The sequence below is a fragment of the Urtica dioica genome, chromosome 5 (genome assembly GCF_054948205.1).
Source record: "Urtica dioica subsp. dioica isolate 48M chromosome 5, U.dioica_male_clone48M_v1_H2, whole genome shotgun sequence".
Taxonomy (NCBI): Eukaryota; Viridiplantae; Streptophyta; class Magnoliopsida; order Rosales; family Urticaceae; genus Urtica; species Urtica dioica.
Genome location: NC_142760.1, coordinates 5,743,433 through 5,815,521, shown reverse-complemented (window position 1 = coordinate 5,815,521; position 72,089 = coordinate 5,743,433). Strand labels below are relative to the sequence as shown.

The 72,089-nt window shown below is 39.7% G+C and overlaps 5 protein-coding genes across 5 annotated transcripts; 1 reads left to right on the top strand and 4 right to left on the bottom strand.

Moving 5' to 3' along the window:
- Nucleotides 1-16,352: 16,352 nt before the first annotated feature.
- Nucleotides 16,353-21,057, bottom strand: NDC1 (NAD(P)H dehydrogenase C1). The gene is made up of 11 exons (XM_089616110.1): nucleotides 20,829-21,057; nucleotides 20,536-20,726; nucleotides 20,120-20,215; nucleotides 19,372-19,438; nucleotides 19,078-19,261; nucleotides 18,795-18,888; nucleotides 18,495-18,710; nucleotides 17,529-17,885; nucleotides 17,339-17,415; nucleotides 16,840-16,943; nucleotides 16,353-16,754 (listed from the first exon to the last, which is right to left on the bottom strand). Exons 1-11 carry the CDS (start codon nucleotides 20,878-20,880, stop codon nucleotides 16,615-16,617), a joined length of 1,578 nt encoding a protein of 525 aa, XP_089472236.1. The 5' UTR covers nucleotides 20,881-21,057; the 3' UTR covers nucleotides 16,353-16,614.
- Nucleotides 21,058-30,377: 9,320 nt separating this feature from the next.
- LOC149394999 (uncharacterized) lies at nucleotides 30,378-30,845 on the top strand. Its single transcript, XM_089614177.1, has 2 exons — nucleotides 30,378-30,527; nucleotides 30,630-30,845. The coding sequence occupies exons 1-2, from the start codon at nucleotides 30,378-30,380 to the stop codon at nucleotides 30,843-30,845; spliced, it is 366 nt and encodes a 121-aa protein (XP_089470303.1).
- A 7,760-nt stretch (nucleotides 30,846-38,605) lies between these two features.
- Nucleotides 38,606-39,384, bottom strand: LOC149394998 (cotton fiber protein). The gene has a single exon (XM_089615653.1). The coding sequence runs from the start codon at nucleotides 39,258-39,260 to the stop codon at nucleotides 38,883-38,885; it is 378 nt and encodes a 125-aa protein (XP_089471779.1). The 5' UTR covers nucleotides 39,261-39,384; the 3' UTR covers nucleotides 38,606-38,882.
- An 18,387-nt stretch (nucleotides 39,385-57,771) lies between these two features.
- LOC149394997 (uncharacterized) lies at nucleotides 57,772-58,206 on the bottom strand. Its single transcript, XM_089614176.1, has one exon. The coding sequence runs from the start codon at nucleotides 58,204-58,206 to the stop codon at nucleotides 57,772-57,774; it is 435 nt and encodes a 144-aa protein (XP_089470302.1).
- A 4,339-nt stretch (nucleotides 58,207-62,545) lies between these two features.
- Nucleotides 62,546-66,282, bottom strand: LOC149394996 (26S proteasome non-ATPase regulatory subunit 8 homolog A-like). The gene is made up of 6 exons (XM_089615631.1): nucleotides 66,079-66,282; nucleotides 65,221-65,299; nucleotides 64,112-64,214; nucleotides 63,639-63,902; nucleotides 63,097-63,208; nucleotides 62,546-62,964 (listed from the first exon to the last, which is right to left on the bottom strand). Exons 1-6 carry the CDS (start codon nucleotides 66,181-66,183, stop codon nucleotides 62,824-62,826), a joined length of 804 nt encoding a protein of 267 aa, XP_089471757.1. The 5' UTR covers nucleotides 66,184-66,282; the 3' UTR covers nucleotides 62,546-62,823.
- Nucleotides 66,283-72,089: the final 5,807 nt, after the last annotated feature.

Below are 72,089 nucleotides of genomic sequence, written 5' to 3'. Positions count from 1 at the left end.
GAACTTCTCTGAAGTCCAAGCGCCGTGTTCTCTGTTCTGGGTGGGCTTCAGTGGTCGCGCGTCGAGGAGCTCTCGGGCGGTCGTGGTCTCAGGCGGTGGTCGGTCGGGTTCTCTCTCGGAGTAGCGGGACAGGCTCGTGCTCACCCATCGGGGATTGCTTTTGGCGTCGGTGGTTCTGAGTGAGTCGTCACGAGATACCAAAGTTGATTTCCTTTTGATTTCCATTTGTATTTCTGGTTGTTTAGTTTACTGTTTCTTAAGACTTGGTTTTGGTAATATGTTTGCTTTGTTTTTTTGGAGGCGGAATAGCCGTCCTTCACCATCCCAGTGTGGATCTCCTGTTAGATTCGTGTCTATGCAGGTTGAAGAGTCATCTTCTTCATGGTCATCGGACCGCGGTCATTTGGATCTTTCCATCAACCATTATGGGTTTATCGAAAGAGCCAAATGTGTGCTCGATTTTGAGTGTGCTCTTTATTCTTCCTTTTGTCGGAAGTATGCACAATATGAGCGAACACCTGTACTTAGTGTTAGATTCATTCCGATCTAAGTCTGTGTCGTGTCTAAGATGTTATTCGTCTGTATCGATGGGTATTCTACCCGTTTTTTAATGAAAGCTTTGTGCAATTCTCAAAAAAAAAAAAAAAAAACTAAGGGAAAATTTCAACCCACTTAAAATTTTCTCCAAATTTAGAAGTGACATGTCGGTTTTAATTTCAAAATTTTCAATTTTAGGGTATCGCGTTTTAATATCTCGGTGACTGACTTAGAAGTGAAAGGTCGCTTCTAAAATCAGCGTCGCTTTTAAAAACTACTTTGTAGCAGCGAATTATGACAAAGTTACACTGAAATTATTTTATCATTTTAAACTTTTTTATTAGGTTGCTTAAATGTCAACTCATGAATGAGTAGTGAGGTATTTTTTAATTAATGTAATGTATAATGAGTCAAATTGAAGTTTAAACTCAAGCCGGGATGGTCTTGAAGAGATCCTAATTAAATAGTTGAATTACATGACCCTTTGTAAAAGTTCAAATGAGTTTGGATTTTTGTATTTAAGGCAAAGAGAGAGAAGTAGCCAAATCAGCTCATTTTTTTTAGTTATGTCGTCGTCTCACTCCTTTCTCGTGTTCCTTTGCGGCCGAGCTGATTTTTTGTGTTTTGGTGCTTTGAAATTTTGATTCCATAACATCATGTGTACACGATTAGCCCGCGCTAAGAATCTTTTCAATCTTTGTGTTTTTAGTGGTAATTCTTATTCGTGGTTGTTGGTGTTTTACGAAGACTTTTAAGGTTTGTGAGTCCAGAAGGGGAGGATAATCATTGTTTTGGAGCAATACCATGAAAGTTAGTAAATATTATTTTATGGTGTATAATCTTATTTTGTTTTGATATGCTCTTATAAATTCTTCAGCTGTGTTCAAGTTTTTTTTTTTTTTTTTATTTTAAAAAATTGTATCTAACCAGTTAATATATATTCTAACAAGAAATAGAACGATAATAGGTCGATAATGGTGATCAGTTATTTTAAATTGCTTGAACTTTTCATGATTTTGATATGCGCATATTATTTCTCATCACTACTACAAATGTTGGATTATACAACCCACTTTCTACAAGGTTTATGACAAGCGTTGTAGAAACTATGGATTCTACAACGCTTATGACAAGCGTTGTAGAAACTTGGTGTTTCTACAACGCTTATGGATAAGCGTTGTAGAAACTTGGTGTTTCTACAACGCTTATGGATAAGCGTTGTACAAACACTAAGTTTCTACAACGCATATGGTTAAGCGTTGTAGAAACTTGAGATTCTACAACGCATATAATTAAGCGTTGTAGAAACCTGGTTTTTCAGATTTCCCACAACGCTTCAACAATCCGTTGTAGAATCCCCGCCGCGGCGCCATGTATTTTATGCCGCGGCGAGAACTTACTACAACGCACAGTAAAAGCGTTGTTAAAAAATGTAATCCGCCGCGGCGAAATTCCTCTCTCGCCGCGGCGGGTGGTTTCTACAACACTAAACAAAGGCGTTGTAGAAACTACCCGCCGCGGCGAGGTATATATCTCGCCGCGGCGAAGATATCTCGCCGCGGCTAGAAATATTATCCGCCGCGGCGAGTTGGATACCGTGGCCAAGCAGTTTTTTAAGAAACTGTCTTGCCGCGGCGAGATTCAGACGTGCCGCGGCGAAGACATAGTTTCGCCGCGGTAAGGTTTTTTAGGTTTTCACTATAAAATGCCGTTTTCAGTTTTTTTCCTCATTTTTTCCAATACCCACACACGAGACAACCATTTTCGGCCGCATCTTTCTAGTTTTTCTCTTCCAAAATCCCTCGCCACGTCCTCGCCGCCCAAAAATCTCGCCGTCGCCTTGTCCTCGCCGCCAACTCTCTCTCGCCTTGTCCTCGCCGCCATTTTTCTCTCGCCGACTCCTCGCCGTGCTTCCTCTCGCGCCTCTCTCTCTCTCTCTCTCTCTCTTGCCGCGTCATTGTAAGGTATGATTTTAAAAGTTTTTTAAGGTGGTTTATTGATTTAATTTCGTGTTGTTGATATGGATTTCTTGTTGTTTACCCGAATTGCATATAGTTTGATTTTTTTAATTCACAAATTTAGGGTTTTGTTTGATTTTCTCTTTTTAGAACAAGAAATTAGGGTTTAGGTTAGTGGAATTTGAATGAGTGAATTTAGGTTAGTGGAATTTGAATGAGTGAATTTAGTGAAATTATGGTTTTGTTGATATGAATGAATTTGTATGAGAATTTGAGTTAAATTGAAATGTCCGGATTGTGTTTGACATATTGTTACATAGGTTAGTGGTTAAAATGGTTATGTATATTAATGTTGAGATTGAATTGTTTATGAATTTGCGATTGATCGAATTGTTCATGAATTTGTGATTGGTCGAATTGTTTATGAATTATTTGTGATTGTTGGAATTGTTTTAATTTGTCATGTTTAAATATATATTCTTGGAATTGATATATAATTTGTTATATGTTAATTGTAGAATTGTTTATGATTATGTTTTCTAGGAGCTTGAAAATGCGTCGAACTAAAAACACGGCGGTCCCCAAGGCTCCGAGCTCTTCCAGAGGTCAGAGTAAAGGAAAAGGCAAGCGACCTCGTCAACAGTCTCCCGAAGAGGAATACAACTCGAGTATCTTTACTAGCAAGGTCGCGGAGGAACGCTACGACAAAATCTTGCCGCGTAACATTATCCATGAGAGAGGATTCAATGTAAGCGATACGTCGGATATAGGAAAGCAAATCCGCAACAGCATAGTTGGTCATGATTGGTGGAGGTACTGTGCTGTACCCGAGCTCGATTCGAACGTCAACTTCGTGTACGAATTCTACGCAAACTTGCCGGACTCCCAAGGTGATGTTGTGACGGTCCGTGGGAAACCGATCGATATGAGTATCGAAGCTATCAATGATCTTCTTGGGACCCCAGATGTGCCTTTCGAGAACGAGGGCTATCGAGAATGGCTAAGAAGTTGCAGCCATCAGGAGATGTCGCGGGTGTTGTGCATTCCGGGAGAGGATTGGGTCACTGAAAAAGGAAAAAGGGTACTCAAGCGTGACCAACTCACCAGGATCGCTAAAGCGTGGATTTACTTTGTTTGCGCTCGTCTCTATCCGATCAAGCACTTTACCACTCTCGACGAGGATCGTATCCAGGTGTTGTTCTGCATTGTTAAAGGCCTTTCCATTAACGTCGGTCGATTCATCTATAATTGGATGAAGAAACTCGACTATACTAATGAACGACACGGTTTGCCATATCCGTCGATCATTACCGGCCTTTGTACAAATGCGGGGGTACCACGCTCGAAAAGGGATACGATCAACAGTCCAATGGGGCCTATTACGGATTCCATTATCGAGCGGTACAAGATTAGGGAGGATGCACAAGCGGAGGAAGCGGAGGAAGCGGAGGAAGAGGGGGAAGAGGGGGAAGCGGAGCCACTATTGCGCTTACCAGCACCTCCGGTAATCGACCCCGCCACCATCGACTACATTGCTCATTGCTCCAACTATCTCGTCGGCGGGTTCCAACACACGCAACAGTACATGCACCAACAAGCGGAGTATGGCGCCTCTCACATCAACCAATTGAACGATCTCTACTCTCGCTGGGACATCAACCAAGAGAATCAGGTGTTATTTCCTCCATATCCTCAGTACTCCGATTATCCGTACCCACCACCACAGTGGCCACCGCATATGGCACCTCCTCAATATCCGGCGAACCCACCACCACCACCACCGAATGACGAGTAAATTTCAAGAACCAACAACAGCGACTCTTCCATATAAATTTCAAACTCTTTTTAAATTTAAGTTTCAGTTTAAGACTCGCTTGGTTTGTTTATGTTTATGACTAGATTACTGTGTTTTATTTGTGTGTTTTTAGACTTCAGCCATTGTTTGAGACTCGTTTGGTGTGTTCATATATGTTTGAAACTTGATGTTATATGTTTAAGACTAGTTTGGTTTGTTTTATTGATTGTAGAAATTTTAATTGAATGATCATTTGTAGTTGGAGAACAGGTAAAATATTGGAAAAAAAGTGAATGATTAGGTGGTAGAGTGCTTCGTCGCCGCGGCAAGGTACATTTCTCGCCGCGGCGTGACTATTCTCGCCGCGGCACCGTATAGTCCCCGCCGCGGAAAATGCTCTACGCCGCGGCTAAAATATTACTTCGCCGCGGCGAGGTTTTGATTTTTTTAATACCGAGAGTCTGTGTTTTTTAGGAACTTGTCTCGCCGCGGCGAGGTAATATTCCCGCCGCGACGAACTAACCTCGCCGCGGCATGGACTATACGTTGCCGCGGCGAGGTTTCTACAACGCTTGTTTAAGCGTTGTAGAAAGCCTCTCGTCGCGACAGGATTTGTATACTGCCGCGGCGAGAATTTGTTTTTTTTATACCGAGACTCTGGGGTTTTTAAGTAGTTGTCTCACCGCGGCGAGGTGATATCCCCGCCGTGGCAAACTAACCTCGCCGCGGCATGGACTATACGATGCCGCGGCGAGGTTTCTACAACGCTTGTTTAAGCGTTGTAGAAAGCCTCTCGCCGCGGCAGGATTTGTATACTGCCGCGGCGAGAATTTATTTTTTTTATACCGAGACTCTGGGGTTTTTAAGTAGTTGTCTCGCCGCGGCGAGGTGATATCCCCGCCGCGGCGAACTAACTTCGCCGCGGCATGGAATATACGATGCCGCGGTGAGGTTTCTACAACGCTTGTTTAAGCGTTGTAGAAAGCCTCTCGCCGCGGCAGGATTTGTATACTGCCGCGGCGAGAATTTGTTTTTTTTATACCGAGACTCTGGGGTTTTTAAGAAGTTGTCTCGCCGCGGCGATGTGATATTCCCGCCGCGGCGAACTAACCTCGCCGCGGCATGGACTATACGTTGCCGCAGCGAGGTTTCTACAACGCTTGTTTAAGCGTTGTAGAAAGCCTCTCGCCGGGGCAGAATTTGTATACTGCCGCGGCGAGATTATCCTGCCGCGGCGAGAGTTATACTCAGCCGCGGCGATGTCGGAGAAATGTAATTTTAATGTAAATGACATTGTATAGAGAAATTTTGAATGAAAAATAACGTTGTCCACAGGAGAATAACATAAAATCCAAAATGAAAATACATTATCTAAATGTTCAATATCAAATAAAAATAGGATCTATATCCTTACGAAGTAGATGTGAAACATCGTCATCATCAAAATCATCCATCTCTTGATCAATTGGCGGTAATCCTGATGTGAACGGAGGAATGCTAGACATGTCTTCGTCTTCTTCTTCGTTACCATTTCTCGCTTTCATAAGAACCACTAATGATAACTCAGGATTTGCTGGATCCGAAACATAAAACACTTGACTTGTTTGCGAAGCCAAAATAAATGAATCATTCTCGTAGCCAATCCGTCTAAAGTCGACAATTGTAACTCCTTCATTATCAACTTTAACGTGATTATTGTCTGCCCATTTGCACTTGAATAATGCGACTCGCAACCCGCAATAATCAAGTTCCCAAATATCTTCAATGTATCCGTAATACTTCATAAAAGCATGTTTTGGATTCTTATCTTTTGCCGACGAAACATGTAAAGCTTCGGCAAACAATGTAACACCACTATTTTGTACAGGATGCTTGTTGTCTCGTTCTCTTGTGTAAAATGTAAAACCATTAACAGACCAAGCAGTGTACCTTGTAACCATTGAGAAAGGCCCGCCATATAGTTTACTCAACGTAGATGAATGTCCTGCCTCTTTAAATAAGCGTTTTCCAAGCCAGTTTTGAAACAAACGGTTGTGCTCTTCTTGCAACCATTTTTCATTTCTACCCTTCTTTGGATTATTCACTCTCAACTCATTCAAATGAATATCCACAAATGGCGTGACCTCGGAAACGTTGTGCAGCACATGGAGACTTGCTTGCTCCCATTCTTTTCGGTTGACGATCGAATAAGTACCTATAATGAAACAAATACTTAAAAATAATGTTCATATATAATTTAAGTAAACAAATAAAGTGTTAAAAAAATACCTGTAGATAGAGCTTTTGAATCAAAATTGGTATTCTTGGGTACCCCAATTTCGTCTGTCTTAGCTAAATAATCAGAACAAAACTCAACCGACTCTTCTGCTATGTAATTTTCAACTATGCTTCCTTCCGGCCTATTGTAGTTCTTCACGTAGCTTTTCAACACTTTCATATAACGTTCGATTGGATACATCCACCGTAAAAACACGGGCCCTCCTAATTTCACTTCACGTACCAAGTGGACGGTTAAGTGGATCATTATGTCGAAAAACGAAGGTGGAAAGATCTTTTCAAGCAAGCACATAGTTTTCACCAATTCTGACTGCATTAAATCCAATCGAGTTGGATCGATGACCTTCGAGCAAATCGAGTTAAAGAATACAAATATCTTTGATATTGCAAACCTCACATCTTTTGGCACAATTCCTCGCAAAGCAAGAGGCAACATTTGTTGTAGCAGCACATGACAGTCGTGCGTCTTCATTCCAATAAGTCTCAAATCTTTCAAAGACACGAACCTCTTATAGTTTGACGAATGACCTTCGGGGACTTTAATAGAAGAAAACCAGTTGCACAATTTCTTTTTCTCCTTTCGATCTAGAGTGTACTTTGCCGGTGGTAATTTTGTTTTTTTCCCACCCCCCTCCTCGGGATGCAAAATGCTTCTAATATTCATCTCTTTGAGATCCAATCGAGATTTTATTCCGTCTTTCGATTTATTTGGATCATCAAGAAGTGTACCAATAAGCGATTCGCAAACATTTTTCTCGATGTGCATAACATCCAGACAATGCCGGACGTAGTGTGTCTTCCAATAAGGAAGGTCGTACAAAATCGATTTCTTCTTCCCAGGATTCTCTTTGAACGATTCTTTAGTACTAGCACTCCGCTTTCTTTTCCCAAGCACTTCATTGATGTTTTTAACCATCTCATAGACATCTTCACCAGCCAATATTCTAGGAGGGGGTCGTTCTTCTGAATTTCCATCAAATGCTTGTTTCAATCTTCTATACGAGTGATCTCTTGGTAAGAATCTTCTATGACCCAGAAAAACAGTTATCTTACCATGCTTCAAACGGATGGAAGATGTGTCTTTCATGCAAATCGGACAACCAATCGAGTATTTCACAGAGTATCCTGACAAGTTTCCATAGGCCGGAAAATCGTTAATAGTCCACATTAACATTGCCCTTAAGTTGAACAAATCTCCACGGTAAGCGTCTTTAACTTCCATCCCTTTCTCCCATAACATCTTCAAATCATAGACCAATGGTGCCAAATAGACATCAATATCATTTCCTGGTTGATTCGGTCCTGAAATCAAAAGCGTTAACATCAAGAACTTTTTCTTCATACATAGCTTTGGAGGGAGATTATAGTTCACAAGTATAACCGGCCAAACACTGTATTTACTGCTCATCATGCTGAACGGGTTCATTCCATCAGAAGCTAGACCAAGGCGCAAATTTCGAGTATCAACACTGAAATCCTTATACTCTAAATCGAATGATTTCCACTGTGCAGCATCACCAGGATGTCTCAACATACCATCATCGATACGCTTTTCGGAGTGCCAAACCATGTTCTTCGCGTGCTTGACACTATTAAACATTCGACGAAAGCGCGGCATTGGAGGAATGTACCATAACGACTGAAATATATTTAACGAAAATCAGTAATAAATAATGAATATGAGCTACATGTATTTCCTAATCAAGTGATGAAAATGTATGTACCTTAACTGGAACTCCTTTAACCCCGTTACATGGAATTTTACCCTTCTTCCACCGTGACTTTTTGCACGTCGGACATTCATCTAGATCTTCATACTCGTGTCTATATAAAACACAATCATTTGGGCACGCAAGGAATTTCTCGTACTTCATGCCTAATGTACCCAAAGTCTTCTTTGCTTCATACATACTTAAAGGTACTTTATTGTCTTTCGGAAATGCTTCTTTCAGTGTTTCCAACAATAGAGTAAAACTAGTGTTTGTCCAACCCCCCGACGCCTTCAAATGAAATAATGTAACTAAAAATGACAACTTTGAATAGCTTGTACACCCTTCATATAATGGTGTCTCCGCATCATTCATCATGGACTCAAACAATTCCGGTCGCTCAACAAAATCGTCCTCCAAATCATTCATCATTCCGCACATATCATCAATATCATCTTCAACATCATCCTCATTTTCCGTAGAACGAAAAACCTCACCATGGTAGAACCATCTTTGATACGAGGTCATTATTCCATATGCAAACAAATGGGTCCGAACGACATCAATCGAAAAATGTCTATGATATCCACATTTAATACAAGGACAACGAATAGATTTCACATCTACCATGTTCTCTCTAGCAAAATCACAAAACTCATCTACACCATTCCGATATATCTCATTCAATCTATTCTCCCACATCCACTTTCTCATCTTCATAGAAAAACCCTAATTATACAAAAAATTGCCCATTCTAATTAGTAAACTATCAGGAGAACAACAATTAGAACAAGTTAAAGAAGAACTTACAAGATTTGAATGTGTAGATGACAAGTAAACAAGGACGCTCTAGAATGAGTAGGAAAGGTACTGGAAATATTTTTTCGAGTGAGGTTATGAGAGAGTTCAAAGTGAAAAAGACCAGAAATGAGAATTTATATCACATGTCTCGTGTCACTCGCCGCGGCGACATTTCTACTTCGCCGCGGCGAGACATTCTACAACGCTTCCAAAAGCGTTGTAGAATGTCCTCGCCGCGGCAAAAATATGCATTCGCCGCGGCGACACCATCACGCCGCAGCGAGGTACAAATCTCGCCGCGGCAGGAGTCCTGCGCCGCGGCGGGAACACATCGTCGCCGCGGCGAAAATCTTACTGAGAGCACCATGTTCCAGACATATAATCTCGCCGCGGCATAATACATTTTACGCCGGGGCGAATGTATTCCTCGCCGCGGCGAAAATTCTCTTTCGCCGCGGCGAGGATTCTACAACGCTTGTTTAAGCGTTGTAGAAAGGTGTCGCCGCGGCGAAAATTGTGTACTGCCGCGGCGAGGACATCTAGGGTTACCTCCCTGCGGCGATGGCACATTTTTGCCGCGGCGAGAATTTTCTGGGTAACTCTCGCTGCAGCGAGAATTTGCTTTCGCCGCGGCGAGGATCCTACAACGCTTAGTATAAGCGTTGTAGAAGCAACTCTCCGCGGCGAGAAATATACATCGCCGCGGCGAGATCCTACAACGCTTAGAATAAGCGTTGTAGGAGCGTTTTAAAATCTGAAAATTTCAAATTTTTTTAACTACCCGCCCATTTCATATTCTATACTTAGCGTTTTTTTTTCAATTTTCCCTCATTCTCATTCCTTATTCTACTTCATTTCTTCTCATCTCTCTCTCCACTACTCATCTCTCTCGTCCCTCTCTCTCTCCGCCACTCTCTTGCCGCCCCGCCCCTTTCTCGCCACCACTCTCTCTCTCTCGGCCCCTCTCTCTCTCCCTCTCTCCGACCCTCACATCACTCATCTCTCTCGGCGCCCCCGTCCCTCACCTCGCTGAGCCCCCGCGTCTTCGCCCCGCGCGCTCGCTCCCTCTCTCCGACCCTCACTTCACTCATCTCTCTCGACGCCCTCTCCCTCTCTCCGACCCTCACCTCACTCACCTCGCTAAGCCCCCGCGCCCTCGCCCAGCCCCGCCCCCTCCCTCACCTCGCCGCGCGCCCACGCCGCCCTTTGGTCTCACCTCGCTCGCGCCCACCCTCACCTCGCCGCGCGCCCTCACCTTCGCCGCCCTTGTGCTCGTCCAACTCCGGGTAATGTTTTTTAACATTTTTACATGGACTTATTTAGTGTGAATTCGATATTGATTTGAAATTAGGAAGATATTGTATTGGATTTGAGTTTATTGAATTTAAGTTTGATATTGATTTGATTTGAGAAATATATTTGATATTAGAGTGAATTGAGATTGAAATTGTGTTTTTGTTTAGAATCGGATTGGATTTGAGTTTATATTGTGATTTGAGTTGAGTTTATATTGGATTTTTATTACATTTGAGTTGAAATTTGAATTATGTTTTGAATTTTGTTTATTAAATTCAATGTCGTCCACTACTACTACTTCTAGCGATAGTAGTAAAAGAAAAATTAGAAGACAACTAGCACTAAATTCCGATGAAAAAGGAAAAAGAAGAAACACTCTTATGAGTTGGGTTAATAGGGCCAAAACTCTAGGTAAAAAAATTCCGGTACAATTTGATGAAATGGACAACCAATTGGTAAGGAGGGTGATGAGTTGTCGAGTTACTTTGGCGTGCTAGCTAGAGAATACGTTCCACTTTCGATGCGCGATTGGAGATCTAAAGAGAATAATCAAATTAAAGAACGGATTTGGAACGAAATATTAGAAGGATTTACGATTCCTATTGAACAAAAGCACGACTGCCTTATGAGAGTCGGAGAAGCGGCAAAGTTATTTCGTCATGAGCTATACAACGATCTACTCAAAGATATCATCAACGATCCAATCGCCTTAAAGAGACCGGCTTGTGTTTTGAAATTCTACACAAGTGTCACCGAAGAAGATTGGATAGCATTTGTTGAGTATAGACGATCTGAAGTGTTCAAACAAACATCGGAACATGGGAAAGCAAATACCGGAAAGAGTGTGTACAAATCTCGAACGGGCCGAAATGGATATCGAAAGCTTGATCAAGAAAAGGTTAGGTTCATTTATTTTTTTTAGTTATTCCAAATTTGCCATTGTTTATTAATTATTGTATAATTACTTCTTACTAGCACGAAGAAACGGGGGAATGGCCTACGAAAGAGGAACTTTGGATTGACTCGCGAATGAAAGACGTAGATAACTACAAGGATGAGAAAGACAAACTAATGGCAGAAAAAATCGTAAGTACTTTACATTTGTTATAACAATTAATCTTGTAATTTTATTTGAAAATAATTTTGTGTAGAAAGCGTTATCACAACAAGCAACGCAAGGGACATGGGAGCCGGAATCGGGAAAGAGCATTTTGCAAGAAGCTTTGGGAACGTCGCGAGTTTGCGGTCAATCCAAACACACTTCGCGTTTCAAGTACTTTGTTCCTCCAACGCCGAACGAAGAATTAATTAGGATGCGTCGGGAGATGAGCGAGTTGAAATCTTTGGTGATGAAAGCCTTCGTTGGAAATGGTAGCATTAATGTCGGAGATGCTAATATCGAGTCGCCTAGTGTCGAGCGTGTGGAAGAGAATCTCAAGGACAAGGTTGTTGATGATGAAGAGATGGCAAACGTTGAAGAACACGTTAATGACGTGGTCTCTTTAGGTATGTTCATTATTTTTTTTTATCTATAAAGCTAAATATTTTGGTATTAAGATATTGATATATATATTCGTGATTTGCTTAGAACACGACGATGTTGGCGATCGTCCGAAGATCGATCCTAACATCGTTGATGATCGTCCGAAGATCGATCATGTCGTTGTGGAAAAACCCAATAGTGTTCATGCTAGTTGCTCATTGAATCCAATCAAGCCGGTGACACCGAGTTCGGATGAAAGCGTCGAGTGTCTTCTTTTCATTGATGATGTTGTGAAAGGAGGCACAACTCATGTTGCAAATGGGCGAGCGTACATGAATGGAGGCGTAGTTCATTTCTCACCTTTGGAGGAAGGAAATTTACGCGTGGCCGTTTCGGGGGTTTTGATTAAAAAAGCAAAATTGCCAATTCCCACCGAAGAAGCTCAAACCATTGAAGATGCTATAGGCGGGTTTGTCTCGTGGCCGAAGAGACTCATAGAAATGGACACGGGAATAGAGAGTCGCGGTCCGGTTGTCAAACAACTCTCAAAGCTCGGTTTTGAGAGTGAAGCTAGCATCGACGATGCTAAGAAGATTTCGTACAAGGTGATTAATCCCAAGTATCGATTGCTCGCTCAACATGCCAACAAAGTAATGTTACCGGAAGGAGATGTGATTATGGTCAATGTTAGTCCAAGTCTCGCGGCTATCCCGATTCCGGTGTCATTTGAAGACGTTTCCGATTTTTTGCAATACTTGGAAATTGGCGCGGGGAGCATAACGGTTTATATGGAGTAAGAGTTTTCTTTATATACGTTTTTTAATATCAATGTTCAATATTTAGTGTTTTGATCAACTAAATATTTGTTTGTCATAGCTATCTACGCTCGAGGCTAGAAAAGGCGAAGAAAACTCGAAATTATTGTTTTATAAATCCGAGCTTAAGTTCGTACATCGAAAATGACGACGAGGAGGCTTATTTGTCAAAACGAGTCAATAACGTTGGAAACGTGGTACGACATTGCAAATTTGGTGAACTAGTTTTGATGTCGTATAATAAAGGTGCGCATTGGATGCTCGTTGTCCTCGACCTTTGGAGAAATAGCGCTATGTTCTTTGACCCGTTGAGAAATAAAATCTCAATCGATTGATAAAAAGGTAATATTTTGATTTCTTAAATAATTTTTATTATAAATCGTTCTAGTGGTTTTTTCTCTTATAATCTCCGTGTTATATAGGGTTCTTGTTGATTTCAAGCTCGAGCATCAAAACGCCCATAGTAACGGGCAATCAAGGTACATCAAGGCTTGGGACGCTCCGAGACAAACGGGAAACACGAAATGCGGGTATTTTGTGATTTCTTATATGCGTGATATAGTCATAGGAGGTGTAGGAAAATTAGAAAATAAGAAATCCTATACAAAGGAGGATTTAGAGAGAGTTAGGGAAGAATGGGTAAGTTATGTACAAACATTTATTAACTGTGATGATTAGCTAGTTTTTTTTATTGAATTATGGATTGGTTGTTCTATATATTATTTTTTGTATTGAAGATTATTTTCAGGTGCTAGTATCGTGTAAAAACAGATTTTGGATTGAAAAAAAATGATTCTCGCCGCGGCGAACTATACTTCTCACCGCGGCAAGTAATTCTCGCCGCGGCGAGAAAAGATACAGAGAGCAGGCAGATTAGAAATCTTAGTCTCGCCGCGGCGAGTTTTTTAAAAAAAATTCATCGCTTTCCTACAACGGATATTGTATCCGTTGTAGAATCAACTCGCCACGGCGAATATTACACGTCGCTGCGGCGACGTGTAATATTCGCCGCGGCGAGTTGATTCTACAATGGATATAATATCCGTTGTAAAAAAATCTCGCCGCGGCGAAAATTATATGTCGCTGCGGCTGGGATTTTTTAATTATTTAGAAATTTCACAATGGATGTATACCGTTGTAAGAGGTTCCACAACGCTTACATATCCGTTGTAGAAAGTTGGATTCTACAGCGGATGTTGAAGCGTTGTAGAAACCTCTTGGATTCTACAACGGATGTGGAAGCGTTGTAGAAACCTCTTGGATTCTACAAAGGATATTTAAGCGTTGTAGAAGTTTCTACAACGCAGGATTCTACAACGCTTGACAAGCGTTGTAAAATCATTCCGCAACGGTTTTTAAGCGTTGTAGAATCCTTGTTTTGTAGTAGTGCATTTTGCGTAGTCTTCTCATCTTGGTAACCTTTAACTTCACTTCACCACGAATTACATTGTATTTTTTGCATTGGTCATTTGATCTTAAGCACTCCATGAAAGAAGATCAACTCTAAACAGTATTGTTCAATAAATAAACTGAACGTACGAGCATAATATTGGTCTTTGTTTATATGTGCACGACTGTTTGGCGTGACCTTTATATCGTGTCTAGGAACTTGGTTTCATTATGGGTGATAAATATTTTTCTTTTTTTTAATCTGAATTTTGGGTGATTTAATACATGTACTTTGGTCCATCTTCATAAAAAAAAAATATTATAGGAAAATTGACAACAATAATATCAATTACTTGTTATTTACTAAAAATCAACAAAAACTCAAATATTGACACATATGGTACCAAATCGCTCACGAATTGAGTTGATTTCGTGGCACATTGGTCACGAATTGGCTGCAGTTCGTGACCAATTTAGTACTAAATGTGTCAATATTTGAGTTTAATTGATTTTTGATAAGTGACAAACAAATGATCTTATTGCTGTCAATTTCCCTACCTTATAAGTGGTTTTTTTTTTTTTTTTTTTTTTTTTTTTTTTTCGGAGTCTTATAAGTTTTTAATTTCATCAAAAAATTTATCACAACATTGACGGTAGTTTTTCTTATTTACTTTTTTTTTTTCTTTAGGAAAGGCTGAATTTTTTTTTTTTGGTCGAAACTTTTTTCTTGAAGGTATTTTTGCTATCGGTTGGGATTGAACCCATGACCTCTAATAGAGAGGTAGCGTGAAATTATCACTGGAGCAAACTAGAGACTACTTGTTGTCCAAACTTTATGAGATTTACCATGTGTTAAGATTTGAGGATTAAAATGGTAGTTATCAATGATAAACCATTAATTTTGTTTTACGCAAATGTCAGCAACCATTGAAATTATCAACATAAGCTTTATGCTGAAATTATCAACATAAGTTTTACTATGCATATTTGAAAATATGAACAATTTTTAGCTGAATTTTGTAGTGAACCTTTTTTTTATTGGAACCGAATATTTTTTTTTCCATAATTTCGAGGCATGTCAATTATTGATTCCCAGCTACGGAAATGAATTTAGCACATTTGATTTCTCCAGAAAGAGTTTATTTATTTAGCTCGGGAAAGATATAATAAAGCTACATCACTTTACTGATTTATTTATTGAGTATCGTTGTAGATATTTGTGTTCTGTACATATATCGATTATAAAATTTAGTACATTGAAACATAAGTGGATAAATAAATAAATAAAGATGTTCCTAAAAACATATCGCTGTGTAGATATAGAATTGAAAACTCATGAAACAAATCAATAAAATTAACGCGGTTATCCGACCAGTCTGTCTAGTCAACCTGGCATTATTGGACTTCGTCTGCTTTCCCGAATCAAAACCCATTTGTTTAGAGCTATCACAATAATTTCATAATAAAAATAATATATTTCTTTTCAGAAACCAGCTCATGCACCAAATGAAGATTTTAATCCATGTGACTAACCTCGTTTGCACTAGCAAGAATTAATTTATTTTTGTACAATCTCTCAACCTATTTTGGCATTTTATTATGAAAATTCGATAGAATATTACTAATAGTTATCCGTTTTTCTACTAGATGTTTCGAATTTATTTGCATGTACCACTAATTTTTAGATTCGACCTATCTTTTCTGTAAGTTGTATCATTTTCAGCGACCGTCATGAGGCCAAAAAAGTGGATTTTTGTTAATTCTTTGTCCAAAATAAAAGAAACAGTACTTTTCAGATTTAGTTTCTTGTTACTTTCTACGTTAATTCGAGTAGCTACATCACAAATCAGAGTTTTTTTTTTCTATATTAAAAAACTGCGGCCACCAGCTGGTTTGTGATAAGAGGACGATGGATTATATATATTTTTGGCACTTGGCGGCTTTCGACTCATAATCCAAATTTCACACATTTTTACCAATAATCTCATGTACCGTCCTTTGTTAGTATGCAAATCTTTTATGTAATTTGGGATATGATAGACCCAGGAAATGGAGCGACGCCTGAAAAATCAATAAATCTTCACAAGTACCTAATCACATATATATAATAAAAGATATATAAATAAACAAAGAAAGAAATTAAAATATTGAATTATATTTTTATTTAAGCTTGCGGGAATCAAAGATAAATCCACAGAAATTGACCAAGAAATTTTGAAGATTTTGCTTTGGGTGAACCGGAAAGTGGGAAAAAGTGTGGACTTGGAAGAAAATCAGCAGTTGACAGTATGAAAGTAAATATATATAGTTATATACCCGTTAATAAGCGGTATCAGTATCTCCGTAAATGAAACCCAATATACCGGTCAGTTTTTATAATCATTGAGATGATAATCAGTTAGTGAGATGAATAAACTCACTACTGACTTATATCGCTACTTAGGAGACCGAAGAGTAATTCGAGCCAGCAAAAGCAATGTCGTACAATGAATAATTAACAGATCTACATTTGCTATGCAATCGTTTAGACACAAACCAGACACGTTTCAATTATTTACGAGCTCGACAAAACCTTGGAGAGAGTGGTTTGAACCGTGGTAATCGAATCGATAGCCGTTTTCGCGAACCAACTGATCCCAACTTTAAGTCTATGCTCGTCAGTCGGCAATCTTGCCAAGTATGCTATTTTTCTTGCTGCAAAAAGAAAAACAGAGTGCCCATTTATTCTATGAGCTGAGAAAAGGGTACATAAATAAGAGAGTTCAAATTGAGAGTTTACCAGTATGACCGATAGGACCTTCAATGGTTAAGCCATCAATAAACGAAGGAGTAACTGCGGCGTCATTCTTCCCCAGAGTCATCATTTCACCCAAATTCTGAAATCTGCAATACAGCAAATATTCATTTCCATGGGGAAAAATTAGCATAATCGAATTAAAAAAAATAAATAAATAATAGTATGATATTCAAATTTGAAACATGAATTTAAACATAGATTAGCTTTTACGAACTGTTGCTTCTGGGCCAACCTAAGCCTCTGGTTCAGATGCATTTTACTTTCATCATTACACTAGAATTTTCATGGTTTACTGTTTAAGCTTTCAGATAGAAAATAAGAAATGTTATCCTTGCTATTTATCGAAAAGAGGATGAATATAAAAGTTAGAAATAAGTGCCGACACGCCCTAAAAAGGAACATATCGGAAGGAAAGATATTCGTTAATCAATTTTTTTTTTCATCTAAATATATTGTAGCCAAAGACAAAATGAAACAGTACCTAAAAGGCAAAAGAGGGCGGTCATTGATCGCAGCCCAGAGATTCCAACCAGCAAAGTCAGCTTGCTGAAATGCAACCTGGGAATAGCATAAGAGGCGGAGATTAAATAATGTATAATTTAGTTAAATCAACATGACCAACTGAGTGATTACAAGAGAAATAAAAAATTAAAAAGAATTAAAAATAAAACCTGTGCAGTTGCAGGAAGAAGCCTGCCATTTGGGTCCCTTAGAGTAGAAGAATCGCCGAGTGCAAATATGCGTGGATGACCCTTTACACGGAGAGTCTCGTCCGTCTCTGCTTGACCTCGTGAGTTTAATGGAATCTCACTTCGCATATCACGAGGTTCTAGCTGAGGAAGAAGAGACGTAGATCCAACTGTCCATAATACCAGATCTGCTTCCAGGGTTTGACTCTTCAATCCCCTCTCGGCCGGCTTGACTTCCAATATGTATTTCTCAGGTTCGGTGTCTGTTGAAGATTCAACTTTTCTTATTTCGCGGACAAAATAACCCAATAGAAGTTCAACGTTCCTAGAAGAGAGGACCTGTAATAATCAACAATTGACATGAGGGCTTGGACTTTTTCACTATTAAGAAATACCTTAAACTGAATTAGAATTGAGAAGCCTGGGTAATTAAGAGCACAGATAGATAATCTACAACTAAAATAACTCAACCAATAAACTAACTCAATTCTCTCACACCCCTAATGACCCATCGTTATGTCCTATTAATACTAAAATATATGTAAATAAAAGATGCAATTAAATAAATAAAACGACTAAAATGCCCTCCCACTAAAACTAAGAGTTTAACAAGGTAAAGAGGAAAGCTGATCATAACTAATTGCAACTATATCCACTATCACATTTCATATCCATGCCAAGTCCAATCCTGGAAGTTGAGAGTTCTGTACGGAGGTTGATTATGCGAAACACAAGAAAAGCTAAAAATCCAACCACTATTTACTTTTGAAAGTCTTCAATAATTACGTTGACAGAAATGTATTGTTTTTTAGGTCGGATTACTTTTCTTTAAGTGTCACGAACTTTTCCAAATGTTGACCTAGCTTCATACGATACACACACAACACACACACACACACACACACACATACACACACAAGAATAATATTAGCCTCAGCGGTAACGTACTTTCATCGCAGCTTCTCTGTTACCGGGCGACGCTTGTGAGCATATCGTCGGCTCTGAATTGATAGCTTGAACTCTTCCTCTATCTTGGAGTCTTTCAGAGATTGTGGCTGCTAATTCAACTCCAGAGTAACCACAGCCAACAACAGTCACGCGGATCAGTGAGTTCTTCTTTCCAAAGTATCTCCTCTCCAGTGTTTTCAATCTATTCTCGACCCTCTGCGTTACAATGAAACTGAGACCCAAAGGAATAGTACAAAACGCAATATAATCAAAATATTGGCCTGAACCAAAAACGCTCACCAGAGCATCCTCAAGGGTGGAAAATGGAAAAGCATGCTCAGCTGCTCCGGGTACAAAATCGAGTCTAGTTTCAGTTCCTAAAGCAAGAACCAGCCTGGGCTGTCCAGGGAAAAACCAGACTGTTAAATGAAAGAAGGTCAAATCATCGTTCATGTACTATTATACATTATACAGAAAGAAGGCTTATAAAAACTCAGGATTCAGTTGTTTTCCGAAATTCTTTTAACAATTTTGACTAAATTTAAATATCAAGAAATCTTTGCAAGATGGTCAATGACCATACCAGTCATATTCAATAAGAAGACCGCTTTCTAGATGAATACTTCCTCCACAGCCGGACTTTGCGGGTCCATTGTTTCCAAAATGATCAGTCGGATGTAAAGATTTGATCTTATCTTGGAAAAACAGCACACTCGTTTTTGCCAGCAAGTCTGCGAACCGGGGAGCTATTTCCCATTCATCCACCTCTGAAAGATTAGGCAATGACTATTAAGATTTGAGAAACACAAAAGACGAACTGTATTAAAATCCAAGAGAAGGAAAGGAAAGATCATTGTATAACTTTTCAATTGCATACCTCTGGATAGAAGCTCATACAACAACGGCTTAAAAACAAATCTTTCTGACCGATCAATCAGAAGCACCTGGAAGCAATGAAATATTCATAACTTACTTTTTAAACATATTATATGTGTATATATGTCTGTGTATACATTTATTGAAATGGGAATAGTCATTCTATTTATAAGAATAAGAATAATAAATTACAAGCATGTCTGATACAATACAGAAATTGCTTAAAACAAGAGGACAAGACCCGTCCTGAATTTGATCTGAATCCCTTCATATTCACCGCATGTTCCAGAATTCAAAATGCACATATTACATCTGAACCTCTTGCCCAATGGGACTCCTAACTTGATCAGCGGGGAATAGATTATCATATCTGATGTGCCAAAGTACAATGCACAAAACGATAGTCCACACTTTCTATATCTGATTGTGATAAGACAACCTTTCAGGGAAGTTTTAATTTCCACGTTCGATTGTAGTAATGAAAGCGCGAGGAAGGCTTATAGATTTGACAGAAAAGCTTTCTGAAGCCCGAGCCTCCAACCAACTCGAAACAGTCGCAAATATTCAGAACTTTACATGTATTATATTCGATTGTTAAATAATCAAACAGGGACATAATAAAATATAACTTTACTAACTGCAACTTACTCTGTCAATATCAACTCTTTATTCTCCGACTTAGGGTTAAGCTTCTCATTTACTCTCTCCAAAGAAACCAAATCTTATATACACAGAAGAAATGAACTTACTTGAGGTTTTTTGCCGTCTGGCCAAACGAGTGATTCAAGTCTTAAAGCAGTATAAAGCCCTCCAAATCCACCACCCAGAATGCATATTCTAGGTTTCTGCAAAAAAAAAAAAAAAAAAAAAAAAAAAAAAACCCTTTTTCCCTCAAATATGCGATCATTGATGAACTTACTTTCTCTCGCAAATAATTACATCTAACACCTGGTTTTACAGACTTCATAGCTCTGAAGAGTATTGTTACTATATTAATTCTTTAAAATAAGTGCTACAAAAGGTCAAGGGCTTGTGAAAACTGTTTAGTAGTCCTTCAATTACTCGATATAATATACATACTATTCGTACATTACAAGTAGTCACAACTAAAAAAGAGCACGAAAAAAGCTACATAAATAATTGTATATAAAAAAAAAGGCTTAACCTTCTTATCTGGCCAAGAAAAAAACTGTGGTTCGGGTTCCGATTCAGATGTCTCTGTGAATCCTCTTCCGTTTCCCGTTGAGGCAGCCGAAGAAACTAAGCGCGTGTGGCTTTTCCTTCTAGAACCTTTTCCCGACGGAAAACTGTTCTGGATTCGTCTCGGAAACCCAGGGAATAAGTTGCTCCTTTGGCCTGAAACAGAGAAACCACGCTCGCGTGTTGGACCGACTCCAAATTACAGTTCCAAGCAAATATATACACACATATATATACATAGAGAGAGAGAGGGGATACATGGATTGATAGGTCCGAGCGCGAGAGAAGAAGACAGCACAATCCGAGCCATGGACGCAAGGGAACAAAATTGAGGATACGGAGTGATTTCCTCTCACTAACTCCTTTTGGGAATGCTCTGGTAGCAATGAACGAAAGTCCAGACGTATTCCGTGCAGAGCCAGATTGTCCTTATATATGTTACCCTTAGTTTTGTGCTTCCTCAAATAAAATGGTGGGGAGATAAAATGTAGAAAATTTTAGAGAATAAAAAATAAAATAAAAATAAAGAACATAAAAAAAGGGAAAATAACGCATTTATACCCTGTGTTTTAGTGAAATGTCGAGTTTAACCCTCGGTTTTCAAAAATGTCGAGTTCATACCTTCTGTTTAACTAAAATGACGAAATTATACCCTCTGTTTAACTAAAATGACGAAATTATACCCTGAAATAGACAACAGTGTCTTAAATATTCTTTTTATTGACTTTTCATTGACGTTGACTATAATATTGATAATATAAACACCAATTATCTTTATTCATTCGCGCCATATATGTAATTTATTTAAAAACTAAAAAATAAACAACAGTCTCTTAATCGTGAAGAACACAGAAAGAGGCAAAGGGGTAAACATCGATAGTTGATAGTCATCAAAATCGCATATTCGAACAGAGAATCCAAGAGAGTTACAATTCGAACACAGAATGAAGTCATTTCTTAGGCGATATGAGTTTTATTATTTAATTTCAATTTAAGGCTATTTTATTTCAAAATTGAGAATTTGAAAATTAGGGTACTGATTTAGATTTGATTCGGTTTTTCTTATATAAGAGTTAATATCAATGAAAGGGAGATTTGTGACGCTGTTATTCATTTCAGGGTATAATTTCATCATTTTAGTTAAACAGATGGTATGAACTCGACATTTTTGAAAACTGAGGGTTAAACTCGACATTTCACTAAAACACAGGGTATAAATGTGTTATTTTCCCTAAAAAAAATTAAATAACTCAATTCTAATTGCCCGAATGAACTAAAAGTCTAAAACCTAAAATTTAAGTTCTTTTATTCGTTGAGTTGTGCGAAGTCTCTTATAGCATTTCTACTATTTTCTTGATTTAAAAAAAAAAGAAAAAAGAAAAAAGAAAAAAAAAAGAGCCAACTTTCAACCTTGGCTCGCATTTTTTTTCTCTCGAACCAAAAACGTTCACCGGTCTCTCATGCCACAATCTCGTCTTTCTCTCTCGAACCCAAAACACTCAAATCACCTTAATTGATTTTAGAATTTTTGAACACCCCCATATTGATGTGCTTCTTTGTCATCATCATTGTCTTCTTTGTCTTTGCCTACGTCTCGTTCTCACTATCATTCGTTCTTCGTCATTCACGACACCCAAAAAACCAAAATGACGAAGCTAAACAGTATGAAATTGGCATAGAGGTACTTAATCCATTCTCTTGAAGAGCAAAGAATGGACTCCTGAATAGAGGGCGAAGTATTTAAAACACGGGGTATGTGAAGATGGTGAAGGGTACATAAAATTCAACAGCCATCCATGGGACAATGTGGCTTGGGAGTTCTTCATCTCCCAAGTTAGAAAGTTTTTGAAGAAGTTAACAGCCTCCTTGCAGGAGGAAGAATTGAAGAAGAGGAAGAAGATTCACATTTTCATGGTATCAATCTACCTTTGAGAGTTGGAAGTTTAGATGGCTTGACGAAATATGATTGGATTGGTCTCTCAACTACCATTATGTTCTTAAATAAATATAACGATGGTGGTTGAGGAAGAAAATTATTTTTATATGATTCTGGAATAAAATCGGGAGTTTGATCAATGTTACAAAACCTTTAATCCTTGTCTTGGAGAACAATATATATAGAAACTTGATCACTGCTAGTAACAATTTTTTCTTCAAATGCAACACTCTTTGTAATTTCTCCCTCCCAAAACTCAACATCTTCATGATAATCTTGCATTTCCCGTTTAAAAAATTGTTATTTATGTTGGATTGTAAGGCTTATAGTCCCAAAAGCGTTATGTGTAACCAACAAAATAGATCTTAATTATTTTTGCGTCCAAATTTCTCTCATGTGACCGGCAAAGTCGTGCTTGATGCACAACCTTAGACGTTCAAATGCCTAATACTGGGCTTCTTCAAAGTAAAGTGTCGTCCTTAGTGATTCTCCCCAAAGTGAATATGGTAATGAGGGATGACAATCTATGCTCCTAACCAAATCCTTAAGAGTTCGGTTTCGTCGTTCCGCAACACCATTCATGTTGAGTTTGCCTGGCATTGTGTATTATGAACAATTTCACACTCTTTGAAAGGTTTCGAATGTTGCTTTCCTTATCTGAAGTACCTAACCCTAATTCCTAAACAATGCACGATCGGGTTTGATAGCCTTAATTTTATTTGTGAGTTGAAGCTCAACTTCGACTTTGAAATTATTGAAGATTTCCATAAACTGAAACTTCTCATGTATTAATATGAATTAGTTATAAGACATCTTGTTCGGCGTCTAATCAATTATCGTCTGTTTGTTTTCCTTTGATGCACTCAACACTGATTTGAAAATTTATTTTCCTAAAAATCGGAAGGACGGATGGTCATTGGTTTATCAAGAATGCTTTCGTGTTGATTGTATCTGCCAAGAACATATTGGGCAGTCCGGCGTATATATGCATACTTCAAGCTCGCTCATTCAAAGTTATGTTCATCATCTACGCTACTCCATTTTGTTGGGAGGTTCTTGGAATATGCTTCACCATGTAGATCCCATTGTCCACACAATATTTCTTGAAGTTATTATCAATATATTATCCATCATTGTTGGACTTCAACATTTTAACTTCAAGTTTGTCTCGTTCTCCACCGTTGTTTCAACCTCTTGAAAGTAGCAAACACACATCAAATTTATTCTACATGAAATAAATTCATACCTTTCTCTCGGAGTCATCGATGAATATCACGTAGTAGCGATCGAAATCCTCCGAGTAAAGGGACTGATGTAGTCCCCTACACATAGGTATGCAACAGCTCAAGTTTCTCATATTTAGGTTCTCTGCTCGCATTTGTAAAACTAACTTGCTTCTGTTTTCAAAGAATGCAAGTCTCGCACGTTGTTGCCGGCCCGTCCCGGCTCGGTGAAACGACGACGGTCGCGATAGCGGCCAACCTTGGATCTCCCTTCGGCGCACGGCCGGCCCTGGGCCGTCTCCCAGCCAATGGCCGGCCCAGGGCCGTCACTCGGCCATTGGCCGGCCTTGGGAAGTCGCTCGGCTGGCCCAGGGCCGTTACTCGGCCATTGGCCGGCCCTGGGAAGGCGCTCGGCCGGCCCTGGGCCGTCACTCGGCCAATGGCCGGCCCAAGGCTGTCACTCGGCCATTAGTCGACCCTGGGAAGTCGCTCGGCCGGCTCTGGGCCGTCACTCGGCCGATGGCCGGCCCAGGGTCGTCACTCAGCCGATGGCCGGCCCAGGGCCGTCACTCGGCCATTGGCCGGCCCTGGGAAGTCGCTCGGCCGACCCTGGGCCGTCACTCGGCCAATGGCCGGCACAGGGCCGTCACTCGGCCATTGGCCGGCCCAGGGCCGTCACTCGGCCATTGGCCGGCCTTGGATCATCACTCGGCCGGCCCTGGGACGTCACTCGGCCGGTCCTGAACCTTCACTCGGCCAAGGGACCTCCAAAACGTCCCCACGTCGCCTATAAATATGAGGCTCGACCCCTCGAGTCAGGTAATCCGAAATTGAGTACTGAAAGCTACTGAACTCATAACTCACTCATATCTCTCAAGTCTCGGCTCTGTAAACACCTAACCTCTTTTACCCACCTCAATCCTACTAATGTTGAGCGTCGGAGAGGTAAACAGAGGCACCCCCTATGTTTCCCCTTTGTAGTTCACACTTTCTTACTCGCTTTTCAGGTGTCAAGACGAGACAAGCATCATCAACAGCTAAGGGATGACTTGGGATACCAAGTCCGACACGCTCGAACCAAAGCGAGATCACTTGGTCCGGCCTTGGGTCTGACCGCTTTCGGTTACTAAATAGTTATCCGAAAACGAGCGACAACATTTTGCGCTAGAAGGAGGGGACCTCCCGACCTTGGCGATGCCATCTCTTCCAATCCCTTTTCTTGCAACCTCTACGACTCTCGAGAGATGAGTCAAATTCCTACTACCTCCGCAGGTACTCGAGCGACGGGCTCAAGATACGGCCTCCGAAGCCTCGCGCATCGCCTAGGAGGCTAGCCTCGTGACAACGAGAGCCAGCCCCAAGACTCGGCGAATGACCCCGAGGCCGCGCTCCGAGAGGACACGGCTCGAAGGCTCGCCGAGCTCTTAGACCGTCCCGGCGTTGATGGTTCGCTTATCGCGACCTTCTCGGTTATGACATCGAGGATAGGACCGCCCAGGGTGACTCCGACCCCGACTATGAGGGGGAGTCAAGAACCGACGAAGCAACACCTAGCCTCGTCCAATCCCGGTCCGAAAGGACAAAGGGCGCTCCGGCCGGACTGTCCCGTCCGGCACGACAACATACGCGGCCCCATTCTCGGGGGCTTGCCCCCTCGGTTTCAAGAGGCGGCCGGACACGGCCCCTCGTCGGGGAGAGGGCCGCCCTCGGGGACGATGGGGCCGACAGCCAAAGCGCTCGCTGGACGATCCGGCCAAGGGCAACTTCGCCTCGCCAAGCGCCGAGCGGAGACCTGAGGGAGCATCTGACGGCGCAGAGAAACTCCTGAGGGGAGGATCTCCGCCAAAGGTTCAACTCCCGAAGGGACGCACTCCCCGCCACCACTCTTGGCCGACTTCAGGCCAACGCCGAGGATCAAGCGTCCAATGAGTGTCAACAGGCGACTCCCGCGGCCCCGGCGGTCAGCCCAGCCAACGGGCTTGACATGGTGACGATGATCCAAAGCCTTCAAAACCAGATCATCAAGATGAGGGAGTCAGGGAGGCAAAGGCCTTATGGAGGGATCGAGGAGTTATACTCTCCCTTCGCCGCTCAAATCCTCGCGCAGCCTTGCGTGGGGAATTTCAAGTTACCATCCAACCCTCCTTACGACGGACGAACGAACTCGAACTTCCACATCCAGCATTACGAGACGTGGATGACTATGCAGGGACAGTCGGACGCCACCCTGTGTCAAGCTTTCATCCTGACCCTCACTAGGTCGGAATTCAAATGGTTCCAAAGCCTGAGACCGGGGAGCATCTCGTCCTTCCGAGCCTTGCGAGAGGCCTTCTTTGCTCGGTTCTCCACGCTCGTGGCACAAAAGAAGTCGAAAACCTACCTCCTGTCTATCCGGCAGGGAAGAGACGAGACCTTGAGGCAGTACCTAGCTCGCTTCACCGAAGAATCCCACAAGGTCGAAGGGTTTGACGACAAGGACGCCATCACGGCGATCACAGAGGGAGCTCGCACAAGCAACTTCCTCAAGTCTATTGTTGGAAAGGTCCCGCGAGACATGGCGAAGCTGATGTCGAGAGCCCGCACTTACATGGGGATCGAGAACTATCTCGACGGCCGAGACGGCCGGAAGGCAGGAGGTTAGGGCAGTCGTCGTCGCGATGATCAGGACGGAGATCGTCCCGACCCTCGAAAGATGAGGAACAAGGGAGGCCAAGCCCCTAAGGGTCGCTCCCTCCCTGGACCAAGACCCTCACATGTCGACAGCTTCCGGAAGTTTTCGGCATTCACCCCTCTGAACACTCCGCAAGAGCGGATCGTAGCTCTACACCGCGACAAGCTAGGAAGGCCCGCTCCTCTCACGAAGGATCCCGCGAAGCGAGATCGAAGTAAATTCTGTGAATACCATCAAGACCATGGGCACCTGACGTCCGAATGTTACCAACTCAAGCGTCATATCGAAGCCCTTATTCAAGATAGGAAGCTGAAGGAATACATCCCCAGAACGATCGGGACGGCCGCGGCAGGCGGAGAACGCCCGCGGCAGGAAAGGAACGGTCCGGCGATGGTAACCGTCACTGATCGGACGACGAACCAAGAACCGGAGAGCTCGCAAATGCACGTCGTGGGCTCAATCATGGGTGGCCCGGAGTTCGGAGACTCGAGCGCGCAAAGAAAGAAGAACGTGGGAGAAGTCTCCCAGGGGAAGATAGCGCACTATATCAGCCATACGTACTAGGCTCCCCCTCCGGCCCCGTTCGAGTCCATGGTCTTCACCAACCAGGAGGCGGTGCGAGTTCTCCACCCGCACAATGACGCGATAGTCGTCTCGGCCCCGGTCGCCAACAATCTTGTCCGAAGGATCCTGATCGACAACGGCAGCTTTGCCGACATCATCTTCAAATCGGCTTTGGACAGGATGAAGCTGACCGGACTGAGACCGACCCCGATCTCGACCCCACTCTTCGGCTTCTCCGGGGGAGGGTCATGACCTGGGGGATCGAGGTCACCCATGTCGTGTCATTCCTCGTTGTGGACCAGCCATCGGCATAGAACATCATCATATGTCGCCCGACTCTCAATCGATTGAAGGCCATAACTTCCACCTACCACCTAATGATGAAATTCCCAACCGAGAAAGGAATCGCCATAATGTTGGGAGACCAATCAATGGCGAGAATGTGCTACATCCAAGGTATGGATGGAAAGGGGAAGGGGAAGATGGTGAGCACTGTCTTCCAACTCGGAGACAAATTCCCGTGCAAGATCGAGGAATGAGGCACCTTCGGGGAATTGGATCAGAGGGATGATGCCGAGCATCGGAAGGTGGAGACACCGGATGACCTCGTTCCCGTCGTGCTGGACGACGCCAAACTCGACCAAGTAGTCAAGGTAGGCGCCCAGCTCCCGTCCGAAATCCGACTCCAGCTCGCAGCCTTCCTCCACGAGTTCAAAGACGTCTTCGCGTGGACACACACCGACATGCTGGGAATCGACCCCGAGATAATGGTCCACCGCCTCAATGACGACAAAAGGGTGACCGAACGCGTCCAACCAAGACGGGCGTTCAGCGGAGAGAGGTACCTGGCCATTGGTGAAGAAGTTGACAAGCTTCTCGTCGCCAACTTCATCAGGGAGGCGGAACACCCAGAGTGGGTGTCCAATGTCGTCATGGTAAAGAAGCCAAACGGGAAGTGGCGGATTTGTATCGATTACAAAGACATCAACAAGGCATGCCCGAAAGATAGCTTCCCTCTCCCAAGAATCGAGCAACTCGTGGACGCTACTGCGGCCCATGAACTGCTAAGCTTCATGTCGTCTATTCGGGCTACAATCAGATCCGCATGCACGAGCCAGATCAGATCAAGACCACCTTTGTTACGAACCGCAGACTCTACTGCTACAAGGTCATGCCCTTTGGCCTAAAAAATGCGGGTGCGACGTATCAAAGGCTGGTAAACCGAATGTTCGCCAACCAGATTGGAAAAACAATGGAGGTCTACGTGGACGACATGTTAGTCAAAAGCCTCAAGGCCAGCGACCACGTTCGAGACCTCAGGGAGATGTTCGCAATCCTGCGGTGCTACAAGATGAAGCTCAATCCCAACAAGTGCGCTTTTGGGGTTGAGTCCGGAAAACTCCTAGGCTACATGGTGAGCCGCCGCAGGATCGAAGCTAATCCCGAGAAGATCAAGGCGATCTTGGAAATGAGGTCGCCGCAAAAAGTCAAAGAAGTACAGAGTTTGACGGGAAGGATCGCCGCCTTAACGCGATTCGTTTCCAAGGCAACCGACAGGTGCCAACCGTTTTTTAAAGCATTGAAAAAGACCGACTGGTTCGTATGGATGAAGGAGTGTCAGGAGGCATTCCGCGAAAATGAAGACATACTTCAGCTCTCCTCCGTTTCTTGCGAAACCAAAAGACGGCGAGACCTTGTATGTCTACCTCGCGGTTTCCGACAGGGCCGTGAGCGCGGTCCTGGTGCGCGAAGAAAACAAGGTCTAATGGCCGGTTTATTACGTAAGCAAGACGTTCCTCGACGCCGAGACTCGATACCCGGAAATCGAGAGATTGTACATTGCCCTTGTCATGAGCGCGAGAAAACTGTTCCCTTACTTCCAAGCGCATCCAATCGTGCTACGCACGGGACATCTCATCGAGAAGGCTCTACAAAAAAGGGCATCGTCATGAATGGCCATATGGTCCCAAGAGTTGGGCGAGTGCGGGGTCAAGTTTCAACCGAGAACCGCTATTAAAGGCCAGGCCCTCGCCGACTTTGTGGCCGAGTTCACCAACACGCCCTCAACGGACAAGGACGATGAAGACAACGAGAACGAGGAAGACAAGGAGAACGACCACAATGGGTCGTCGAAGAAGAGGACTAGTGACCCGATAAGGCCGGTCTGGGACTTGCACGTAGATGGCGCATCGAATGCCCGGGGGGTTGGCGCTGGCGTCGTGCTCACAAATCCCGATAGGGAAAAACTAAGATACGCCATGCGATTCGAGTTCAAGGCCTCCAACAACGAGGCATAGTACGAGGCTCTGATCATTGGCTTGGAATTGGCGAACAAGCTAGGAGTCCGAAACCTGCGCATCCACTGCGACTCACAGCTAATTGTGAACCAGGTTAAAGGCAACTACGCAGCCAAGGAGCCGAACATGGTCGCATATCTGTCGAAGACTCAGAAAAATCTGGAAGCCCTGTCATGGTTTGAGATAGTCTAGGTTCCCCGAGAGGCGAAAATTGACGCCGACGCCCTGGCGCGCCTGGCGTCAGGGATAGACGAAGAGGGAGAGGGCAGTGTCCCGATAGAAGTACTAACTCGACCCTACGTCTCGAGGAGCGACGTAGGAATGGTCAACGAAACTCCAACCCCCTCGTGGATGACACCACTCGTGGAGTACCTCAAGCGAGGAGTCGTCCCCGAAAACAAGGAAGAGGCCAGAAAGCTGAAAAGCTTGGCCCCGAAATACACGATGAGGGAGGACAACTTGTTCAGGAGAGGATACTCTATGCCCCTACTCCGATGCTTAACCAAAGTCGAGGCGAAGAAAGCGCTCCGCGAGGTGCACGAAGGGGTGTGCGGGAACCACGCTGCCGGACAGTCTTTGGCCCTGAAGCTGCTAAGGCTCGGATACTTTTGGCCAACCTTGAAAAATGACTCCCACGAGTGGGCCAAAAGATGTGACAAATGCCAAAGGTTTGCACACATCCCGCGCCAAGAACCGGCCCCATTGTGCCCGATCGTCGTACCTCGACCCTTCGCAAAATGGGGAATCGACCTCATTGGTGAGCTGCCTACGGCCCCGAGACAATACAAGCACGCAATCGTGGTTATCGATTACTTCACAAAATGGGTAGAGGCAGAACCGCTGGCAAAGAACACAGAGGCGAACACGACTAACTTCTTCTGGAAGAACATTGTCTGCCGCTTCGGAATACCCGCATCGATCATGACCGACAACGGAAAACAATTCGATAATGCGCGCGTTCGGGACATATGCGAATAGTTGGGCATCAGCAAGACTTTCTCCTCTCCCCGTCATCCTCAGGCCAACGGTCAAGTCGAGGCGATCAACAAGACAATCAAGGAAAACTTAAAGAAGAAGCTGGAAGAAAGAAAGGGAGCGTGGGCGGAGGAGCTTCCCATGGTCCTCTGGGCGTACCGGACTACCGCGCGGAACGTAACCGGCGAAACCCATTTCGCAGTTGCATTCGGCATCGAGGCCGTGGTACCCGTCGAGACCAAGCTGCCAACCTTCCGCATTGAAGAGTTCGAGGAAGCCGCCAACAACGAAGCAATAAGGCTTGAGCTAGACCTCATAGACGAGAAGAGGGCGGACGCACTCACTCGCCTCGCCGCACAAAAGAGGAATGTCGAAAAGTACTACAATTCGAAGGTCAAGCTACGGAAGTTCGCTGATGGGAGCCTCGTCCTCAGAAGGGTGTTCCAAAACACCAAGGTGCAGGGAGCGGGAGTCTTTGGTCCCACCTGGGAAGGCCCGTATCGTGTGCGCCGAGCCATCCGTGGTGGTACATACGAGCTCGAGAACCTAGAAGGACTTGTGTTCACTCATCCATGGAACGCCGAACACCTGAGGCAATACTACCAATAGAAGCCAGCGCCCGATTTCTTTATGCTTGATTGTTTTCATTTTATTTCCGATTTTAGTAAAAAACAATTTCAAATTTAAATAAGGCTAGCGGCCTGGGAATGTAATTTTTGCTTATTTCAACAGAGTAATGGGATTACATTTCGCCTCGAAAACCGTGTCATATGTTGTTATAATTTCTAGTTTCCTCTACGAGTACACAAGAAACTCGGGGGGCTAATAGGTACACATCTTTCGCACGACGCTCTCGCACGATTCCACGCCTCGCACGCCGAAAGGTAGCGAGGCGTCAGCGGGTCGGATCCGCGCACCGGACCGCTAACCCTACACATCTCTAGCGCAACGCTCTCGCACGATTCCACGCCTAGCACGCCGAAAGGTAGCGGGGCGTCAACGGGTCACGCGCACTGGGGATCCCCCGCGACGAGCTTCAACTCGAGAGCGAGCCGCGGCCACAACTTCGGCAGTAGGTTGCGCCTTTGGCACCCGCGCACGCGAACGATCGCGAACCATGGTATCTGTCACAAAAGGCGTCAAACGGTTAGAACATAACAATAAGCGTGAACGATAGAAAACTACGATAGCATGAAAACATATATATGGTTAGTACCCCCCGCGTCGGGGAGGAGAGCAGACGAGCCCCCCGCCTCAGACTCGGGGCCCTCCATGACCTCCGCACGAAGAACCGGGCGTCGTGGCACATCGTCGCCGAGAACGAACCACCCAGTCGTCGCCATTAAGTCCGGGGACTCAAAGAGCGATCCCTGCCGCCTCGAATCTGGGACCGCCCTGATCACCGCTTCAAGCTCGGAGCCCTCAATATCGTCTACGGGCGAGAAGTCGGCCGCGGGGCCGAACGCAAGAGGCACCACCCCGAAGGCAGACTCAGACACCCACACCCAGGGATATCTATGCTTCGAAGTGACCTTAGTGATGATGGCGATGCGCTTCCGGTGTGCTACTAGATAGGAACCCGGTTTCCCGGGCACCCCGCGAACAACCATGAGGTCCTGGATGTCGTCTGCAGTGACGGCTCTCTTCTTCGCTCGATAGAGCATCATGTGGCATGCCGCACTTGAAAGAGAGTGAGTGAGTGTATCTGATAATTTGATGGTTCCTCAACGAGAGAGTAGAGTAAAGTAGACATGTTAGTACTTAGTACTGATGTTCAACAAAAAGCATGTTCATTGATAAAGCATGCGAGGAAAAAAAATTATTGTGAGGAGGGTAACCTTGACCGTAGTCTATACTGTTTGAAGTTTTTGAGTACACGCCACGGAATGAACAGGTTCCGACACCTGACGGAATGGCCAATTTTTTTTGTCGCTAGCAAAAAAGTCATGATTATTATATCGGGACAATAAAGTAAAGTACAATACACCGGTTCACTTTATAACTAGATTTGGTTGATTGTTTACATCCCACAAATAATTAGTTGACTAGTGTTTTTATAAAAGAATACACTAGTTAATAAAGTTTGCTAGTTGACTAGTGTTTCATAATTATGCAAACTTTGGTATTATATCAAGTTACTAGATGTTTATATTTCTCCATAAGAACCTATATCATGTTTAAGACGTCAAAATTAATAATTTTCTTCGGCCATATATTAACTATTTTTCAAGCTCAGGCCGCAGAGAGTCATAAATATATACTCTAGTCAAAATTAATAATTTTCTTCGGCCATATATTAACTATTTTTCAAGCTCAGGCCGCAGAGAGTCATAAATATATACTCTCTTTTTCCCAAGAGCTGATATGCTTTGTTTATGTTGTTATTACATTTGAGCTTATTTTTTTCATCTAGTTTAGTTCCTCTTTCGTTTGATTGATTCAGTAAATAATTTCCGATAGAAAAAATGGGACATCTGCGAAGCATGTACCCCAATCAAACCAACAAGTCCTGAATCACCGGCTGGAAAGATAGTCGCAACCCTCCGCAAAGGCTCGCTTTGTGAACCGCAGCATACCCCTTTCGCGGGCGAGTAGGGAGGTCGTTGGGCAGCGGCCTCAGGATCGATACCGAATCCGGGATGCAATAGCGCTTCCTCAAACTCATGAAATTAGCAAGCGAGAGCGAGCTTGGCATGTCGACACCCGAACAATCAATGTCGCCGCGAATCGCTGATTCTCCGACCGGAAAAGCTAGAACTCGCGCTTCCTCCCGCGCGGTCACTGAACGCATCCTGGCCGGCGTGGCGTGACGGCCCGATGACTCGCCCGAGCACTCGGCGTCAGGAATGCTTCTCGAGCAAGATGAAACCCCCTGACGGTCGCTCGATTGAGCCGGCCAGCTACATGCGCGCACACCCGGCACGGCGAGGCCGACCTTCCCCGCGAACGGGCCGACGAGATTTCCCGTGTGCGTGTCCGGCTCCTGGCCGGCCAGGCTCCCTCTTTCGGGCCGGCCCATTCCTTGGTCGGCCGGGCTCTCCCCCAAGCATGCGTCCGGCCCAATAGCCCGGCCCAATTCTTGGCCGACCGGGTCATTCCCGCTCAAGTCCAGCCCGAACGGGCCATCGCCCTCCTCGCGCGCGTCCGGCCCAATGGCCCGGCCCAGTGCTCGGTCGGCTGGGTCCCTCATACCTGGGCCCGGCCCAAGTGGCCCCTCGCCCTCTTCACACGCGCCCAACCCAACAGTCCGGCCCGGTTCTCGATCGGCTGGGTCTTTAACGCACAGGCCCGACCCACTCTGGCCTAGGGTTTGCTCGGGGGGCATGCTGGCCGCCGCCCCCTGGCCGGCGCCACCTGGCCGACTCACCTCCTGCTCGGTGCCGCCCCCTGCATAGACGGCGTTGTCCGGCGCCGGCGCCTCCCCGTCGGCGCGCGTCCCTTTCGGCGCGGCCACGCCCGGGCCGCTCACCTCGTTGGCGCGGCCGACAGACGGCCAGACAGCCTCACCCTGTCGGGTGGGGTCCTCCCCGGCACCTGGGTCGGCCCAGGCGGTGTCGCCTTCGGTCGGCGTGCCTCCCCCGATGCCGGTCTCGCCGGGGGTCGTCCTTCCCGGCGCGAGCGCTCCACCCGGGCGGCCTCCCTCGCAGGCGCGGCTGACGGCCAGCCAAACAGCCCCACCCGGTCGGGTAGGGGCCTCCCCGACGTTGGGATCGACCCAGACAGTGCCGCCCTCGACCGGCGCGTCTCCCCCGGTGCCCTCCTCGGCCGATGCGTCTCCTCCAGCGCCGACCCCACCAGGGCGGCCTTCTTCGGTGCGCGCGCTCCACCTAGGCCTTCCACGGGCAACCAATCATTCCCTCCTGGCCGGGAGGGGTCTCCCCCGACGCTTATAGTATCTCGTACAGCGCCGCCCGAGGCCGGCGCGTCTCCCTCGGCGCCCAGCACGGCTGGGTCAGAGTCCCCCCGGCGGCCCGGGCTGTCTCCGGCACGCACGGCCCCGTCCTCGCCAACTAACAATGCTTCAACCGAAGAAAAATCATCCCCAACCATCCTTATCATGTGCGTGTTCGACGAGGACGGGTATGGTACGTTGTAGGTGGTGAGGGGAGACGATAATTGGACCCAAAAACCTTACAAGCCCACGTGTTGATCCCCGAGTAGAGGGAACAAATCATCTTCAATGGCCCCACACCCCGATAGGTGGTTGGTAGGGTCCATAGGCACGTGCAACAAGACGAAAAGGTGTGGAAAATAGAGCGGTCAAAGAAAAAGGTAATAATTAAAAGCGATCAGGACGTACCTTTTGACGGTGGGTTGCTCCGGTGGGCCGACGACAACGAGGACCTTGAGTTTACCACACGAGTTACACTCGATGATAAACTTGGGGGGCTAATGTTATCGGTCCGTCCCGGCTCGGTGAAACGACGACGATTGCGATAACGGCCAACCTTGGATCTCCCTTTGGTGCACGGCCGGCCCTGGGCCGTCTCCCGGCCAATGGCCGGCCTAGGGCCATCACTCGGCCATTGGCCAGCCTTGGGAAGTTGCTCGGCCGGCCCTGGGCCGTCACTCGGCCATTGGCCGGCCATGGGAAGTCGCTCGGCCGGCCCTGGGCCGTCATTCGGCCAATGGCCGGTCCTAGGAAGTCGCTCGGCCGGCCTTGGGCCGTCACTCGGCCAATGGCCGGCCCAGGGTCGTCACTCGGCCATTGGCCGGCCCTGGGAAATCGCTCGGCTGGCCCAGGGCCGTCACTCGGCCATTGGCCGGCCCTAGGAAGTCGCTCGGCCGACCCTGGGCCGTCACTCGGCCAATGGCCGGCCCAGGGCCGTCACTCGGCCATTGGCCGGCCTTGGATCATCGCTCGTCCGGCCCTGGGCCGTCACTCGGCCAATGGCCGGCTTAGGGCCGTCACTCGGTCGGTCCTGAACCTTCACTCGGCCAAGGGACCTCCAAAACGTCCCTAGGTCGCCTATAAATACGAGGCTCGACCCCTCTAGTCAGGTAATCCGAAATTGAGTACTGAAACGCTGCTGAACTCATAACTCACTCGTTTCTCTCAAGTCTCGGCTCTCTAAACACCTAACCTCTTTTACCCACCTCAATCCTACTAATGTTGAGCGTCGGAAAGGTAAACAGAGGCACCCCATCTGTTTCTCCTTTGTAGTTCACACTTTCTTACTCGCTTTTCAGGTGTCAAGACGAGACAAGCATCATCAACAGCTAAGGGACGACTTGGGATACCAAGTTGGACACGCTCGAACCAAAGCGAGATCACTTGGTCCGGCCTTGGGTCTGACCACTTTCGGTTCCTAAATAGTTGTCTGAAAACGAGCGACAACACACGTATTATGCTCTATGGATTTCAACTAGGGAATTATTCTGCTTGTCACCAGCATCTTCATTCCTTTCTCACTCATGTCCTCGAGTCTGCAATGCCACCTTCTTAGTGTTGTCGGGAACTGCGATTATACCTCGACCTCGTCGTTGTGTAGAGAGTATCTGATTTTCGACTCGAGTAAGTAACATAGCTCCATTTTCATCTTATGAGCCATTTCCAAATGTCATATTGCCCCCGTCACTACCGACTGAACCATCTAGATCAAGTTATGTATCAACTTTTGCATATGAGTCACGTTTCTAATTTGATTCTCTCATTATGCGAATTCGACTAGTCCTTGTTCATGTTATAGTTTCTATTGTGGTTTCTCCCCTTGTTCTCAACGTTTAAGATCTAGCTCTATGTGACCTCACCAGAGTCTATCCTCCGCGCCTCTTCAACAAGGATACGATCTCACAAATCTTTGATTTTCAACTTGGCACTCTCAATCGAATTGCTCATTGCCGCCCACTTTGACTCCAATTGTTAAGTTATGAAGCGAGCTAAATTAGAGCTCACACTTCATCCTCAAATTCAATTTCAACTGATGACAATTGATTGACAATCATGTTGAATTCATTCACGTGCATTGCTACCCGAGCTCATTACTGCATATTTAGATCAAGTAATTTCTTCATGAGAAATATATTGTTGTTCGCAGAGGGTTTCTCATACATGTCAGATAAAGTTATCGTTTTTGCGGTGGTCTTCTCTTTTGCCACGTTGTGAGCAATGTTCTTCGACAACATCAATCGAATGACTACTAATGCTTATGTGTCGAACAAATTCCATTATGTCTCGTATGTCTTCTTAAGCTTCTTAGTGAGGGGTTGATGAAGTTTCCTTACATACTATTGCCATGCCCGTGCCACGACCTTGCAACTAAGAATCAACGGTGCTCATATCCGTGCCACAGCCATGCAACTAAGAACCAAGCGTGCCCAAGCCATGCAGCTAAGAACCAACCATGCCTACCCTCGTGAAACTAAGAACCAACCATGCCCAAGCATGTGCCTTTGCGTCGACTAATTCACTTCAGTACCATGTCTGTGCCACAACATTGCAACTAAGAACCGATTGTGGTCAAGCCCATGCAACGTCCTTGCAACTAAGAACCAACCGTACCCAAGCTTTGAAACTAAGAACCAACCGTGCCCACTCTCGTGAAACTTAGAACCATTTGTTCCCAAATTCGTGCATGTGCCTCGGCCATGCCACACCCGTGTCATGGCCTCGCAACTAAGAATCAACTGTGCCCAAGCCCTTGCCACGTTCTTGAAACTAAGAACTAACCGTACCAAATTAAGAACCAATTATGCTCAATCCCGTAAATATGCCTCGGTCGTGCCACACCGGGCCATGCCTGTGTCACGGATTTGCAACTAAGAATCAACCCTGTCAGCGACAGTGCATCACCCACGCGCGCCCAAGCCTGTGCCATGCCCTTGTCTGTGCCTCACTCGTGTCAAGCCCATGCAACTTAGAACCAATCGTACCCAAATATGTGCCACATCAACACCCAAGCTTGTACTCGATATGCATCCTCCACAACGTGTAATCCAAACTATCGAACTTACCGATCTTGTTTATCGTGCCTTCTTTACCTCTCTTCATATTCTGAATTGCAACTCAACTTGTTGTTTTGATACAATTTTTTAGGATTTGAGCCCCACATCTTACCTAAAACTAGAAGACGAGTAACAAATACGAAGGACAATAGATACACAAATATATAGCGGTTCACTCTCTCACATTTAAAGTTACGTCCACTTTATCGCTGCATATTTCACTATGACCTAAGTGTCATAAGGTCGATTTGCGCATCATCGTCGTAGGGTCTTCATAGTCATTGTCGATCAATTAGGCTCCATACCTCAACAAAAGTTTGTACAAATTTACAAAATGGCTAAAATTATTTAAAACTAGTAAAATAGCCAAAGTTCAAAAAATTTGCAAGTATTTGGTATTAATTAATATTTTAACCATGCATATAAATTTATATACGATTAACCATTTTATAGAAGAAACTGTATAAAATAGCCAAATTGTTATCATCAATTAAAATTAGAGCTCAAATATTCAATTATTAAAGAAATAGCTGAATTTATGTCTGTCTCCACAGACCGCATACGTCTTGCTTGAATTTGGCTGTTTTCTTAAATTTTAGATAGTTCAATTATAATATAAGCGTAGAAGATTAAATGGACATATGCCTAACTCCTTATATTTTATATACACGTGATTTGTTGATAGTGCCAATATTTTGAATGACAATATATATCGAGTTTTGGCTATTTTGGTATAAAAAAATTATATAAATTTGATTATTTTGCTAAAAACAATTGATAATTTTACTATTTTATTATTTAAACGTGTAAAAAAAAATTGAAAAAATATCTTATAATGTTTTTTTTATGAAGTTCAAGTGTAATTTAAAAACAAAACTAAAGACCAGTATTTTAAATAATCTTATTTATAAGGTTACAGGGGATCCTGACTTATTTAAAAAAAATAATACTTTCTTATTAAAATTATCTAAAAGGAGTTATAGCTTATAACTTCAATAATAGTTTTTTTAATCAATTTATTTCATTAGATAGTTAAAATAATTATTAATTTACGATGTTACAAATTTATATTTAACCCTCTCTCTCGTAGATTTTACAAATTTATATTTAACTCCCCCTCCCCGAATAAATTTCTTGGCTTGTTCCCTGTGTGTTATATTTTGTATTATTTTTAATTAAAAATTGTTGAATTTGTCATCAAACTAAATGAAAATGAAAATAATTTAGTATAGTTGAAAGAAAACTAATAACATAATAATGTCATTTTATTATCACTCATCAGCATATATTTTTATTTTCTTGAAATTTGCATCAACCATTATAATTCAGAACACACTTTCAAACAGACCAATGAGATATTATTTTCAACTTCCATAATAAACATATAATTTTTTTTCTTAATTCTGCCATAACGAAACTTTGAATTAAAAACAAAGCAAAATATTATTTTTCATGATCAAAGAATTTGTGTATACTTCTTTGTTACAAGACGCTCTTCGCGGGAAGCAAAATAAAAAGGCTTAGCTACTTCCAAGCGAATGAAGTAATAAAATTTCTCAAAAAAGGAAATAAAAATAATAACAAATAGAGCTCGTCGACTAAAATTTTTGAACAAGCTCCAATATGCAAAGACAAAGCACAAGAAAAATCCAAATTGACAACTTAGCAAAAAAAAAAAAAAAATCAAACCAATAGAAAACCCTAAGGAGACCTCCAATCAAAGCTATTTCCTCTGCAATACCGAACCTCCAAAGAAATCTGTCTCTCCATCTCAAGCTGCCTCCGGAAATTGGCTATGAACATCTCGGCTTTGTGATCGATATCGCTATCTTGATCCGACGGATAGCTCGTTGACCGTTGAAGCTGTCCGCTATTGGAGCCCAAATCCTCCGAGGCCGAGTAGTAGCACTCTTCTGTTGCGCCGGCCAATCCTGGCCGTTCGTTGAAGCTGAGCCGCTGATTCCCATCGAAAGATCTTCCTCCGATCATCATCGTCGCAATTCGCCACCGCTGAGCGTTTAAGTTCAGCAGAAGCCTTACCTTCTTCACGGCCCTCCTTAGGCGGCTGAGCAATAACATGTTTTTTTTTTTGTATATTAAAAGACTATAGACAATGTTTTTTTTTTCTAGAGAGAGAGAGAGAGAGAGAGTTTTGCGTTACAGAATTTGGAATGGGAAGATTATTAGGTGTGTTTGAGAAAAGTGGGGCACCATGTATGTTAATATGGTGTATTTAAATGGGACAATAATTTGGAGGGTTATCCAAGAAATCGAATAATAATAATAATAATAATAATAATAACATGTGAAACTTCCATGCAAATATTAGGCTGTGAAGACGTGTGAAAACCGAAGACCGCGTAGGATAGTGGAAATTATTGACGTTAAATAGTAACGGTCAAAGATTGAATGTTTCTCTTCTTTGTATCTTAATCATTTAAATTAAATATTAAAGATACATGCATCATCATGCGCTAATTACTTCCTCGTCGGGGAATTCTTCATGTGCTTACGTCCCTGCGTTACGTATTCAAACATGAAAAAGTATTTTGATCGTTTCCATGTAATTTACAATTGATTACATGAATTCAAAATCAAATATGGAAAATATATACCATGCAAAAAATTATATGTGAGGATATGGTGATTTGTTCCGGTTAACTTTTTGTATTAATCTATTTCAATTAAGAATTAACATTAATTCACAATTTACTGACAACCATAAACAAATACATTTCTTATATCGCAAAAAGAAAGAAAAACATCACAACATCTTCCATTTTGAGAAAATGACGTAACAAATTATTGGATTCACTATATAAAAATCCTCAACTTCTTTTACTTAAAGATACAGTTATCTCATGTGCTTGAAGCTTCTTTTTGTGTTCTAAAAATCGTTGTATTTGCACTATAAAAAAAAAATAGCTACTTTACCCAATATTTTGTAGATTTATATTTTTTTTAAATGGAAAAAAAAACCTATAAGGTACACACATAAGAATTTATCAAGATTTCTATTTAGATTAATTTTAATTTAAACGGAAAAAAGTCATATGTTTATTGCATACTAATACACAAACTGCTTTCACATCAAATTAACTATATACTTGATTAAGTGAGATGGCTCAGTTGGATCTTCTAAAGTGCCTCTGTGATGACTGTAATTGGATCTTCTACTTCCTCTCGAGTGAGTTTGATTAGGCCAAGAGTAATATTTGATCTTTCTAAAGTTATGCTTACGGTTTAAGGAATTATTGTTTACATTTTCCATTAACGTTCCTCATTAATCTTAGTATTATTATTACCAAATGCGTATAGATCGGATGTAACTTTAAACAACAGCTCCTATCCAGACAGAAAATAAATCTCTAAATTGGTTTAAATCTATCACAATGATCAAAATGAACTTCAACTGTGCAAGCAAACGTCTATAAGACGGAGACAAAAAGGCAATCTCAATAGGGAACACAATTTTAATTCCTAAATTATACCCATGTAAATCATAACTGAACGACCAAGCAAATATCGTCATTCACGAACGTTCCTTCTAATTTGAGAAGAAAAATATTATAGTATTTTGAGCTACCGTTTTAATATTAAATTTAAAAATGAATATATATTAATATATATGAGTCCGCTCAACAATTTCCGGGGCCTTGGGCGGCGAAAATTCATTTAAGGGCCCCAAATATTTTTTATTTAAATAATTTTATTAATTATCATATAAATTAATAATAAATACAAAATACTTATGATTTAATTGTACTTAAAATAATAACTATATAAATTAATACTACAGATTGATACAAATTTAATAACATTATAATAACAAATTAATATTAATTTAATAAATTATAACTAAAAATTAAGTTATATAATAGTTTATATATAAATTGTTGATGTCGATTTTTAGATCGATCAACAATCACAAATAAAGAAATGCTAAAATATGATATTTATTTTAATGGATTTCGAAAGACGTCGTATAAGAAACAATATGGAAATAAAAAGCTATAATAATAAGAGGAAAATATTAATATTCTTTATTGATCGAACAACGAGTTACAAATGGGACGAGGTGACGAACTCGAAAATGGCAAGCTCAAGACTGTATATATACGAATACAAAATAGGGTTGATTGTGAGCTGGGATTGTAAGCTTGCGTGCGTGAAAATCGTCGTTTCCTCTTCTATTTATAGGCGAGATGGAACTTTCTCGCCGAAGACACGTGTTCATCAAACCGCACTCCTCGTCAAGGCTGAAGTCATCTCAGATCCGGTCTTCACGGCGTGGTCCTTTCTTTGACTGACCGATTCTTCTGGCCAAGAGGACGTGGTCAAGCTGGAGTCCTTCAACGGGCTAGCAAGTGTTGTTGGACTTGAACCGATCTGTCGAGATCGAACTAGGCCCAATATTGATTTCGTGGGCCGGTCTTCATATGGATACTGGGCTTTGGTCGGGCCAAAGCCCATCCGAAATAATTATTTAAATAATTGAATTTTTATACCACCACATAAATATTTATTGGAAAACAGATAGGCCTTATTGGGGGAGAGGGCCTTGGGCAATAGTCGGACTTGCCTTCCCCTTGAGCCGGCCTTATATATATAACTGAAATTTGAAATTTTTGTGTGAGTATAGTCCTTGAAATTGTGGTAGATACACACTTTTACAAACTATAGCTTGGAGCTTTGGATGACAGTTCCGGAAAACTATCATCCAAGCCTCTGTGCCGCGGCGAGATTAATACAGGTCGCGGCACGGAGAAGTTTGTACGACAGCTTTTTTAACTGTCATCCAAATTAGAAATCTTCTAGAAGCACTAGGACGGTCTGATTATCTGACTTCAACGTGTTGGAGGACACCGTGGCCACCGTCATTGTCGACATGGCAAGCTTGGACAGTAATTTTTTTTTTAAAAAATTCTTCCTTAGGGAATGCTTTGAAACCACGCAAGATGGCATTTGTCTCTTCTTAGTAAATATAGACATTTTAACCAACTAAAGTTTAGTAATCCGTAAAATTTTTATAAGATCAGTTAATTTTTGATGATTTTTCTCGGTTATCTATGAAAAGGTTAAAAAGAAAAAGTTATAGTATCCACCGCAACAACACCGTGATTCTATTCCCGAGACCCTTCCGTGAGCTAGAGATATAGTTTAAGGGAGGGTTAGATGAAATTCCTTATGTTTAGGGGGGTAAATATGAATTTTTTTAATGAAAAAATTTATATTTGAGGGGGGTCTTAAGCTAAAGAGAAATTGCATCAACTACCACTATTTGAAAAGTTTTTTTCCAATTTCCCACAAAAACCTTAATTTGGCAAAAAATACTAGTAAATGACTTGTACAAATACAATTTTACCTTCAACATGATGTCAACAATTGGTATCTCTATGTCAACAATTGACATCTATTATTGACATCTTTGAGTTTTGAGTTCTTTGTTTGTTGACATAGATGTCAACAATCGACATATATTGTTGACATCTATGTCAACAATTGACATAAATTGTTGAGGGTAAAATTGTATTTGTACAAGTGACTTAGTAGTATTTTTGACCAAATTAAGTTTTTGGTGGAAAATTGAAAAAAAAACTTATCAAATAGTGGTAATTGATGCAATTTCTCTAAACTAAATCCTTCTTTGCCTTCATGACACCTTCCACAGCTCCTTTTTGTTTCTTATGAACTTTCATAATTTTATAAGTTTTTTTCAGGTTTAAATTTTTAGAAGACTTCCTTATTGCCAAACGTCGTGTCCTCCCTTTGTCATCATCGCATTACTCTCAAATAGGTATTTATCTTGATTGTTTTAATTTATTTTATTGTTAGTTTAAATTAATTGGTTGAAGTTTTTGTAAATTAGTTGAGTGTTTTTGTTAATTTCCATTGATGAATTAAAATTGTGTTTTTTTCATCATAATTAATTGATTTGTTTAATTTGTGTGAAATGTTCTTTTAAGCTTTATAATTAATAATTATTTAGTATGCTTAGGTTTTAAAATGGTTTATTTAGCTAAATAGCCATATCAAAATAGTAAAGTTTGCTAGACCTAACTTGGGCGTTTAGACGGAAGTGCCCTTCCACATTCGTTCAAAGGTCCCTTCCGGTTCTTAGTGAAACTAAAGCTTTCGGCCATTAATGACTGGAAATATCGGCTACGGAGTTATTGTTCTAAAGTCGGAAATTTCTGGTTCCGGAAAGAAGATAGGAAAAGAAACTAACACTGAAATTTAGCATTAAAACCAAAACAATTTTATGTAGATTCCGTGGAGAACATGATTAAGATCTAATTCATTAGGCCCTAGGTTGTAATCCAATGGCCCAAATTTATTATATTAAAAAAAAGTACGGAAATTTCCGGAAAACACTTTTGGGTTGTTCCGAATACTTCCATCCTATTCATGAAATCGAAGTATCAGTTCCGGCCCGCAAAACTGAAACTTTCGTGAAACTTATAAAGTGATCAACTAAGCAATATCACATCATTTTTAGTACGTTCATTTTTATCAAAATTTTAATTTGTTTTTGCTTAGGATTGTTGTGACCTGATCATTGAGGCTAAGTTTTTTTGTAATTTTTTATTAATATTTTTTTATGGTGGATAACTCATTGCTTTTACATATTTTGGTCTGTAGATTTGAGGGGATGCAAAATTTTTTGCTAAATACACTATGACCATTGGTTAAGAACGACAAATCAACTTATGTTCAATCATGTTTGATGGAATGAGTGCAAAGTCTGAGATAATAATGAAGTGAGATAATGATGCAGTGAGAAATATACATATAGCATTAAAGAACATATAAAATTAACTAGATCAACATTCATGAATTCAATAAGATACAAGTTCATTAAAGATTCGACTCCAATGAAATGAATCAAATGGCAAGAGTTCATGCTAGGAAGCATTACTCCTCTTTTCCAAATTCTAGAATACGACCAATACGATTGATTAGTCTGTGTGAAGTTTCGGAGATACTCGTATTGTAGGTACGACGCACCAATCGATCTTCTTAGGTACCTTGGTGTGCTAGAAATTTAATGCCGTGATAATCGTTAGTCTACAAAACAATATTTTCACAAATTGGATTGGGATGAGTGAATGTTATGCATTCTCAAACTTAAAAAAAAAAAAAAAAAAAAAAAAACAAACAAACTCGATTGATTGTAACCGTTTAAATATTCATTCTTTAAGAAAATTGGGCCAATCGCTTAGAAAACTGGTTAATTTATTAAGTGGCTAAAATTAATCGAATATATACGTAATTTGAACACCCCACACACGAATATATTAGAGCTTTGAAATCTCATCTTAGACGATTTTCGGTCGTTTTCTTTCTTTTTCTCTCTCTTTTTTATTTGGATTCACGTCGAGACCTTCCCGATGAAAAATACTCTCTCTCTCTCTCTCTCTCTCTCTCTCTCTCTCTCTCTCTCTCTCTCTCTCTCTCCTCTTCTCCCCTATTTAATAGTACTAAATTTTCATGAACTAAGGGTGGCTAAACTAATTGATCAAAACTCTTTTTTAGTTAAACATTATTTTTTAATACATTCGTATCACTTTTACCTTTTCCCATTTAATATTAATAAAAATATTATTTATGTATTCGATAGCTTATACTGGCATTTTTTCCATTGTCAACGAGCGGCTTAAGTATACTCCAATGAGTCCACATACGTATCATGGTCACCACCAAGGTTCAAAATATCGGCGATATATCGGGATATATCGCCGATATATCCATTTTTTGGAAGTCTCGGTAAAAAATCGTGCATAACCGTTATCGTTTTATATTTTATCGCCAAAATATCGCGATATCTCCCGATTTTTTCAAAATATCGTGATAAATTGGATGTATAAATACAAACAATATCGGCCAAATTTGTTTAAAAATCGTCAAAAGTTTATCCTCAAAAATCGTTTCCCGGAGCACAAATCTTATAGCATATCGGCGATTTTGAGCTTCCAAACTCTTTATCCGTGTAATATCGACCATCCAAGAAGGAATTTTATAGCTTATCACCGATATCTCTGGATATATCTCGGGTAAGGGTATAACGCCGGAAAGTTTGAAGAATTTTTTTTTAAGTTTTGTTTTTCGTTTTTAGATAGATTTAACTCAAGTTTTGTTGAAATTTTTTGCATATTTGAAATTAGGATATGAATATGTTTCAGATCCCCAACTTTTTTTTAAGTTCCGGCGAGTTTTTCATTTTTCCGGCGACCCGTCACCCAAATTGACGGCGGCCGGAGACTTTTCCGGCGATTTCAAAATTTCCAGAATCTTCAATTAAAAGAGGTTAGTGTAAAAATTATGTTAGTGTAGAATTTAGGACATTTCGACGTGTGAATTGAAATCTATGATTGTGGACGGGAATATGTGAATTTACGATATAAATTGTGAATATGTGAATTTTTATGTGACTTTAGAATATGTGAACAATATGTGAAATTGAAATTGTGAATATGGACGGGAGAATATGTGAATTTAGATTTTAGAATATGTGAATTTAGAATACGGGAATATGTGAATATGTGAAATTGAAATTGTGAATATGGACGGGAGAATATGTGATTGTGATTGTGATATTGTGGTTGTGAATTTTTTATGTATAGAAATGACCGACGAAGGGGCAAGAAAGTATTGTACGCCCATCCAGGGGAGTTCGAACGGGTTCACATGCCACTTTTGTGGTTGGCAAATGAAAGGTGGTGGGATTACTCGAATGAAATACCACTTGAGTGGTAACGACCCCAATAAAAATGCGAGAATATGTACTAAAGTTCCTCTTCCTCCCGAGGTTAAAAAAGAGATGCAAGAACTGCTTCTACAAACCTCCATGAAGAAGCAGAAGAATATATGTAGTTGTTTAAAAATATTTATTTGTTATAGGATTTATGCCGATATATCCGTCGGTATCCGATATATCAACGATATATCACCGATATAATCGGTAGTCGGTATTTAAATTGTTATAGAATATCCGTCGATATATCCGTCGATACTCGATATATCCGTAAAATCAGAACCTCGGTATGGATAACGGTAACGATATTTTGAACCTTGGTCACCACAAATGAAATTCCTAAGTCATTTAAAAAAAAAAAAATTAAGGAAAAAAAATGGCAGTTGGCACCCTCACGAACAGATCTAACTGGGCTTGGGCCCAAACACATCTAATCCTACCTTTAGTTATTGCCCCGCTTGGTCACAGGGCTTTGCTAGCATGGCCGGCGTTTCATCACTCGATTGATTTCTATATTAACGCTTCTTTCTCTACTCTCACTTTATCCATTTGGGACTCATTATTTGTAATTTTCTTTATATTACTATTTTCATGGTCGAATATATGTCAATTTTTTTTTTTTTCATGGACTCATTAAGCGGACATTCGTAAATCGATTGTGTTATATTGGTCTAATATATTTTAATAGTCTTTTTTTTTTAAAGATGGTCGAATATATTTTGGTCAGGAATTACATTGTTTTTTGTTTTTTTTTTTTTAATAAAATGAAACTTTGACAATATTAAATCATACAATAAAATTGATGGACTATTTTTTAATAAAATGAAAACTTTGGCTTTAATTTTTTAAAAAAATTAAGGGATTGACTAGTTGAAACAAATTTTTTTTAGTTGATTTGATTTATTTTTTCGTTAGAGAGATTGTCTTGACTACTCCAGGATTATTAAAATTTTAAATTAAATAAGTAGCTAATTTTAGTTATATTCCTTTTAATTAAAATTGTGAGATAATAATAGTAACTCCATCGAATTTATTTCATATATTTATTACTGATTATTTTCGCAATATATTTATATATTGTAAAACTTCTCCTCTATTTTTTTTTCTCTATCACTTATGTAGAAATTATAAATAACCTTCGAATATGTTTTATTTATATTAATAACACTCAAATGAATAGTATGATCTATGTATTTGATGAAATTACAAATTAAAAATTCAATTTCAAAGAAATGAATCAGACGACCAAGTGCTTCGCGACTCGCTCGACTTCATAAAAAAGAAAAGAGAACAAGCGCTAGTTAGAATGTCGTAGTATCGAAAAAGTATCGCTCGATATTACAACAAAAACATATATATATATATATATATATATATATATATATATATATATATGTAGAATTTCGCCATCAGATACCTCGTCGTGAGGGAGGTTTTCCAAAATACCGCAGAAGCTAATGCCGAAAATCTTGTTGCAAATCGGAAGGACCATACTGTGTAACACGAGTGGTCCATATCGGCGTTTAGGAATATCATACTAAGGTCATGAAATATCATAAACCTCAGGAGATACTCCTGCTAGAAGTTGGTAAATAATCAAACTCGTGTCGGCTCGATGCCATCTTTATGGGAATGTAGGCAACTTTGTCTGAGCTCAAGCCCCAATCTCAGCAACTCATATTTGCTCCAAACATCGAGATTCTCAACTCGTTTAAAAATGATAAGTATTTAAATGAATTTTATGCTATAAGTCAAGATCGAGGTTGAACTCAACTTTTCCGCAGAGCATCGAGGCTCTTAGCTCGTTTAAACATGAAAAGTATTTAAACAAATTGAAAACTATAAGCCGGGATCGAGGTCGAACTCAACTTCCGACTCAAATGGAGACTCTCATCTTGTTTAAGTATAGTAGTTATATGACAAGTGCGTCATTTTAGCGGATAGCCCCGTCCCCTAGCTCGGAGTTTTAACCTTTTTTTATATTATTTAGTCATGTGACTTGAGCTTGTCTTATAATAAACTTGCGTTCATCTAGCATATATTATAATTTTCATTTGCTGCTGCAGAATAAATTAATTTTAAAATTGAGTTATACTCTAACATGTTAAAAATTAATGTAAATCCCAAGTTATGAAAAACAATTAATCAAAAGTTTAAGAAAATATACACATGCACGCTAAAATTAATTGCTAAAGTTATATATTTATATAAAAAAAAAATCATTTAAAAGAATATCGTGCATGCTTTCGGAAATATGTGTGGTTGTTTTGATATTCTTTTCAAACTTCGTCTAGTCTGTATGTCTGCAGAAGTTATTTATGATCATATAAAAAATAACGATTCTTACCATGAAAATAGCTTATATATTTTAATATTAAAGATATTATTTTAAAAATAGTAACAAAATTTAGATTTTTAATTCACTTGTAGCACTTTACTGTAATATTTTTGTTCAAAATATTATGACTATAATTGTAGAGCAAATTATAAAGATAATCAAAGTGACGCTTGTACTTATAATTCAAAAGAATAAATTTTGGATTCTTTAAGTACAATAGTCATATGGCATTATCGGATAACCCCGTCCCCTGGTTCGGGGTTTTAATTTTTTCAATATGTTCCTTTTGTGACTTGAGCTTGACTAATGATTAAACTTGTTTCGTTGAAGCCCATATAATGAAAAGCTAACATGAATGAAATTGTCATGTCTAGGAAAAGCTGGTCATGGAGGATTCCGCGGGATCACAACTTCCGTATTATTGGTATCATATGGAAAATGAGAAAAAACCAAATTATGAAATGCGGTACCGAGACTTTTATCTCAGAACCATACGGGAAATTGTACGAAACTGTGATCACCATCTAGCACCATTTAGTATCATATTTTTAAAGTTGTATTTTATAATTGAAAATATAAGAATTTTTTAATTTTTTTAATGCATTCATGATTAAAATAAATGAAAAAATAATAAATATGGGAAATATGAAAATCCCAGAACCGCGAAACCGGAAATTTTCGGTACTGTGGAAAATAGTTTCGTGATTTCCCGGTACCTTTTTTTACAGTTCCAAGAGTCTCATTTCTCGCAAAATATGGGACAGAACCAGGGGATCTCATTTCTCGGGTTTCATATATATGACCAGCTTTATGTCTAGCCAATGTGATGGAGAGAGAGATAGATGAATGTCACCGATATAACCATTCACAGTTAACAAGAAAATGGACCCACCAAAAAATATCAAATAAAAGAAAAGCTATGGACCACATATTAAAAAAGTTGATAAAGGAACGTAAAATGATATAAATGAACCAATATTTTATTATAATAATTAGTTTAAATAAAGAATTCATAAATAAAAAAGGTGTGGATCCGACATATATACCACAACCAAGGCGACATACATACCACACCCTATGAAAGAAAGAATATAGCGATGTAATAATATTTTACTATGTTTTAGTCAATTAGATAATGGGGCACACCACCATGCTCCAACAACTCCTCATAGAGAAATTAAGCTTAACGGTTCACTCTTTAACATAACGTTTTTTTAGTTAGGAACATAAAAAAAAGAAGCTATGAGTCACATATTAAAAAAGTTGATAACGGAACGTAAAATGACATAATTGCACCAATCTTTGATTATAATAGTTAGTTTAAAAAAAGAATTCATAAAGCAAAAAAGGTGTGAGTCCGACATATATACCACAACCAAGGCGACATGTATATCGCACCCTATGTAAGAAAGAATATAGTGATGTAATAATATTTTACAATGTTTTAGTCAATTAGATAATGGGGCACAACACCGTGCTCCAACAACTCTTCGGGGAGAAATTAAGCCAACGGTTCACTCTCTTTTATATAACGTTTTTTTTATTAGGAAATTGGGTTAACCGCCTAGTTACGATAAATTGATCAAGTGGCTAAAATTAATTGAAAAAGTGCAACTTTAACCGCTTGGTTAAATAAACTCGTTTTTAGTCGCAATGTTGTTTATACGTAGACAGACACATCTTCAATTAATTTTATACGTTGACATGTATACTGCAGCCTATGAAAGAAAGAATATAGTGATGTAATAATATTTTACCATGTTTTAGTCAATTAGATAATGGGGCACAACACCGCACTCCAACAACATCTCACGGAGAAATTAAGCTTAACGATTCACTTTCTTTTATATAACGTTTTTTTTAATTAGGAAATTGGATTAGGCGTCTAGTTACGATAAATTGATCGTGGCTAAAATTAATTGAAAAAGTGTAACTTTTACCGCTCAGTTAAATAAACTTGTTTTTAGTCGCTTTGCATTAGATATTTATCAACGAGCTGCTTAAAAAAAATGGCCGTGTGTATTTGGGATTGTGATGAGAGTTGTGTCTTAATCACTGCCTTAATGCGAACCCACTGAAGTCTCAGTGGTGGGCTTCGAGAGTCCGCGGTTGAGGCAGAACCTCCTTAATGCGTTCTCCGATAAAGCCCTTAGCATTGTTCGTCGGCCCGAGCATTTACCAAAGACACCCAGAATCCCGGGCTTCTGGAAGAACTCTCTATCATAAGCCCATAATACATCCAAGACCACCTTAATGCCCCGCTTGGTTACAAGCCCATGCTAACGGGCTCGGCAATTTATCTCTCAATTGGTTTCTATATGAAACCTTTTTCTCTACTCTCTCTAATCCATGTGGGACTAATGGTTTATATTTAATATATTTATTAGTTTTGTCTAGGCCGTAGGTATTTTGATAGTATTAATATGACATTTGGAATCGATTTAGTGTTACAAATTTGGAATGTGGATTGAATACTAGTACTACTGTATTGGTCGAGAATCACACTTTTTTTTATTTTTTATCATATAAAACGATTAAAAAAGACGGTAGTGTGTATTTGGGATTATGATGATACGGAGTTGTCTTTATCAAAGATTTATCACAGAGCATCAAGTTTAGATAAAATCCAAACCACTAATGAGTATCTGAGCTACTTTAAGCCCAGAGAGATGCTATGGGACACGTTTCTCTTGATATATAATCAATGGATTATTCCTATTCTATGACTTGTACCAAGATTTTGAACCAAAATCAACTAAACTCAAATAAATCCTAAATCATGACTAATTATTTTCACTAAATACAAAAATACCCTTACTTTTAATAACATTTGATTTTCTATCTTATTTAATTATTTGACTTTTTTTTCGTTTTGGGTTCAGCTCTCTTCCACTCTCTCTTTTCGGTTTTCAGTTCGTCATCTTTGTTTGAGTTCATCTTTGTTTTTTCAATTTGTCTTTTTAGTTTAGGGTTAGAGATTTTCATGAAAAAAATTTGATCCTATTAAAAGTGTTTAAGTCGTTGAATTTCTGTGGTTTTTGAAGTTAAAAAACAAAGAAAAAACGATTCTCGGGATTCTGGAAAATTTTGAAAAGTTTCTGAAAATTTCTGGGTTTTCGTTGAAGATTTATTGACATTGACGTCAATAAATATGCATTTTTATTGACATTAATGTAAATAAATCTTCAACGTTTCTGGGTTTTCGTTGAAGATTTATTGACATTGATGTCAATAAATATGCATTTTTATTGACATTAATGTCAATAAATCTTCAACGATTCTGGGAAATTCATTTGAAAATTTATTGACATTAATGTCAATAAATATGCATTAAGAAGAACATGTATGCTCAGAATCAAACCTATATTAAGAAGAATCAAACATTTATTGACATGTATGCTCAGAATCAAATCTTCAACGAAAACCCAGAAACGTTGAAGATTTATTGACATTAATGTCAATAAATATGCAATAAAAATGCATATTTATTGACATTGAATCTTCAACAATTCTGGAAAATTCATTTGAAGATTTATTGACATTGATGTCAATAAATATTTTTATTGACATCAATGTCAATAAATCTTCAACGAAAACCCATAAATTTTCAGAAACTTTTCAAAATTATCCAGAATCCCGATAATCGTTTTTCTTTGTTTTTTAACTTTAAAAACCACAAAAATTCTACGCGGCATCCATGGCGGGCTGTTCCGGCGGACACTTCGAGGTCGCCGCCGCCGGGATGGCCATGGGCTGCTCTCCGGCGGCCATGACCGTCGTTCCCAGGAGCTTCAGCGTCGGAGATTCCCAGGACTGTTCTCCGGGTTTTTGTAATGATGTTTGTTTTCATAATATAAACTAAATAATTGTTTTTGTTTTATTAATTAACTAATAAAAATAAACTAAATATGAAGGATAAATATGTAATTACTCATTTCATTAAGTCATCGTTTAGGATTTATTTGGGTTTAGTAGATTTTGGTCCAAAATCATGGTACAAGTTATAGAATAGGAATAATCCCTATAATCAATCAATCCAAACACATCCAGCCACTTTATTGTCCCGCTTGGTCATAGGCCCATGCTAATTGGGCCGGCAATTTAATTTTCAATATGAGATTATTCCTAAACTAGACCTCCATACTAATTTTGCACCAAAATTCAATAAGTCAAAATTAATTCAAAATTATGACTACAGATAATTATATTTGTATCAAAAATATTTTGTTTCATTCTATTAGACAAATATGCAGAACAAATAAAATAAACCACTTTACACGTGCACATATTAAATTAAGTCGGTTTCTTATTTTGAAACCAAATCAAACACACGTCTTCTTCACTCTCTCTCTCTCTCTCTCTCTCTCTCTCTCTCTCTCTCTCTCTCTCTCTCTCTCTCTCTCTCTCTCTCTCTCTTCTCTGCATAACATTTTTGAACCCCTAAAACATATGCAATCAGCCACTTCTTCGTCTCCACCACGATTCGAGATTCTTTTGATCAGGAAGTGATTACGGACGAAAATGACGAAGAAACCCCAAAAATCATGCCAAACTCAAACCCTAAAATGAAATCTGTGGCCAATAAACCCAAACCCTCGCTCGAGAAAACTATAACCCCACCCAAAAAATGTCAAGCGACAAAGAAATCATCACCGGTGCATAGAGTCCTTGCGTCTTGAATCCCAACGCCGATGCCGATGGTTTAAACCCGGGACCACTGTTAAGACGTTTCGTGGTTCAAATTCAATCGTTGTGAAAACGAAGAGGAATAATATCAAAATCGCCAAAGTTAGCAACGAATCGAGCGAAGATAGATACCACTGGCGAATCTGAAACCGATTCCATGGACGATTTCATCGTCAAAAAACCAAAGGTTAAGCTCATTTCTAAAAAGTCCTCTGGTAAAACACAAAGGTTAGTAATTGGTTTTATATTTTGGCGAATCTGTTGTTGCTGGGTTTGTTTGATTTTTATTTTGGTGAATCTATTGGTTTTGGATTTGTTTTGATTTTAGGTTTGGTGTTGTTGGCGTATCTGTTGATGTTATGATTTTTTATTTTGATTTTGGCGAATCTGAAACTGTTATGTGGTTGTTCAATGTTTCGATTTTCCCTTTGATTTTGGTTTTCCCATAAAAAAAAAAAAAAAAAAGTTTGATCTAAGTTTGAGTTATTTCCTTAAAAAATTAGGCCTCATTCACCATATGAAAAATTAGGCCTTAAAAAAAGTTTGTCATGAACAAGTAAAGAAAAATCTAGAAAGCCTTTCTAGAAGGCTTTTGGCCGTCCAACCCAAGGGAATGGGAGACCAAAATTCGTGCAGCCCTAGTGTGAAAGAGAGATTATTTTGTGCATTAATGTATAAAGATACTTGCCAAAATAAAAAGAGGAAACAAATTTCCTCTATGAGGAAAGAGGGAAATCGGCCAAGGCTAAGGGGGAAGCAAAAGAGGAAACAAATCCAAGCCTTCTAGAAGATGTATTGGCCGTGTGACTCTAAGGGAGAAGGAGGGAATATTTGCTCATGAATATGTGATATTCTATAGAAGATGAAACTACCTTATTGAAGGTGAAACCTCTCCTATAAATAGAGCCCTCATTCTTCACATTTCATTCATCCCAAGTTTTAGAGATTGAGAGCTTCTCTCCCTACCTTGGACACCCACTCCTCTCTCTCTCTCTCTCTCTCTAAGTTCTTTTCGTTTTTGTTTTGACACCTAGGTCCACATTTGACCTAGTGTTTTTAGCTCTTCGACTTTGAGACTTGTTCTCGAGTCGTCGTGTTTAAAAGTGCCCACTCACCAATTCTTTTTTTCTCGAGTGATTTTAGTGATGGAAACTGTCGTGGTTGCTCGAGTTGCCGAGGAAAGAAGAAAGACGTGCTCCGAGGGGAGACGAACGTTTCAACCTTCCGAAGGCTCATCAATGTTCAAGCTTCTCAAAGGTTAGTAAATTATTTAATGCTCATAATAGTTTTTATTTATATGTACTTGCTCTTTGTCTAGGTTAGTAAAATCGTTTGATTTGTTCTAAAGAAAATTTTTAAATTCCGCCGCTTGCTCGAAGTGTTAAACTTGTTCTTAACCCTAGATCAATTCCAACAGAATAAGGCACTGCAAGATTCACTCATGTCACAGTGACTGACAGAGGAAAGCATAGAACATAAACAACTAAACATAGCATATTATCAGTTTTAAGGAAGTCTTCATAGTATCAAGTAGCAATTGACTCCCTCTTCTTGCCAAGCAAAGGAAAAGTAGGAGAGACAAGAAGCGAAAGAAAAAAAAAATATTATAGACCAGAAGTTCGAGATAAGGTGGGAAGAACTGAAAAACACAAGAACTAAACATAACAATATTAAACCAGAAGAATTAGCGAGAAGCAGATGAAGAGGCACCCGACAGAATTTTAGAAAGAGCTTCCTCCAAGTCTTTCTTGCGCTCAGAGAGATGTGGCAATCACCGTCTCTAGGTGTTTGATCTCATCCACGATAGAGAGGGCGATCAGCTTCCTGATGTCGGTAGACATGAGATGCACATTGGGTAAGGAAGAAGAACTTGGCATGAGGGAGATTGGACTGAGGAGGTTTCATGATGTTAGCTACATGATGCCTCTTAAAAAACTTTGTAACTGAAGGAGATCTTGCCTTGGGCAGAGCTACAAGACTTCAGTTCTTCAGGAGTGAGCAGATCAGGATGCTGACGCAAAAGAATCCCAGTAATTTGGATGGATAGGCAATGGGAAGCTTGATGGCTTCAGATACATCATGCTTCAGAATTGAGAGTATAAGAATTTTCCATAGTCTATCGTCCCACCAGTTCCCAAAAAAATGGCTTCATCACTCTTGGCATCTAACGTCTTCCTGGATTTCCTGTCAGCAAGGACAAAACATGTACTGCCAAAGATGTGAAAATACTTAACATTCGGCTTCCTCTCCCGCCAAATTTCATAGTTGGTGCAAGATATTCCGGGACGAATGGACACGCGGTTGTGAATATGACAAGCATTGTTGATAGTTCTTCCCAAAAGCGATAGGGGAAAGACTTCGCATGAAGCATAACTTGAACCATTTCCTGAATTGTCATGTTCTTCCTTTCCACAGTGCCATTCTGCTGAGGAGTGATTGGAGCTGAGAACTCATGCATGATCCCTTGAGAATTGCAGAGCTCAAGAAATTTGCTGTTATGAAATTCTATTTCATGGTCACTGCGAATCTTCATAATCTTTCCTGAAGAGTTTTCCATCTCACGCTGCAGCCTCAAACTCAGAGTGTGGAATGCGTCAAAGGCATCAAACTATTTTCTGAGAAATTCAACCAAGGTGTACCTAGAATAGTCATCAACAATTCCAAGAATATATCTCTTGCCACCGAGACTCTCAACCTGCATGGGACCCATGAAGTCCATGTGGAGCAGCTCCAAGACATGAGAGGTGGTGAGAAAATCAACTTTATTGTGAGATGCACGAACTTGTTTCCCAACTTGGCATTGACCACAAACCCTTCCATCTTTGATCCTGAGCCCAAGTAGACCTCTAACAGCCTCTTTGGATACAAGGTTTCCCAAGCTCCTCAGATTCAAGTGCCCAAGTCTCTTGTGCCAGAGATCTGTGACATCAGCTTTGCTTACAAGGCAAGTAGAAGGAGGAGTCGATGGAGCAGACCACAGATAGCAATTGTTATGGGATCTCAACCCCTTCATGTACACTGAATTGTCCTCGCGGGTGACAGAACAGTCGCTTTTAGTGAACGTGACAGTTAAATCTTGATCGCACAACTGACTAATACTGATCAGATTGGCTTTAAAGCCATCAACAAGAAGTATACTGTCAAGGACTGGAAGACCGGAAACATTTAGCTTTCCTTTTCCAACCACAGTACCTGTAGAACCACCTTCAAAAGTGACATGTCCCTTAGAGCAACTCTTCTCGTTGTTGAGAAATGAGCCGTCTCCTATCATGTGCCTTGAACACCCACTGTGAAAATATCAGTCCTCTCTAGCACTAGCTTTGAGATAGGTGTAAGCCACAAGTGCTCTATGATCTTGCTTGATCCTCCACACTTGGTGAGAAGAGGTGTGAGAGGATTTCCGTCTCAGATCGTTCCCTCAGGTCCACCTTTAACATGGGAATCTGCTCTGGGCAAAGAGAACATTTTGACCTGTATTTTTCCGCTCTAGAAATATAGCCATACAATGAGTAACAAAACGGGCAGATATGTCCCCATTTTCCACAAAAATGACATTTCTAGTCAGTTTTAGGGGCTAACCTTGGTAACCTTGGCAACACATGACTTGAAATCTTTTGAGATGTTGGAGACACCTTTCGCACATTGACAACTGGTAACTGTGATGGAGACACAAAGACTATTTTCTGAGAAGAAGAGGAACCAAAGTGATACCCAAGACCTCTATGACTAGAGCAGGGTTGACCAATCTTCATAATTTCATTTAGGTTAGAGGTTCCTGAGTTTAACATTTGAACTGACTTGGTCATATTCTCCAGATCAGCATTGAGTTTGGAGATTTGCTTCTTCTGACTCCCAATGACCTCGAGCAGGTGAGATTTTTCACCCGGAAACAATTCAATTCTGCTCTTCAGCATCTCAAGAGAGTATTTCTTCAGTTCTTCAATCTCCTCAAGCAAGTTGGATTGCTTGGATTCGAATTCTTCTATCTCCAGTTTTTTCTTGATGAAGGCGTTAGACTCATATGCCGACTTGACAAATAGAGTCTTTGTAAGCCTCATGTAAGGCCTCATCACTTTCTTCTTCCTCCACTTCTCCAGAACAAGACTTGACACTTTCAGATGATCCTGTCTGAGACATGATGACTTCATATGCATGCAGAAGAAATTCATCGCTGAGTTCCCCACTTCCAGTTGACTTAAAATCATTTGAGCACTTAGAATAAGCCAGTGCAACTTTCCCTTTATTCTCATCCTCCTGCGGGTCAAAACTTCTTGCCATGAAGGCAAGAAATTTATTGCCTTCATCCTCTCCGACATCACTACCATATTCACCTTCTTCATCGTTGAGCGTGGAATTGTAGTTCTTCTGCTGTCTTCTTAGATAGTTTGGACACTCAGCTTGGATGTGACCAAAACCTTCACACTCTCTGCATTGAATCCCATTTCCTTTAAACGCATGAGGGTTTCCCCGATCCTCTCTTCCCTTTTTGTTGTAATTCTCATGTTTATACCTCTGAGGTGTCTTCTCTCGGTTGAAGGGTGCAGTAAATTGCCCTAGGAAGTTGAGGGATCTTTTTTCGAACTTTTTCATAAGCTTCCCATAGTTCTTGATCATCAAGGCCAGAGACTCCTCGTAAGATTTTGATGACATCTCAGCTTGAGGAGACGAAGGTTCCGGTACAGAAGACTTGAGCGGAAGAGCCCTTGATTTCTTCTCTGAGGACCCTGAGAACGACATCTCGTAGGTGAGTAATGGCCCAATGAGTTCATCCACCTTCATTGTAGATATGTCATGCACTTCATCAATGGTGGTTACTTTAGCTTGGCATCCGACATGGGTTCCTCGAGAGAGTGAGACTCATTAGAAAAATCTTTAACTCTCACATAGAACTCGCTGATGGTTTCATCCTCATGCATTCTCATGTTTTCAAACTTGGTGGTGACAAGCTGTAACCAAGAATTTTTCACTTTGTCAGTCCCCTCAAAGGTTGTCTCAAGGATATCCCAAGCCTCATTAGCGTTCTCACAAGTATTAATAAACCTTAACACATTTCTGTCAACACCAATGTAGATGGCATGGAGAGCTTTGGAGTTAGAGAGAGTAGCTTCATCTTCTGTGGGGCTCCACTTGATCTCCGACTTCTTCACATGGGTAATGCCATCCTCCAACACCTTCTTGGGAGCTTCCCATCCAGTAATAATGGACTTCCATGTTTTGTGATCGATGGACCTAATGAAGGCTCTCATCTTAGCCTTTCAGTGAGTATAGTTCTTCCCATCGAGAAGTGGAGCTCGAGAAATAGAGCCTCATTCCCTGAATGTGTCCATTTCCAACAACAAAAGTAAGATCAGTACGAATCTCACCTAGAAACTTAGGGTGCCTGCTCTGATACCACTTGAGAGTCCAGATCTACTGTATAATCTGTCTTGTTAGATGTTGTTAAGAACAACTGAAAGAACAACAATTAACTGATAATAAAAGCAAGTAAAAGACACCAAGAGTGGTAACCCAGTTCGGTCTCAACTGCCTACTCTCGGGGGATTTCGGTGAAAAGAGTAACTCCACTAGGCAATAGAATGAGTACACACTGGAATACAATTGATGATCACCTTCCACTATTCCTAACTCCATAATATCTTATGATGTTACTAATCTAGGCTCCCCCTAGATTTGAGCTCCCCACACTTTTCACTCTTACACTCTCTCAGTGTATCAATGAATATTAATAACAACAACAACTGTAAAAATGCTAGGTTTGTCTTTACCGAAAAGAACCAAAACCTAGAGAACAAAAACCCACTCTTTTCTCTTGAAGAGATGATTTCGGCGTGTAAAGTGTGTTACCCTTCCTAGGGTATGATATTCTCTTTTATAAGAAACGAGAGTGTCCTACGATCAGACACCAGGATAGATGGCACACATCAGAACGATGACAGACAAAAAGCTATCAGGGAGGCCACGTCGTATCCTGACATAAAGTGACGAAAGATGTTATATGCGATTCAAGAAACAACACTAGGAACAGTAGAGTTGCCTGAACCAAAACGCCAACCTCAATGTAGCAACACGGTTAAAGATTGCACATCTCCTATTGCATAAGAATTTATAGAATAATGTTATTTCCTTTTTGGCACTTACTAGTGCGGATCTAGCTTCAAACTGGCAAACTCTAAACCAGTTTTCTACTCGTATTATATGTTATATAATTTCAAATTAGTTTTCGCAAATTTCGATTATACTGCTATTTGGTTGTAGATTAAATAATTTTATGTGTTTTTTTGAGAAAAAAATCATATAATATTCCACTCGTATTTAAATAGTAATTTTTTCATTATATTAATTCTAATAATTAGGTGAATTAAAAAGACAATAATGAGAATTAATTTCAACCAAAACTACTGGGAAAAAAGAAGAATTCCATAATATTTTGTGGTATGCTCTCGCACACGGTTAAAGATTGCACATCTCCTACTGCATCAGAATCCAGAGAATCGTGTTATTTCCTTGTTGGCACTTACTAGTGCAAATCAAGCTTCATAAAACCGAAATCTCTCAAAACTCCTACACTATTTAAAACCCCTCATATCCACTCGAGGTGAGCAGATGCACTTATCCCCAAGGAAGACTCCTACACCATTTTATGCTATGTTTTTCTTGACAGAATGAAGCTCATATGTACATATTTTCATTGCAAATCAACACATAATTTCATTGCACAAAAATAAACCCTTTACATAGTCACAAAAATCAAGCAAACTTGAGGATGACAATTACAAAAGCAAAAATGGTAACAAACCCAAGAATAAAAGAATTCACAACTGATTTCACTTCTTCATTTATGAGTTTATTTAGCTCTAATTCCAGACTGTTGATTCGTCTAATAAGCACTGCAATAACTTGTTTTGATGTCTGGCAAATCTCAGGATCAATCCAATGGAAAACATTACTGTTGGAATGTGTTAATAAATTTTATTTATTATCATATGGATAGCTGATTTGTGACAACAAGTTGAGTGGGTTCCACTCATCGGAATAACCGGGTTTTGTAATCTATTTTTACGTGTACTTTTTCATGCATGCAATTTGTCTTTTATTTCCGTCAATATTACTATAATATTGCTAACAATTACAACCACCATCTATCTGGGAAGAAAGAAAAAATGCATTTTCATAAGCAAGAATCTCAAATAACTTACCTTTTTTCATGTGGCAAGATACGAACCTCCTCTCGGGATTCAAATCCGTCCACGATGTTCTCTCACCCACTCGTACATTGCACTTACAAGTCCTCCTCGACAACTCTGTTCGAACTAGTCTTCTTGTACGAAGAAGACGATGACCGTTCAGTTGCCATAGTTCCTACTTACTTGACCTGGGTTGATAAAGTAGAGTCGGCGATCAAAAAGGAAACGGATTTAGGGCTCTGAGAATTTGGGGGTTTAGACCCAACTTAAAGCATATACGACTAGCCATTATATGAGACTTTTAGCAAAAAGAAACAATAAGGCCACTTTTTAATCAGATATGTCTCTGATTGCGAAAAATCATGCGAAGAAGAACAAAAGGTCAAACATTGAAAAGAAAGAAGAAACAGACTTGCTAACTAAGATAGAAACCAACCAGCCCATAAAGTACCGCGATTTAAAAAAAAGATGGTAGTGTGTATTAGGGATTAAGTGCCTTTATCACAGTCCCTAAAGCATCTCGCTTAGATTAAATCCAAACTACTGATGACGGATGAGTAATATCAGTATCTGAGCTACAGCTTAAGGCTTAAGCCAGCCCAGAGAGACGGCTAAAGGTTTCGGATGATCACAGACACGACTATTGATAATTATCAATAGTATCATTATATCCAGCCACTTTGTTGCCCCGCTTGGTTATAGGCCCATGCTAATTGGCCCGGCGATTCATTGCTCAATTGAAGTACATATAAACATTCTTTCTCTACTCTCTGCAATTGATGTGGGACTAATCATTTAATTGATTTCCTCGAGCCTGGTCGAATATATTTGTTAAATTTGTCTTTATGGCTCGGTACAAGACTAATCGGTTCTAGATTTAAAAAATAAAAAATAAACACGCCATATAAACTTATTAACTTTGGTTGAATACGCTAAGTGATAAAAATATTTATATACATTTAAGATAATTTCATTATTGATCTATTTCTATCGTGGAGTATGTAACAGGTTTTTAAAATTAAAAAAAAAAAAAAAAAAAAAAAAAAACGGATGTCACCACACCATCAAAAAAGTTTGATCTTAGATTGAGTTATTTCCTTAAAAAATTAGGCCTCCTTCACCATCTGAAAAGTCATATGACCCTCATTCACCGTCTAAAAAATTATACGGATTAACCAACTTTAAATGCTGAGATTACGTATTAACCAACGTTTAAAATTGTTTTGAGATGTGAATGATGGTCGTATGATTTTCAACTTAATCACATTCAAATTCGTTGACTTGGCGTTTCAGCCAATTTTTTAAAGTAAAAAATGACCTTACTGAGTATTAAAATCGGTTTTCCTTTTTTAAATTGATTAAATATTTGGTGGACTATTGGCTGATTCTTCATTAATGTTTAAGTTTATTGCTTATAACAATATTTAAGTTGACTTTTATATATAACAATTACATATATAAAAAGAGAAGGTAAAATTTAAGATCTTGTACGTGACTTTTATATAAAATTATGGTGGTCTCTCTCTCTCTCTCTCTCTCTCTCTTCTGGTTGGTAATCGCAAGGATTAGGGTTAGGGATAGAGATGTAGCTGATGAGTTTTTTTATCGCCAAATGGAGAGCGCCCTCTCTCTCTCTCTCTCTCTCTCTCTCTCTCTCTCTCTCTCTCTCACTCTCTCTCTCTCCGGTTCGTAATCGCAAGGCTTAGGGTTAAGGATAGAGATGTTGCTGATGAGTTTTTTTTAATCACCAAATGGAGAGCGTCTTCTTTCTCGTTACGGGTCTGTTGCATGGAGGTATGGTCGCCGGAATCCATGGCGGACATGTCCTCCCCTTGTGCGACACGAACCAGTCGGGTCTGGTCGCTTCTTCTCTTGCTAGTGCTTCGCGTGACCAAAGTCTACTCCTTCTAGGCTCGACGACCGCCCGACGATTACCAGCGAGCTCAAGATCCGGCGGTGCCTTCCATCGATTGACACGATTGCTCTGACTCAGTTCCAGTGGCTTAGTGTTTTGCATATCCGACCACCTCGTCGCATCGACGAAGTCACCACCTGTGTCATCTCCACATTCTGCGACTACCCTTGCTTTGAATAAGACTCCCATCGCTTCACCCATATCTTATTAATTCGTGGTAACGAATTCATGTTAATTTGGATTATTTTTGTTTATTTTGGAATTAATTCATTTTAATTAAAAATTAATACATGTTAATTCGATTGATTTCTATTTATTCGTATTAATTTCGATTTATTTGTGAGAAAATTGGCGACTCTGTGTCTCCGATCGGAGAATTGGCGATTTATTTCGATTTATTCGTATCATCTGTGTTTATACATGTTAGTTTCAGCCTCTGGTTTCTTTTGCATTCCGATCGCTCAAATGTTCATTTAAAAAACATAATGAAAAAGAACACTTCTACTCACCCCGCAAATCATTTTGAAAACAAATATCCATTCTCTAGGCAGAATTAAAAATGTATAATAATAGCTCCAAATGTCACTGCAGAAGATTTGTGCAATGAGAAAGATAAAAAGCATTGAGACCGCGATCACATATGGAATGACGAAATTCTTAAGCTTCAAGCCAATATTAAATAGAAACAACCCGAAGATGTTCAGCCGTATTTCTCAGTTGGTAACGAGTCCAAAGTGCACAAGAAACAACAGAGGTGAATCACCTTAGACAATCCGCTCCAATTCCCTTGCATAGCTGAGCGTCTGATTGATGAGCTGAAGCGAAGGAATCTCCTTGCAAGGAGCTGAATCTTTCGCTTTCTGGAAAATCACACGACCATCCTTCACATCCCACTCAGGGTGCTCCTGAATTTATAACACAATTCTCAGAAACCCGTCGATTGAAAAACATTAAATATATATATATATATATATATATATATATATATATATATATATATATATATATATATATATATTACATTTTGAGCAGTTTACCTCTGAAATGTAATCTAGAAGTTCTTGGTCAGATTTGTAGAGCAACATTTGGCGTGCATTTTCAATCGAAAGGTAATCGTACGCCTTCTCACTGCACCCAGCGATTTCATCCCTGAAAATGGAAAAGCCAAAACTATCGACAAGCGTGCATTGACGAGCAATTAATATGGTTTTTCTTGATCATTTGCAGTCTCTGAGAACAAACAAATTTTTTTTTCTTTTGATTTTTTTATTTTTCAAGACCGTGGGTATCCGGGTTTTGCCCGACTAAGCCCACAAAGTTGTGGCAGTTCGACCGGGAAACTCTTAACAACATTCTGATAAGACCCTGAAAATAATTACTAAGAAAATTGCAAATAGAAGATATTACAAGCTTTCGAGAGGCTCGTTCTCTCCACCAGGAAAAATCCCAAGTTTTCCTTCAATATTGGCCTACGCTTTCCTTCCCTCAATATTCGCCTACTTAATTCTAATTGTCCCAACTGCTAGACCAATCCCTTGGAGTTAAGTTAACCAAAGTGGAATTATAAACGTATACATACCTAACTGTTTTTGCCAAGAGATCCATGAAATAAACGTAAGTCTCGTGCGGCACAGTCTGGCGGGCACTCAGGACCCGATTATAAGCTCCCTCCATGAAGGATTGCTCGAGCTCGACGGCGTGCTTGATGCACGGGTTCTCCAAAGCAGTTGACGAGAGCAGTTCCAACTCAGTGTGAAACTCGGCGATTCTATTCTGGACAAGAAGTCTCAGTAGGTTTAGACCCAAGATTGGGTACTCCTGGGCCGATGCTGGAAGTCGATTACTGTCATACAACAGAAGAATTAACTTCTTTCAGTCATAAACATTTCAAACAAAGCAATATCGAATTTTAGCAGCAGAAGTTTTGATATCCTTCACACTACAAGTCAGATGATCAATTATCCGAAGATGTTTTCTTTTTTCTTCTTCAATTCACTTTGCTGGTTTTCGTGTTCATTGATGATGTCTGACTATTCAAGGAGAGAGCATTACCGTGCATCTGTGTAGTAAGGCTTCAGCTGGAAGAAATCTCTTTCAAATGCGTCTTGATCCTCGGTCTTCACACTTAGAACAACAGCATGCTCATATATATCCCCTGAAAGTTCACGCAAAACAACATGCAACGAGTATAAAAAAGACGACTAAATTTCAGGAAACCCATAATTTGGATAGAATAGAATTAGTCATTCGAATTGAAGTTGGGATGGCATATAATTCTCTGTTGGTTTGACTTGGCAGCCAATTGCATATAACTCTTTGTTTGTTTGACTCCGCAGCCACTGCCTAATCATGTTCTGTATGAACAGAAAACCTAGCTGGTATTTTTAACAATGCCCTATTATCCTAAATTTTGAGATTGTTTTAGCTCTCAATACTTTTATTCGTTTGTGTTGTTACAGCACATACTACGGGAATTGTCATTATGTTAAACAGCTAGGCTTTATTTTGTATTCAACTTGTTAAGATTCACTGCATTGGACTTCAAAGTTCTCTATTGTAAGCCTGGTTGGTCACTCAAGATTCATAAACAGTTCTCTCTCAAGGGAAAGTACCAACACTTCCAAACAATGCTATTAAGTTGTGCCGCAAAAGATAATAGCAACATGCTCACATTGTACCAAACCCCATTTCAAATAGAGCAACATTTTCCAAACAATAAGAGTGTGTTTGGAACGAGAACATGGGAGGGAAAGGAAAATGGGAGAGAAAATAGGACATAAAATGTATTGCTAAAATAGAGAGACCCTTGGAAAAGTAGATGGACAATAAAATCCATCCAGATTTTTACACGTGTGGCACACATTAAATGTGTCGCTCTTCTCACTATCACTCTTCAATTTCTATCACACTTTCTATGACTTCCAAGCACAGTTAATTTTGCTCTTTATGCTAAGGCTATACTAATAAAGATCTCCGTCCTTCTTATTTTACCCTTAGTTCATACGCTTTCTTCCTATTAATTTTTCTTTAGCTCACGATTATGAAAGTAAAAATAACAATATCACAGGGTACACTATATAATGCAAGACAATACAAAGCATAATTTGAAATTGACTAATATTTCAACAAGGGGTGAGAAAAAATTGAGTAGAGAATGTTACTTGCTAGTGTAAGCTCATCCACAGCATTTGAAGTATCTTCAAACAATGGTGGAAGGCTCCGGAATCCTGTCAGCAAAACCTACAATGATAACATAACAATCATGATCGATCAACACAAAACAAGTATGCATAAACAGATATATCGCGCTATAATTCTAACATCGATTCAGAAACAGTGAATACCGCTGATCTTTACTTACCGGAGATCTACGATGACAACTTCTAAATTTTTTTCTATAATCAGCCTTTGACATACTAATAACAGATAAGGGTTTTCTAAACCCAATAGGAAATCGGTGAACCATAAACACCAGCCCTAAAGCAAACAAATTAATGAAAATTTGCCCAAAATCAAACCCTTCAAAGGGGTAAAAAAGATTGAACTACAACGATCCAACTCTGAGCAGCAACAAAAGTCCATTTACATTCGAAATTGAAACCCATCAAGCTATATTACGCTATAGACTAGATTTAGAATCAAGAGAACCTTTCAATCACCGAATCAAAATAACAGTTTGAATAGCCAAACTGAACCACAACGAAGTAATAGCACATATTATGAAAATGGAAAACCGGTTGGATTAATTTTCAAATGACCATTTCTTACATCAACGAAGTTCCCCAATTCAACTCTGTAAACAACATATTAAAAAAAAAAAAAAAAAAAAAAAAAAAAAAAAAAAAAACCCTTCAATACTACAAGCATACAGAATTACAAGATCAAGATGCACTGAAAACTAAGGTTTAATGGACCATTAACAATCGAATAACAATAACGTAAAAAACAATCCATCCAAGAAAACAAACTTTCTGCTAGATTGAGCAGAAGAGAATCTAGGGTTTGGGGAAAAAAAATACCTTGAGCTGCGAGAGAAGCGAGGTACAGGTATCGAAATCCTTCCGTACGAAACCGGCTTTGAAACGACCGAAGATTTGTGACACTTCTGTAAGCTTTGGATCCATTTCTCTGCTCTCTTCTCTCTTCTCTCTCGCTACCCTTGCTTTCAATCGGACTTTGCCTCTTAGAATTTATAACTTCACTCTAATTAAATTTAGTTTTTCCAAGCTTTTTTTTTTTATTCTTAATTATTTAGTGCTTTAAATTACTATAGTAGCCCTGGATAAACTTTCCCATTTTATTATATTCCTGTTTTGCCCTTTACACTCTGGAGTAAACTTTATTGACTGAATTGAGTTACCAATTTTGTATCTCTTTCACTTTCTTGTTTTTTACCTTTTGTGGATCAAATTGTTCTAATCTATACTGTCACGTATCTTGTCTTTAACTTAAGTGACATAACAAAACATTATATACATAATTTTGATGTAGTCAATCGTGCTATCAAGATCACATTTTCATTTTCTAACACCTAAAGAGGTCAATAATGGATGATTTTCGATGAAATTGTGAAACTTCATCATAAAACCAATCGGTGTTAAGTGAAGAGATTCAACTGATATATAAACGTATATCTATTTACACACACAATCAATGAGAGATTATCTCATTTCAATATTTCCCTTGATGCATAGCGTGACCAGAGCGAGTAACAATCTCACTCACGCTTCGCATGGGCCGGACAAATTTAAACTGTGTGAATGGACGAAACTCTGATACCATGTTAAATTTCATGTTAAAACCAATTGGTGTTAAATGGTGAAGTTCAATCGATATATAAATACATATCAATTCGCACACACAACCAATGTGAGATTATCTCACTTCAATAGAAATAACCAACAAACTCTCCCGCAATGGACCCGAAGATCTGGAGCAAGCCGTTGGGGGAGATTCTAGAGCAGAGAAGAGCGTTTTCAACCTCATGTCAACATGCTATAGATTTACTCCTCGTGATCTATCCTCTTACCATCTCACCCACTTCCTTTGACTCACTTCAAGCTCTTGCCGTGCGGCGCAACCTCTCTATTACCCACCACTCCGCTCCGCCGCCGTCTCTCCTCCCGGCCTATAAAAATACATGATTTGGTTTTTGTTAAGTTCGAAGTTTTCCATATCAGTGTTTGTTGTACATTTTAGTGAGTTAGGGTTGAGATGAGAATTAATTGCGAGTCTGAATTGATAATTCATATTCAAGTTTGTATTCTCACATTCTATGTTAGCTCTAGAATTGTTGATTCGCTTATCGAATAAAATAAAACAATAAGAACGAACCCGAATATCTTTGAGATCCTACATTTGGTGAAGAGGAAAGTTGGAATATGTCCCAAGTTGGTAAAGGAGGGGTTTCTTTCTTAATTTCGTGGAGCTGGCTGTGCACTTCTGCATGGGAAAAGCTTTTGTAGATACGGAGCTTTAAAATAAAATTAAAAAAAATTGTTTTAATTTATTTTTAATCCTTTTAGAATATATTTTTACATTGTACAATAAATAGTTGTCTACCAAGCTAAACAGTATTACTAATTGTCAATTACTATAGTTTTGTTAATTTTGGACATGTTTTCCTCTAAATTACTATCTTGTCTTTGTGCTTGTAGCCAAGGTGCTAACTCATCTGAGTCAAGGTTCAGCCTAGCAAAGCTTTTGGTCTACAATACTTTTTGGTGCATACAGATTAGACTGAGATTTAAAAAGTCAAATTTCATTTTAAGTCGCCATCTCCAATGCTAACATTATATTTGATTTTGCTCCAATAGTACAACACCAAACTTTACACAAGAAAATATTCTAAGAATATGCTTTTAGATTAAATTTTTTAATTACATTAATTACTGATCATATGTCTAATTATATCTATAATAATGTAATTATATTTTGGATGATGTAGCGAAATAGTCAATTTAAAGTTATAAATTCGCAATATAGCCAAAGTTTGTTTTAATTTAGTGAAATATCCAAAACGTGTAGTAATTTCGTTTCAAATTTTTTTTGACCCCTAAGATTAATTTTTTTTTAAGTGATAAATTGCTTATAACAATCGTCAAAAAATTTAATCTTGACTGTCAAAAAAAATTTGAAAATGTAAATTTGGTACTTTTGCAGAAAAGTTGAAACTTTAGCGCTATTTAACTAATCAATAACTTTCAAATGTCTATTTTGTAAAAAAAATTCTTATATTTTATTTATTAATTATGAGTAATATTTAGTATAAATTAATATATAATGACTTATTTTAAAATATAAAAAATATCATTATAAAAATTTAAAATTTATAAACTTCATTACATAAATAGTACAACATTTTTTTATAGAATTAATAATACACCCTTAAAGAACATAAATATAAAAATTACATATATTAATTAAATTAATTACTATAAAAATAAAAATTACATAAAAATAGCGTATTAAATTATTTAAGTTTTATTGAATGAAATAATAAGCACAAAACAATTATTAAACTTAGATTAATTAAAATGTGTATTTTTAATCATAGATTATAAATACTATAATAATACTTAAATATTTGGTGTAATCTTGACACCAAATTTGATGTAACACTGTGCATTTGGTGTCAAGATTACACAAAATATAGAGTTTTAGAGTTTTTATCATTGGAGAATTCCAACTCTATTTATAGAGTTTTAGAGTTCTCCATTGGAGATGATTTTAAGCTTGTGGTAGAAAAATCAAAATTGATTTCTAGCTCCAGGTTTATAAAATGTATTAATTTAACAGAAAATTAATAAAATAACAAACTTCAACATTTAAAATTGCTAAAGAACCAACGTTTGGTAAATATTAGGTAAATAGCTGTAAATAATGACGTGACTTAATATATAAATGTAGCTATTTATCTAAGATTTATATATGTAAATACATGAAAATGACTATTTACCTGAGATTTACCAAACGTTGGTTATTTAGCAATATCACACGTTTAACTTGATTATTTTCTTAATAGACCCTTAATTTAATTTCAGTGTTTATATTTTATATTTGTTATAATCGGAATATTAATAACACCGAACGGACTAAATGAAATACCGACCACAGGTACTTTATCATGAGAAACGCAACGAAACATAAGTTAAGCTTCAATGCCGATTAAGTCTAATAAAAGCTTCTCGGCACAATAACATACGTCAAGATAACACTTACTTGGCCACGTAAGCACAAAAGAAACCACAAAATAACTGAATGAAAGTTATTTTGCAGTTACTAAATAACTGACATAGAACGTGGGTCTGATCAACCTACGAAGAGAAGATTGAAAAGGAGGAGAGGAGAAGACAAAGGGAGAGGCATTAGATACACACAAACAATATTCTTATTGAAAAACTTCTTTGTATTGAGATTCGTCTAGTATAAGAGAAATCCGGTTTTTGTATTCAATTTGTTACAGGTTATACAATCATTGAGACAATTGTTGAATGGGTCAAGCGGCTATATAGTCAAATAGAACTTAAGCTTTTGCAAAATAGCCATAGTTTGTCAACTATAAGCAAACTAGCCAAAGTAAGATTAATCTAGAGTGGATTAAATTTAATCCCAACGAACTATAAAGACATAATGTAAGGTTTATGACGGCTGGATTAAAATTAATCGAGGCAGGATTAAATTTAATGACAATCTGGAAATCGATGATCTGAAGCAGAATCGAAACATCTCCTTCTTCGGCGATGCGATTCTTGCGTCCTCGACGCTCGTGACGTTCCCGATCGCTCCGACGGCGGCGGCGAAACCGGATCGCTGCGAGAGAAGACTCGACGGTCTTAGGGCGCCTTCTTCGAAGACGATTCTCCGAGCAACGTCGTCATCGGAGGCGGCGATGACGGAGACGGCTAGGGCGGCGAGATCGCGGAGGGAGTGGTGGTCGAGGAGGACGAAACCGATTCCGCCGATGAGGACGAAGTCGATTCCCCCGGCGGCGAGAGTGAAGCCGATTCCGTCGATGAGGACGAAGCCAATTCAATCATCTGGTTAAAGTTTTTGAGAGATGACTATTTTACTAAACAAATGAAACTATGACTATTTCGCAAAAGCAATAGTTTGGGATTGGCTAATTCATACCATTTTTCCTTGTGGAATCTATCTTTAGACATCAACAATATTCATATTTGTTGTAAAGTGGACTACCAAGTTAGATTGTAAAACTAATCAAACAATAGCTAAATTACAAACAATAAAAACGAATAAAAAAAACATTGTATCGTTTAAGACGTAACAGTGGCTAATTTGGAAATGTTTGTACCATCAGGCATGTGTACCATAGAGCCTCGATATACCAACCAACCTATTAATAAGACATAGAGTACTAATTAATAGATGCCAACCGAAGGAAAACTTCAGCCGATTGATGAATAGGGTTGGGCATCTTTTTCCCCTGACTCGCTACTAAAAATAGTTAATAAACTATAAACAATTTAAAATTCTCTTTAGTTAGAGGCAAAATGAGGAACACGATGTATAATTAATGTATGCGACAATCTATTTCTATAGTTGATGAAAAATATTAAAAAATGTGTAAAAAATTGACAAAAAGAAATTATTAATCTTATTAGGGGCTGCTTGCTCACCGATTTTTTTTTTTTTTACTATTTGTGACCCCATTTCAAGACTTTTTTTTTATTACTACCTATGCATTTCAACACAGGTTTTCACAGAATTTGAGCTCTCCTCATTTCGCTTAAACACTCCCCAAGTGTTTGTATATCTTCAATATAAACAGTCATGAATCACAATAACGTAATACAAATTCAAACAAGACTCTAACTCTTAATGGAACATGAGTATGTCTAGAGTTTAACACAACACAATCAGTTTATCAGTCCGCCAATCTTGTACGTCTAGGAACTCTAATTGTGTGAATGAATGTGTCAAAGACCACCAAAGACATAAGATTTTTTTATAGTGGTCAATAACTCTGAAAGTCGGAATAGGTTTTCATACCCATTCAAGCGCAGAAAATATTCATAGAAATTTTTCATTGATTATCTTGGCAAAAATGTAAAGTTGCCAAATAAAGAAATTCCGCTCACAACGTCAAGATGTCTCAATATATTATGGAGCATTTTGCAAGAAACTTTTTCGTAGCAAATGTGCCACTAAAAATGAGCCAATAACACATATAACAACACAATTAATATGTCATTTCAACGCAATTTTATTGGAGAGTGCAGAAAATAAACGCGTATCTCATATGGTGTAAAGCATGTCATACAAGATACAACGCATCTAGAGATTATAAAAATCTATAATTAAAAGTTAAGCTTTTTACTCACGTCATTAGTCACCCTAGTTGAACAAGAGGAACCTATAAACCTATTGGCTGCCCGGATTTTGGATACCTTACATGGGTTTTGTTACCGAGAAACACTTTACCCGTTGATTTTTTTTTTGTAGCTTTCAAATGAAATTGCATTCGGTGTCATATACAATCAGCATCTAGGTCCAAGATCCAAAGTTATTTAGGTTGGGTGGTGGAGACTACGAGAACATCGTTGTTCTCATGTCCGTCAAAACTTCTTGAACAATTGCCGCCTCTCTATCTCGTGTCTTGGTTGTTCCACCTTCCCGATTTAGACAATTTCTAAACACGTGTCCTTTTTCACGACATATGTAACACTTGATCACAAACTTCTTCGAATCTCGATACTTCAATCGTGATTATTTCTTTGACCAAACAATCTTTGCTAGTACATTCCATTTCCATCCGCCGTTTGTATTTCTTTAACTTTAATGCTTCAACAATCTCATCAAGAGTAATCTCTTCTCCACCATGATGAATAATGTCAATCATGTGCTCGTACGACCATGGCAATGAATAACATTGCATGATCCTCATCATCATATTTCACATCAATGTTCTCTATATTGACGATCAAGTTATTGAACTCGTCTAGGTCAATTACGTTCATTCCTCCATCTTGAATGTGAAGTCATACATTGAGGATCAACTGGCTCGATA

Bases quoted from the DNA above. Each gene is read 5' to 3' on its own strand.
- LOC149394998 (XM_089615653.1), bottom strand. From the start codon at position 39,260: ATGTTATTGCTCAGCCGCCTAAGGAGGGCCGTGAAGAAGGTAAGGCTT.
- LOC149394996 (XM_089615631.1), bottom strand. From the start codon at position 66,183: ATGGATCCAAAGCTTACAGAAGTGTCACAAATCTTCGGTCGTTTCAAA. The intron at 64,215-65,220 runs GTAACATTCTCT...GTGAACTTTCAG, and splicing joins GGATGAGCTTACACTAGCAA to GGGATATATATGAGCATGCT. The intron at 63,209-63,638 runs GTATGTATACGT...TTCCATTTTCAG, and splicing joins CTCTTGGCAAAAACAGTTAG to GGATGAAATCGCTGGGTGCA.
- LOC149394999 (XM_089614177.1), top strand. From the start codon at position 30,378: ATGGTCCTCTGGGCGTACCGGACTACCGCGCGGAACGTAACCGGCGAA. The intron at 30,528-30,629 runs GCAATAAGGCTT...TACAATTCGAAG, and splicing joins AGGAAGCCGCCAACAACGAA to GTCAAGCTACGGAAGTTCGC.
- LOC149394997 (XM_089614176.1), bottom strand. From the start codon at position 58,206: ATGAGAGCCTTCATTAGGTCCATCGATCACAAAACATGGAAGTCCATT.
- NDC1 (XM_089616110.1), bottom strand. From the start codon at position 20,880: ATGGCTCGGATTGTGCTGTCTTCTTCTCTCGCGCTCGGACCTATCAAT. The intron at 18,889-19,077 runs GTATGGTCATTG...TGGACAGCCCAG, and splicing joins CTTCTTATTGAATATGACTG to GCTGGTTCTTGCTTTAGGAA. The intron at 17,886-18,494 runs GTACGTTACCGC...TGATTATTACAG, and splicing joins ACAGAGAAGCTGCGATGAAA to GTCCTCTCTTCTAGGAACGT.